The 72,089-nt window shown below is 40.0% G+C and overlaps 3 protein-coding genes and 2 long non-coding RNA genes across 5 annotated transcripts; 2 read left to right on the top strand and 3 right to left on the bottom strand.

Moving 5' to 3' along the window:
- Positions 1-3,048: 3,048 nt before the first annotated feature.
- On the top strand, positions 3,049-6,011 carry LOC102080087 (polymeric immunoglobulin receptor-like). The gene is made up of 9 exons (XM_019366766.2): positions 3,049-3,506; positions 3,673-3,972; positions 4,108-4,195; positions 4,324-4,418; positions 4,536-4,570; positions 4,703-4,759; positions 4,884-4,934; positions 5,454-5,522; positions 5,709-6,011. The coding sequence occupies exons 2-9, from the start codon at positions 3,705-3,707 to the stop codon at positions 5,751-5,753; spliced, it is 708 nt and encodes a 235-aa protein (XP_019222311.1). The 5' UTR covers positions 3,049-3,506; positions 3,673-3,704; the 3' UTR covers positions 5,754-6,011.
- Positions 6,012-18,026: 12,015 nt separating this feature from the next.
- LOC102080004 (uncharacterized) lies at positions 18,027-41,696 on the top strand. The gene is made up of 12 exons (XM_025897582.1): positions 18,027-18,062; positions 22,240-22,426; positions 23,058-23,105; positions 23,286-23,606; positions 23,797-24,111; positions 24,231-24,324; positions 24,461-24,555; positions 24,682-24,716; positions 39,859-39,915; positions 40,070-40,126; positions 40,618-40,686; positions 40,804-41,696. The coding sequence occupies exons 3-12, from the start codon at positions 23,060-23,062 to the stop codon at positions 40,843-40,845; spliced, it is 1,131 nt and encodes a 376-aa protein (XP_025753367.1). The 5' UTR covers positions 18,027-18,062; positions 22,240-22,426; positions 23,058-23,059; the 3' UTR covers positions 40,846-41,696.
- Positions 41,697-50,584: 8,888 nt separating this feature from the next.
- Positions 50,585-55,221, bottom strand: LOC109204718 (CMRF35-like molecule 4). Its single transcript, XM_025897748.1, has 7 exons — positions 55,014-55,221; positions 54,776-54,875; positions 54,541-54,629; positions 54,408-54,442; positions 51,009-51,064; positions 50,844-50,910; positions 50,585-50,697 (listed from the first exon to the last, which is right to left on the bottom strand). The coding sequence occupies exons 1-7, from the start codon at positions 55,219-55,221 to the stop codon at positions 50,689-50,691; spliced, it is 564 nt and encodes a 187-aa protein (XP_025753533.1). The 3' UTR covers positions 50,585-50,688.
- Positions 55,222-65,061: 9,840 nt separating this feature from the next.
- On the bottom strand, positions 65,062-65,893 carry LOC109204820 (uncharacterized). Its single transcript, XR_002064335.1, has 2 exons — positions 65,663-65,893; positions 65,062-65,559 (listed from the first exon to the last, which is right to left on the bottom strand). It is a non-coding gene; the product is annotated as an uncharacterized LOC109204820 (long non-coding RNA).
- A 5,109-nt stretch (positions 65,894-71,002) lies between these two features.
- Positions 71,003-72,089, bottom strand: LOC109204819 (uncharacterized). Its single transcript, XR_002064334.2, has 2 exons — positions 71,603-72,089; positions 71,003-71,499 (listed from the first exon to the last, which is right to left on the bottom strand). It is a non-coding gene; the product is annotated as an uncharacterized LOC109204819 (long non-coding RNA).

The following is a 72,089-nucleotide window of genomic DNA, read 5'->3' as shown; positions in this document are numbered from 1 at the left end:
CCAGGGAAGCAGAAGAACATCACACCAAGAAGGCCCTGAGTAAATGTGGTTATCCCAGCTAGACATTTGTCAAAGCTGGGAAGGCACCTAAAGAAAGCTCCAGCCGATCCAAGAAAGAAGAACAACCGCTGCCTAAGTGAAAACCCGTAGTGATCCCGTACGTGTCAGAAGTATCGGAACAGTTGAGACACATTTTTTCTTAACAAAGTGTCTCTGTGGCTTTTAAAACCCAAAACACGCTACGCCAGAAATTGGTCCACCCCAAGGATCGGGTCCCCCGACACAAACAGAGTAACATAGTGTACGCTGTTAAGTGCCAGGAGGATTGCCAGGATTTATACATCGGGGAGACCAAACAACCTCTGGCAAAGCGGATGGCACAACACAGAAGAGCCACCTCGTCAGGCCAGGACTCTGCAGTCTGTTAACACCTACAGGCCAGTGGACATTACTTCAGTGGTGCTAGTTTCAGTCATTATGCAAATGTACTGTTTACATGGTTAGGGAAACCTGCACTCAGCTGAGACTGAAGAAGTCACTTGGATGAGTGACGAAACATTTCTCCCACTGAAAATGCTACGTCCACATGAACAGAATCAACTTTTGGGGATTTACTTACCTGGATGATTGAGCATGTATCAAGACGTCAGTGGTATTAGGTTCATCTAACCTGATTAATTGTTATTTGAATGTTGTAGATAATTCTAGTTTTCTATTTCAAAGTGTGTTGGATTATAGTAAGATTAGTATAACTGACTACAAAAGTTTTAAATATGTTATTAATATCATGTGGGTTTTGAACTATATCATGTAAAGGGTTAAATATTGATTTTTCTTTTTTATATGCTTTTGATTTGACTTGTTTTATTTAAGTATTTTATTGCTTTTTGTTACTATATTCAATGCTTTTATATTTGAGCTGCTGGATTAAAAACTGTAAAAACAACTTGGTTCTGGAAGAAGTTTTGCATTGTGCTTGAATATTGTGTGTGTGTGTGTGTGTGTGTGTGTGTGTGTGTGTGTGTGTGTTCTGCACATTTTTATTTGTCTCATCAGGAGTTTATATTTAAAACACTTTGCATAGTCTGGCACAGCATTTCACAGCTTTGAATTGGTGCATCACCTTAAAGGATGTTTTTAACTTTTCCATGAATTGACAGCTTCCTGTTCTGATGTCTGAGTTTGTTTTTGAAATGTGGAAGTGAAGATAGATGACTCACTGTTCTTTAGTGTGTGCTTGTTTAAAAGTATGCAGACAATGCAAGTGATCACTCACACTGTCGTGAGTGATCACTTGTAAGAACACAGCAAGTGTTTATTAAGATTAATCTGCCCTTATGGTCAGTACTTTATTCACATTGATTAAATAAACAAACTGATGCCAAAGCAACTTTAAAAACATAATTCTGGACTTTAATGCAAAATAAGGAAACTTTAAGTTGTCCTGACTCCTGCTAGAATGATTTCTGCAGCCCTAAATCATGCACAATTTAAAAAGAAGCTTTTTGTAGCCCGTCCTTGCAGATTTGTGAACCTGCAGGAGACAAACGCTCACACAAACTTGCTTCCTGTGTGGAAAAAAAAACTGTTAGCAGAGAGGTAGAAATGAAACTGACCCTCTAAGAAAACCTGCATTCACAATGAAAACATATTAAGTATATACTGGATTTTGGCGCTATTGGAAATGTGACAGTGCAGGACGATCGTTACTGGTGGGTTTTACGAATACAGATAGATGTGGGAATTTGTTTTAACATATCTGTCACACGAAGGTAAGAGCTCATAAATACTGTGGTGATGATGGTAGAGCCCGTTTTGAACTGAGGTAACAGCTTTATCCTTGTCAGATTTGATGGTACTGTTAAAATCTGGGGGGCAGCAATTGCGAAGTACTCAATAAAAAGAAAAGGAAGAGTAGAAAAGGAGAGACACTACGTGGTACTGGTGGGGTGGGGGGTTGCAAATTTCAGATTGCTCATCAACAGCTGGGTTAAAATTTTAATAAGGATGTTGATAACAGTACGTATAACTTTACTATTAACGTTATTTTAAACTCTGACTCGATTTCAAATAAAGATTTTGTGTGTTAAAGTATTTGCCTGTTGGTATTTCTTGGCCTCTGACATCTATTCTTGGCCAGACGTTTTTAACAAAGGTTGTGGCAGTGTTGCTTGTTTAAGATAAATAAGAAATTCAAGTTTTATTACAGTACCTCTGAGGCCATTTTCATAGACATTTTAATCTTTCACAGTAGAAAAACCACATGGCTTCAGAAACATGCAGATAATGTTACCATTAGATTTCACAGTAACTCTGGAGAAATAAATTTGTGCAGCTATACAGTAATTATATGACATAGTTGTCATTCCTAATTGTCATGTCTGTTTCTGTTCTCCAACAGGGTGAAGGTATATAAGTCACTTACAACATATTAGGTAATCACCACTAAAGTATCTAAATATTACAACAAATAATTACAAATCATTTTCATTTTATGTTTGTCAGTTAGTGCTGTAGTCTGTTGTCTGCTGTCATCAACCTGTTGTGTAGTAACTTATATCTTCTTCTTTTTAATGGCAACAAACTTTATTCCTGTGATGCCGAAAAAAGGTTTGTTGCGTACTTTGCTTTTGCTTTCACTGATGTGTTCACTGGTTTTAATGTAATAAAGATGAGCATCAACATCAATGGATGATTCTGACCTCTATTTTCAGGATGTTCATTAAAACTGTTTTTTACATTTTTTTTTTCACTTTACTGTCAGTGCTATTATATGTTCAGGTGGTACATATTTCTCATTCACTTGTGTTACTGTTAAATGAATAAGTCACTGTGGCTTTTCAACATTGTAGATGGTGATTCTTACACCTAGTCTGAAGCAAAATACGCAGTGATGCAATAAATTTAAAATATAACATCACACAGTAGGAGGAACTAACAGGGAGGCAGGGTTGAAGTGCTGTATTTGCATGTTGCATACACTCATAGAAAGAACCAGACTTGACAGTAGCTCATATGTTTGAAGTCTACTCACTCACAGGCATGACTGTTAATAATTTTTGTAGTATGCAGTTTTATGCTTATATTATTTTACAATACTGTAATGTATCTACATGTACAAAAGATAAGACTTGAATAATGTTTTAAATAAATATAACCATTAAAATACTTTGTTCTTCTTGTAGGAGTTCACAGCATAACTACAGTCAGTAAAGTATCAGTGAAAGCTGGAAAATCTATCTCCATCCCATGTCTCTATGAATCCCAATACAAAAACCATGTGAAGTACTTGTGTGAAGGATATGATTGGACGTTCTGCAGATATGCAGTAAAAACAAACGAAGCAGACCCTTCAGGAAAATATTCAATCTCTGATGACAAAAAACAGAACATTTTTACTGTGACTATAAACCAGCTGGCACATAAAAACACTGATTACTGGTGTGCACTGGATATTACTAACGGACAGGATTATGGACAGTATTTTCAGCTGTCAGTTACCAGAGGTACATGACCATTGTTGTAAACATTTAAAGTGTTTGTCATTAAAAGTTAATAAAAATAGACATTAAATCTGAATTTCCAGTAGTTTATAAAAATCATTTTTTTTATCCTTTTTTCTACTCATTACTTTTTAAATGTTTTTTATTTATTTATTTTTTGTCCTTGAAGGTACCCCCAGTCTCTATGTGGATCATCAGAGGATGAAAGGATATATTGGAGAAAGCATAACCATCAGATGTCACCACAGTAACTCTGGAGAAATGAAGTGGTGCAGGATAGGCAGGAGCTGTGTGACAGGATCATCTGGATCCATAGATGGAACAACAGTGACCGCTCATATGAGAGACCCAAATGTTTTCACAGTGACCATGAGTGGACTAAGGTCAAAGGACAGTGGCTGGTATTGGTGTGCTAAAGGGGACATTCAGATACCAGTATATTTAACTGTTACTCAGAAACTGATCACTAGTGAGTACTGCAAGATATCGACTAAACTCCATGTATATGAATTCTTTCCCTTTCTAAATTTTACTACTGTAACAGATATTAGGATGATAATTGTTACAGTACTCTAGTGATGACAGTTCTTTTTTTTAATTATAGCCTATACCCCTACTAATACTACTACTATTCATACTGTTGCAACAATGGAACAAGGGAAAAATACTACAGTAGGAGAAAATAAACACAGGTCAGATATCTTTTTATATTTATTTGCAGTATTTAGAGTAAAATATTTCTTAAAATGCAGTATATATATTTTTTTTACATTAAACATGAAACATAAACTGAATTATATTTTCAATCATCATGTTACAGAGCTTCATTTGACCCAAGGATCCTCATCATCCTTCTGAGTGTGTTGATCTGGATTGTAATTGTGGTGTTGTTCATCTGGTTTATACTGAGACACAGTAAGTATTACTGAACTTAAATTTATATCCAATCGCAATTGTTTTCTCCAAAATCTTTCAAATTCAATTATTACACATTGTTACACAGTGTCAGTAACAGCAGTTTTATTTTTCTAGAGCAGAGGAAAGCAGACTCATCAGTCACACCAGTGGTAAGTTATGCTGATCTACTTCCTTGTGAGCATGGTACACAGTACTAAAGAATAGGAGATCAAAATCGCACCACAAAATTTTCCAACGACAGTTTGGCAGATGTTCTAATTGTGTTTTGTTCGTCAATGCAGGCTGAAGAGGAAATAATACACTCTGATGTTAGACCCAAGAAAAGAAGTTTAGCCAAGGTACCTCTAACCTTTATAAACCTGGTATTTTGTCAACACTGGCACCATGCACTTAAAAAATGATCCTGATCCTATAGGGAAGGCATTGAGTGTAAATGCATTGTATTATTTTGATTCTTCACAGGTGGATACGGAAGTAACATACTCTGAAGTTAGACTCAACAAAAAAGGGAAGGTAAGTTAAGCAAGGCAACAAACTACAGCGGTATCAACAAATTCAGTTTACAATTATCAGTAAACATACTGGCGACATCAGAGTATACTGTATGTGTGATTGACTTGAGTATTAGAAGGTGAGTTCTGATATGTCTGTCTGATAAAATGAATCTTCATATGGTAAAGTGGTGTGTATTTTATATAACTTGTAAAATGCAACCACAGTTACAAAGACATTAAAAATGATTCACAAAGCTGTATTTTGCTTCACTTCTGATAAATCAAACATTTACTCCTTGTAGTTCATTAAAGTATTGGTATTTTCTTATAACTGACACCCTACACTTTGAAAAGTAGCAGTACTAGAGCAATAGAAAACTGCCCTCCAGTGTTGGACATCTGGATAAAAATCACCTGAGGAAATGCTAAAATACTACAACTATGCATATATATGTAAGAATATACATAGACTTTGAGCTAAGACTTTTTCATAAAGCACAGCAGAAGTGTAAAGTGCTCTATTTTTGCTCCTGCCCAGAGGTCATTTGCTGAAAGTGAAATGGAAATCTTGTACAGTTCTGTTGCTACGAAACAACGCATGAAAAGGGTAAATATTACAAGACCTGAACCCAACCACACACTGTATCTCACCTCCTTTATTTCCTTCACTTCAAATCATTCTGTTTGTTATCCCAGTGTCATGCTTTCCTTTTAATTCGATCACATGTTTCTTTGCTTTTTCTTCTTAATTTCCCAACAAATGTTCATAAGATTTGTTTCTGTTCTCCAACAGGGTGACGGAAAATACACAGGAGTTACATTAGAGCACATTAGCTAGAATTTAAATGATTAAATATTCAAACATTTGCAATTTTATCTAATTTATCTGTACCTATGTTACTGGAGTCTTGTGGAGCAATGTCTTATCTGCTGCCATCAGCTTGTTATTTGTAAATCTTTTCTTCTTCTTGCTAACTTTTTTCCTGCGTAGCTGTAAAATGGCTCAAAGAAGCATTGACCTGTTTGTTTGCTCTTTTTCAAGATCATTAATATGATTCTTGGTTCTTGTATTGTAAGCATCAACAATAATGTTTAATCTTGACTTTTCAATCTATATTAAACATTTTTGTTTTGTGCTATAATTTGTTGTATTATTTGTTCTATTATATATTATATAAATTTATTTTTTGTGACAATAGTTTAAAGAAAAAGTGCCTGTCAATAGAAAAGCTCTATGAGCAACAGAGGAGATTTTAAGATGAGAGTGGGCTGATATATAGGCAAGTATTGGGCCACACCTATTAATTTTGCACTTTAAATGTTTACAGTCCATTGCAACAGGTGGATAAAATCATGAACCTAGCCATGCAGTCTGCCTTATTTATCTTTTTGAAAGAGTGGGTAGCGTAGCAACTTTATTTATAACGCACTTTACATCCAACAATGTTGGCCAAAGTGCTACAAATATAAAACAAAGAGAAAACAGTTTAAATTACATATAGAATATCTTAAAATTAAAAAATAATATAATTAATGACAAACATATTAAGAGACATCAACAAGTCCTGCTGTGCTGAAAGCCAAGGTATGTTTTAAGACATGATTTAAAAACAGATAAGGAAGGTGCCTGTTTAACATGTAAAGGCAACTCATTTCACAATTTTGGTGATGCCACAGCAAATGCCCGATCCCCTCTGAGCTTACGATTAGTCCTGCGCACACTCAGGAGGAGCTGGTCTGCTGGTCTGGTACTGTAGTGGAAAGATGCCACGGTTGCACCATGTCACTTTGTTAAATTTCCTAGATATTCCACACATTGTTGTATTGAAGCATTTAGGAACCCCAGTGTCTTAGCCATGAAGTTTCCGACAATGTAATTTTACAGAGCAGGGTTATTGAGTGGCGATGCATATAATACATAAAAGTTACCAACAGAGCTCAAAAACTCCTCTGGCATCAACATCAGCACAGAAAACTGTGCCCCCGAGCTTCATGGCATGTCTGAGCAGCTCCTGTAGGTGTAATTGTCGGCCCAGTATTTTTTCCATGCCGTGTATTTCAGTATCTGAATATATGCGTACAACATGGGTTAAAAAAGTTATTGCTGTCATGTTTTAAGTAATTCAATCCACAAAAAAGAAAGGCAGGAAATTACAGTGGAAACCCTGCAAAAATAAAGTGGTGCCAGCTAATGTGTAGCATCTGAATTCCGATGGAAAGCACGTAGCTGTTAATGATACTCTCACAAGCAGTAAGTACACGAAATGTGAATGTGATATATGAGATCTGTGTGCATGAATATTTTTCCTGCACAGTGTTTAACCATATCATCTGCCCCTGAAACGCTATACAGCTATGTTTTTTTATTGTTTTGTTTTTTTTTTTCCATATTTTGAATTCTAATATTTGATAACATGAGATTTGTAAATTACAAAGGGATTTTTTTTTTATTGGACTTCTTTACTAGTCTTCCAAAACATCTGTCTTCTTGTTCTTATTTATTACTAATGACTCAGGCTTTTTTTTACACCTTGTCACATGTGACAACCTACATGATTGACATGATTGATTAGCGGCCCTCAGGATCACCTCCAAAGGGAACAGTCCCTACTAGGGGTATATAACCTGTGACTCCTCACCAGTTGCTTTAGAACTGAAGAAGCCTCTTGGATGAGAGGCAAAACATCTTCAAAAAAAGTGGGAAAAAAAAGAAAACTAAAGAAGTGCAGGTTTTCTTCTTTTTAAGCTCTCAAGATTAAAGAGTTTAAAGGAGCCAGACTGTGTTCAGACAGGTAGAATTTATTTTACATTGACCCTGGTTCAATAAGAGTACAGTTTAAATGAAGCATAGGACATAAGGATATTTACTGGGAATATGTAGCTGAAAATAATAATTTCAGTGAACTAGTAACTTAATTACAATTAGCCATGAGATAAGCTAATATGTGTCATAGCATTGTTTAAATAGTAACCACTTTAGTACAATATATGCTAAGTTTTGCACAGTAACTTTAAGCTAGCACCATAAAGACAGTAAAATATGTAATAATATCTACAAATGCATCTCAAAGCTGTTATATCAGCACTCGTTTTAAACCACATTAACCTTTTCAAGTCCTTACTGACACTCGCTGACTTATATGCACAATATGGATGAGATGTAAGATAAATGCTTTTTAGAAGCCTTTTGTGTTTATGTATATTTAGGTTGATTTAATTCACAAAACTGGGATATAATTGATTTTCTGTTATTTATATCACATTTACTGTACAATACAAACAGTATTTTGTAACTCTTCCTTAGACTGCAACTAGGAAAATCTTGAACAGCTGCAACAAAAAAAATAAAATAAAATAAAATAGTGTTGTTCAAACAGTTACAACACTGGAAAATGAACACAGGTCAGATATGTTTTGTATTTACATGCTGTATTCAGTGCTAGAACTGTTCTTCTAAAGGATCTGTCTTAAAAAAAGACCTTTTACGTATGCTATTACACACTGATCTAAACTAAATTAAGTGTTATCAAAGTGCATGATGCAGACCTAAAGAGCCTCCTCATCTCGCTGAGAGTGTTGATTTTTTTAAATTGTGGAGTTCAACTATATTAAAACACAGTTAGCATTATTCAACATTTAAATTGAATTCTATGCCAGATTTATTTTTAAATTCCAAACATTCGTAAATTTTAGCCCCAGAAGAGAGAACAAAGATACTTTCAGCTTTATATTTGTCACTACGGGTCACCGCAGCAGGTGGCGCCACATGTTTGATTCAACAGAGTTCCATGCTGAATCTCCTCTTTGATACAACTTCAAAGAAGATTTGTGTTTCCAGATGTAATTGAACCATCAACCTTTTACTTGCCGCATAAATATACCACAATAAGGAGCCACACTAACAGAGAGAGATTAGGATACATTCTTTCACAATACTAATTATTGCCATATTTCTTTTTTATTGTAGATACTAGCCACACTTTTACTAGAGAAAGTATACTTAAAAAGGGAAAACACAGCTCAGATATTCTTTGTATTTGTCTGCATTATTTAGTGAACTGTGGCCTTCTGTGGATAGGTTTAACTGGTCTTGTAAGGAAGTGCCTCTATAAATGCTTTAAAGACATTACAGTCCAGTCTCTTTCTTTACAAGTTTCTTAGACTACCATGACCTGGATGGTTGAGAATGTACACAGACCTAGCCAAACCTGCTTGGCCCTTTGTGAAAAGTAATTGCCAGAAAAACTTAATAACTGGTTGTGCCACCCTTGGCTTCAAGATTCGCAATCAAGCAATTATAATTAAGGGCAAGTACTCTTTTCCATCACACTGAGGGAATTTTGGCCCATTGTTTTTGAAAGAATTGATCAAATTCAGTTTTTGCAAAAATAAATCTTCACGTGCTAAAATGTTTTCTGTGTTATGTACAGCAACTGCAAGAGATGTCGGATTATAAATAAATTAGCAACTATTTAGATCATGATTGACATCACTGTATTTTTGCTCCTAATAATGCAAAAATACAAATAATTATTTAAATATCTGTATTTTGTCAACTGACAATCTGCACTTTGAAAATGATGCTAAAGAGCACTTAATAGTATTCTTGCTGATGACAAGAAACAAACTATCTCAAACCCTGTGTTTTCCCCTGCCCGTTGTTGATCCAACTTGATGATAATCAGCCAACAGGAAAGCTGCTGAGCAGTAAGTGGAAATGTGATGAAAATCATTTTAATGTAAATGGCGGTGTGTCCAGGCCCTCGGGTGGGATCCACTCCACTATCTGCTTTGAGGCCAGGCCCATCGACCATAGCGGCCTGCTCCATTGCAGTCCTTGCTTCTGCATGACTTCCTCTGGCCAGTCTTGAGTCTGGCAGGCTGAACCCTGCTGCACCCCTGGCTCGGCCTTTGCTTGCGGCAGGGCCTTGACCAGGCCAGCGTGTACATATGTATAGCTTGTTTTCAACACTTTGGGGTTTTCGTTGCGCCGTCTCTTCGCGGAGTGTCTTAAAGAGTTACTCCATATGGAATATGTAACGGAGTGGAGAGATAGTCTCTCACTCAGAGAACCAAGATTACAACGTAACTAACCTTTCTTATCTTTCTGCATTCCTCCAGACACACACATATCATCCAAGGTTGAAGCTGGCTCATGTTCACACACATATGCAACAACAAAACTCAGACATTAGAACAGTCATTTCTCAACCTAATTTTCTCATTTGTAGAGGCAACCGGGGAAGGACCTCAATCGCTTTGTGTCCCCTGGTGTCACGACACATTATTTGAGATCATCAATGGTTATTCAAAAATATTAATATCAGTGTAAAGTACAACCCTAATAATTATAAATTATTATTAATGGAGAAAACATTATCATCATTTTTCACAGTACAAAGTGAAAAAAAGTGGTGCAAGTTGGCATACAAATGAGTGATGTAGTTGCCTGGATCAATATGTGAAGGAAATGACCCAAAATATTTTCTCTTGTGCAATGATGTGAAATGCTTCAATTTTATATAGAAAGTAACAATATTGTCTCAAATCACACCTACCCTTTAAAAAAGAAGTATTGGTTGGTAAAATTTACCAACCAGCAGTCAAGCGTAGCAAAGTCTTAAATGTCCATCCATCCATCTTCATCCGCTTTATCCGAGGCCGGGTCGCGGGGGCAGCAGCCTAAGCAGAGAAGCCCAGACCTCCCTCTCCCCAGCCACCTCCTCCAGCTTATCCGGGGGAACACCAAGGCGTTCCCAGGCCAGCCGAGAGATATAATCTCTCCAGCGTGTCCTGGGTCTGCCCCGGGGCCTCCTCCCGGTGGGACATGCCCGGAACACCTCACCCAGGAGGCGCCCAGGAGGCATCCTTGTCAGACGCCCGAACCACCTCAACTGGCTCCTTTCGATGTGGAGGAGCAGCGGCTCTACTCTGAGCCCCTCCCGGATGGCCGAACTTCTCACCCTATCTCTAAGGGAGAGGCCAGCCACCCTTCGGAGGAAGCTCATTTCTGCCGCTTGTATCCGCGATCTCGTTCTTTCAGTCACTACCCAAAGCTCGTGGCCATAGGTGAGGGTAGGGACGTAGATCGACCGGTAAATTGAGAGCTTCGCTTTTACACTCAGCTCCCTCTTCACCACTTGCAGCATCCGCATCACTGCAGCCGCAGCACCAATCCGTCTGTCGATCTCCGGCTCCCTTCTCCCATCGCTCGCGAACAAGACCCTGAGATACTTGAACTCCTCCACTTGGGGCAGGAACTCATCAGCGACCCGGAGTGGGCACTCCACCCTTTTCCGGCTGAGAACCATGGCCTCAGATTTGGAGGTGCTGATCCTCATTCCCGCTGCTTCACACTCGGCTGCGAACCGTTCCAGTGCGAGCTGGAGGCCTTCACCTGATGAAGCCAACAGAACCACATCATCCGCAAAAAGCAGAGATGAGATTCTGAGGCCACCGAAGCGAAAGCCCTCCGCCACTTGGCTGCGCCTAGAAATCCTGTCCATAAAAATTATGAACAGAACCGGTGACAAAGGGCAGCCCTGGCGGAGCCCATCACCCACCGGGAACGAGTCCGACTTATTGCCGGCAATGCGAACCAAACTCTTGCAACGGTTGTATAGGGATCGAATGGCCCGTAGCAATGGGCCAGACACCCCATACTCCCGCAACACCTCCCACAGGACACCCCGAGGGACACGGTCGAATGCCTTCTCCAAGTCCACAAAACACATGTAGACTGGTTGGGCAAACTCCCATGCACCCTCAAGTATCCTTGAGAGGATAAAGAGCTGGTCCAGTGTTCCGCGACCAGGACGAAAACCGCATTGTTCCTCCTGTATCTGAGGTTCGACTAGCGGACGAACTCTCCTTTCCAGCACCCTGGCATAGACTTTCCCAGGGAGGCTGAGGAGTGTGATCCCCCTGTAGTTGGAACACACCCTCTGGTCTCCCTTCTTAAAGATGGGGACCACCACCCCGGTCTGCCAATCCAGGGGTACTGCCCCTGATCTCCACGCAACATTGTAGAGGCGTGTCAACCAGGACAGCCCTACAATGTCCAGAGCCTTCAGGAACTCGGGGCGGACCTCATCAACACCAGGGGCTCTGCCACCAAGGAGTTGTTTAACTGCCTCAGTGACCTCGCCCCCGGAAATTGGCAGGTCATTCCCCTCATCCCCAGACTCTGCTTCCTCCTCGGAAGACGTGTCAGTGGGATTAAGGAGGTCCTCGAAGTATTCCTTCCACCGCCTGACAATTTTCTCAGTCGACGTCAGCATTGTGCATTGTGTGCTGGGCGGCGGCCAGGAGCGGAGGCCCTGGTGGACTGATCCCCGGCTGCCAAGACTGGCAATAGGGAGTCTTAAATGTATCAAAAGTAATTTAAATGTGATCATCAGCAGAAAGAGGAAGTAAGATGCCATAATTTTGACCAAAGTTCTTTAACCACTAAAAATATATCTCAGACATAATTAGGCAAGTAATAGCATATTTTACCACAAATACATTTAAAAATGGAGAAAAAAAATATTTTTATCTTTAGCGGCTTCACCTTTCTCGTATTTCTTCTGTTTCTTAGAGGCAGAGTCGAGAAATAACAAAGTACAAATATTTTTTGTTACTTTACTTAAGTGGAATTTTCAGCTATTTTTTACTTTACTTGACTATTTATTTTTCTGACAACTTTGTGATTTCACCTCCTACATTTTTAAACAACTATATGTATTTTATACTGCTTACATTGTCAAAACAGACGCGTTACTTGTGGTTTGACGCATTTGAGGGGAGTTACTATTTCACATCACTGTGGGCCTTCAAACCAATCTAAGGTCAAACAGTAACATATGAAAGGCAATCCTGTGTGTTAATCACCAAGGGATGTTGGGTAAAAAGAGATGAAAGACACAAACTGTGCTTTAGTCAGAGGTTAAAGTGGGCTGGTGATTTAGTTTTTTGAGACTACACTGAACAACTGCAGGTGTCCATAACTGCAGATTCAGTACAGTGTACGGAAGGTTACTTTTAAAATGTATTCCACTACAGATTACAAAATACATGCTCCAAAATGTATTTTGTAACGTATTCTGTTACGTTACTCAATGAGAGTAACGTATTCTGAATACTTTGGATTACTTAATATATTATCAAGCTTTTTACAACTACATGAATGTACTATTGCTGTGTGATTTATTACTATTACTGAAGGTTACTCGCCATACCAATCCCAACTATAATTTTAAATATAAAATGCATAACAGTAGGGTGGACATTAGGTAAGGCTGCGCTTTTTGCAGTGATCTCGTAAAATTATTCCGCGCTTTTATAAAACAGGTCCACGGCTCCGAACCGTAGTAACGGGGCCTCTGGCTTATAGGCCGGGTTCCGTGTCAGGCTCGTAGCCGAAAACTAGCTTTACTTTGTTGTCTGGGTCAACTTTGCTAGCGAGAGACAGAGAGAGGCGTTGAAAGGCTGCTCCAACGGAACTTATTGTTTTGGAGGAAAACACGAACACAGTGAACAGTCGAGTCTTAATAGCTTACTTACAACTGGGCTCGTCAGGCACTCTTTTTGGCTGCAGTGGTTATTATTATATTTACATGCTTCCATCTCCCGTTTCTGGTCGGTGACAACTCGTAATTTTCGACTCTGATTTTTCTTCCTCACTCCCTCACAGACATAACAGGTATGGCAGTCCATTCTCCCTGCAGCACGGACTACACTGCCCATGAGGCTACATTCTTTAGGGCTATGCCCTATAACACTCTTTTTTTGAATAATAATTTTTAAAAATATTTCTTCACGCCATTATGCGGGTCGCAAGTAGAGGTGACATGGGCCGCGAGATTGAGACACAGGCATTAGAGCCTCTTAATGCGTCTTTTGTTTGGGTTTCCACCGGCGTGGAATTGCCGAAAACAGAGTGGGCATAGCCTAACATGACCCCCACAAGAAAAGACCGCAGTGTAATCCCTTTATTTCAGTAAGTAAGTAACTGTAATCTGAATACCACCCTTTTAAACAGTAACTATAACGGAATACAGTTACTCATATTTTGTATTTTAAATACGTAACGCCGGTACATGTATTCCGTTACTCCCCAACACTGATTCAGTACTTCAGCATCTATAGCTAGCCCTACAGAAGAAGAGCAAATAAAGTGAGTAATATTTTTAAGTAGCAGGAAATTTCAAATGCAACATTTCTATCAGCTTAACAAACATCAACAAACATACAAAGTGTTTGTGTGCAGTTTGTCACACTGTGTGTTGCTAGCTAAATGTCCAACTGCTGTTTTTCACAGGGAGGGGAAATAAAGAGAGGTAACTTCACTCAGAGAAAGATAAGAAAGACAGGACAGGAGAGGAAGAAGAGAGGTTAGATTTAAGGGTTAAGGACTGCTCAGTAGTGATGTGTCGGTCGCGAACGAAACGGCTCTTAGAGCCGGATCTTTGACGTGAACAACGCGAGCCGGCTCCTTATCGCGAGCTGTGGGGGATTTTTTTCCTTCTCTCACCCTCTCTCTCGCACTTTTTTTCCGCTTCACTCCGCACCCGAGCCTTGTGCTTTGCGCTGGGAAGAGGGGGGAGGGGCGGTAGTTACACTCGCAGTAGCACAGGAACAGAGCAGGAGGGAGAGACCATTGACTGTAGAAAACATGGACGACGCCACAGCTCCCCAAAATGAAGCCAAAACGTCTCTATCGCCCCCTGGTGTCTGGCTGCAGTATAGGTCATAAACCCCGCCTCCTCCATGTTAGCGGATGGGACTGGGGTCAGACTAAAATAAATTTATTCTCCTTAGATAATTTTTTTCCAAAGATTCTTTCTTTTGTTATCAATAGTTCTCATCATGCTCATTGATGTCCAAGGGGTCTCCTTTCCCATAAGTTTGATTCTAATTCCTACCGCGGCGATGTTAAATTGGGGTGAAACGTCATCATAGCAGCTTTGACTGGCAGCTGCAGTCACGGAGAAACTTGCGTATCTCTGTTCGGGAATAGCAGATAGAGCGTAGACTCTGAGAGGAGGGCCAGCGTTTACGCTACGAAAACACGACCGAGTGTTTTAACCTGACAGCCTGAGGTGTTCTTCAGTAAACTGGACTACCTGACAGAAGGACCCGAGGCCCGGCTGCACTTTTTCGGTAAGTTAATCGTGTTTGTAAGCTAATCCGTAACTACCGTCCTTAGCTATGTCCCGAGACCTTGCTAGCTAAAATGAGCACTCGGCTGTCAGGGTTCGTTTAGCTAATCTGTGCAGGTGAATGAATTTACTAAAGACATCAAGAGAAACGTTCCGGGCTAATCAGTCACTAATTACTGTACTTTTATTACAAGTATTATACTGTAAAAGCAACAGGCTGCACCCTGCTTCAGCTCCTGTGCAGAACTGAATATTAAATATGTGCAAACAACAGCATGTTTTCAGTCTCTTGCCACATCTGTAAAGACAGTAACATCTTTTTTAAAAGCTTGTACTTCAGTAACTCCTCATTAATCAGGAACTATGGCTTAAAGTACTGTAGTGTACTGTAATACTGAAAAAAATGTAAGAGAAGAACTTCAGATCCTGAGTGTGTGAGGACAGAAGAATCAGCTTTATTTCAATTTTGAGGGATAAAATTTATATTTGAGTTTGATGGTTCTGTTCTCTTTGTGATTACAGGAGCTGCCCTCAGATTCAGACCTCAGCACCACCCAGTGACAGCAGACAGATCATCCAACATGTTAACTGCAAAATGAACTGATGAAAACAGTACAAAGGTTAAAGTACCACACGTGTTGTAGTGAAAGCTGCAGCTTTATTGATAAAGTTAAAGACAAAAAAACAAAAGGATTAATCACTCATGTAACTGTGTCACTATATATCAGCATTAACAGGACCTCAGTTTGTATCTCAGACCTGCACAGCTTCTGCTTTAAACACTTGATGTACTCAGCTGCATGAAGAGCATATGAGATTTTCTCTGGCACAATTAAATAAAACCTGATGAAGATCAAACGTCATCACTTGTATGTTGAACTACAAACTTGTCATCTGGAATTCTTTCACAGTTTTTTGCAGATAATGTGTTATTTACCATAAAGTGATTCAGAGTTATTCATACCAGAGTAACCAGAGAGGATCATATATTTTTAAATATGTAACATTCTACAGGACTGAATATAATATCTTTATGTAAAAGTCTGGAGCCTCTGGGGAGTATCCGAGTATTTATAACATTACACAAACCAAAGGTCTCCATCACAGTGTTCATGAAATGCTGGGTTTATCCATCTCCTGGATCGGGCCTACGGAGGAGTGCTGAAGATTTCCCTGTGAGGGAGCTGCTGGTGAAGATCATGAGTCCTGCTTGATCAATGCGATGAGCTTCAGTCTTCCTGGTGTTTCTTAAATGAAGCCTCTTTCAGTAGGTCAACAGCACCTTTGGCACAGGACAGCTGTGATGAAAGAAAAGGAAGAAGTTTCTCCAAACCTCTGGACCCAGGAAACCCAGCTTGGTCCTGATGGTCTCCCTCACTAGTTTCTCTCCAGGGTGAATGTAGCTGTTGATATAATATGGACTCTATTATTAAATGAAAAGAACAAATTAGACTACACTAGCAACAACTAGAGGCATGGTGCCACGACAATAACTTGGTCTTAAATGCCAAAAGACCAAGGAGATCATTGTGGACTTCCGGAGGAAGGGTCACAGCAACCATCTGCCTCTCTTTATTGGCGGTGGGGAGGTGGAGAGGGTGAGCAGTTTTAAATTCTTGGGGGTAACTGTGACCGAGGACCTGTCCTGGGGCAACCATACTACCTTAGCTGCACGGAAGGCCCAACAGCGCCTCTACTACCTGAGGAGACTGCGGAGTGCACACATTCCCAGACCTCTGATGCTGAACTTTTATAATTGTGCCATTAGCAGCGTTCTGATGTATGGATTGCTAGTGTGGTTCCCCAGCTGCACCAAGGCCGATCAGCAAGCACTACAGCGGGTGGTGAAAGAGGCTGGCAGAATTATTGGAACAACTCTGCCAGAGATTAGTAATATCTTCCGCACTCGCTGTTTGAGGAGGGTGCACAGTATCCTGCGGGACCAATATCATCCTGCGCGCCACCTTTTCCATCTGCTGCCCTTAGGGAGAAGGTACAGGTCCATACAGGCCAGAACATCCAGATTGGCCAACAGCCTGTATCCACAGGCTGTGAGGCTTCTGAACTCTTTGCCCCCTCTCTCTCACGGACAATAACCATATCCAACTTCTAAATATTACTTGTCATGTTGTATGTTGTTGCTAAGGACTGTTTTATTGCACTGGAGTCATATTTACACTTATTATTATTTTATTCACGGGTGTATGGAAGCTCCAAACGCAATTTCATTGTTTTCTGACAATGACAATAAATATTTGAATTGAATTGAATTGATACACTACTGAAACGTTCTGCTGATGTTTTTAAAGTCTCCATGTTACCAGGCTGTAGAGGGCTCTGAAGATTTAAACTGTTTTAGATCCATTACACTCACAGTCTTATGTTAAAATCTCAAAGGACAGCATTATATGTTTGATATTAACAGTAACTCTGGGCTTCTGTAGCGTGTGCAGATGATCTCATCGCTGTCTAAAAATAGATAACAAACATAAGAAGTGCTGAATCCTTCAATAACACAGACTATTAGAGTATTAGGTGTGTAGCATCGCTAACTAGCTAACAACAAGCCTCCAACACAGTGCGTATGCTAGCGGCTAATCTAGCAAACGAATTAACAACAAAGTGATTTTAGAACTATAAGATGATAAGCTGTGCGTCTTTTTTTATAACAGTGACATGGTTGTATTTACCTTAATTAAAGAGTCGTCAGTCGCGGTAAACCAGCAAAAAAACTCGAGCAGCCGGGCTACGTAAAAAGTGTAGGGGGGCGTGTTTGCGGTCATGTCCAGCGGGTGTGTGGGCGGGAGCGTTACACAGTCGCTCCACCTCAAGTCACTACTGCGCAGACTCTGGCTCCAAATTTGCAAGATGGCAGCCTCCACAAGCGGGATATTTTGGCTTCATTTTTGCACAATGGTAGGAGGCGGAGTCGCGTCGTCCATGTTTTCTACAGTCAATGGGAGAGACAGAGAAAGAGCCAGGGACAACAGCGTCACATTAGAAAGGTATAGTAATCATCCACAACTATTTTCAGTTGCAGATGATAAAGGATTCAGAAAGTTTATTCATGCAGGCCCATATGACAGAGAATGTGCATCTTCTTTTTGTTTTCATATTTTAATTTATATTTAATTGTGTTGTGGTTTGCAGTGTTTTGTGTTGTTTCACTTTAAATTTGTTTAAAAAGAAAAAGCTGAAAATTTAAATAGTTAAAAGTTGAAATGTGAATAGTTGGTTTTTGTATTATATGATTTATTTATTACATTTTATGTGGAGTGAATAAATAAAAGTATATTTACGGTGGCCCCTAGAGACAAAGCACGTACAAACTCCAAAACACGTATAAAAGACAACAGAAGTGCTCCAGAATGCTAAGCGCAGTGTTGAGCTTTTGTTACCTACTACGCAAGCCAGCAAGTACCAACGACCGGATTTGGTGTGTGGTAGTAACAGGTAAATGAACTTTTTTTTAAAATTATTTGAATATATATGAGTGCTTGTGTATAAATACACAAACAATACACATATGCTTTCAATTGTGTAATTTAAGTGATCTAGGTAGCTCTGTTTTGGAAGTTCAGTTAACGCTAGAAATGTGTTTTAGGGTTTGTACGTGCTTTTTGTCTCTAGTGGCCACTGCATACATTTATATATAAACATATATAAATAAAACCACTTTTTTTTTTACATTAGTAATTCCTTTTGTGCATAATTTTATATTGTTGTTAATAATAAATTAATTAAAGCAACAAAACAACCTGAAGAGCCGGCTCTTTTTAGTGAGCCGAGCCGAAAGAGCCGGTTCTCTAAAAAGAGCCGAAAATCCCATCACTACTGCTCAGTGGTATTTGATAAAGTGGAAATTTAAAGCTTACATGTAAGTCCTCATGTTTTTAAATTAGATATTGGGTCTCCATGTATGGCATTTTGTTTTTAACAGTCTAATTGTTCTTTAAAGGTTGCATGAAAATCCTCTGCAGTTTAGGATAAACTGGTTAGTTTGCTGAACTGTTAAAGTGTGTATTACTGGAGCCCAGTGACTGTGGTGCTCATGGTCAGAGTTAGGTTACATAAAGGGTAGTAGAGATAAATTTGAAGTTAGGCTGATAATGGCTTTAGAGTGTAAATTATAAAGACACACAAACAGTGTACTGTTAGTGTAGAGGATGGAAATCAGCCAGCACAGCTCAACAGAAATTATTTTGAGTTGTGATTCTCTTATTACAATTAAAATTTAGACTGAAATAAAGTTTGTACTCCTATCTACTAATATTATTACATTAATATAGAACAAGGTAAATAAGCTTTGCATAAAAGGTGCTAGAAATGTTCCTCAAGGAGCTACTTTCTAACTTCGAGTACATCTCAGAGTCCGTATCTTTCTACTTTTACTTGAGTAAAGAATTTGAATCAGTACTTCAGCTTTTACTGGAGTATTTTTTAACACTAATATCTGTACTTCTACTTAAGTACACAAGGTCTGTACTTTTTCCACCTCTGCTCAGAGGCAAGTTGTCAAATGTGCTGATGAGGATGTGGCATACAGCTCTGTGGTTATTGTAGTTCAGCAAACCACACAAAGAGTACATGCTTCATCAACACGGTTTCTCACACACTTGCGTGTTTCTTCTTTGTATACATTTTCACCGCATGTGCTGGATGGAAATGTTGTTTTTTCCGCTGGTCAGGTCACTACTTTATAATGAAATATTCTAAAGAGTAGCAGCACATTTAACTCCACATCTTGAATCAGTGTCAGAGGACCACTGTGTGAAAAATCAATTTAAAAAGAAAAGTAACTAACTATCTGTCAGTGCTGGTATTCTGTCTGTTTCAGCCTAGAAATGAAAAATAAAAAGTAAACATCATGTACAAATAGTATTAAAGAAAGATGTGTGTGGGCCAGAAGGGGTGGGAGCACTGGGAAAGTATGTGTATCTCTCATGAGAGATAAAGACACCCAAATGATTTAGGATGAAGTCATGAGGAGCCCACACGGCAATCCAGGAAGTTATTTAGAGCCAGATCTGCAGAGTTTTTATTCTGTGTTCATATTGTTTATACTGTGATTTCTCTTTAGTTATTTGAAGATTTGAATTGGATTTGCCAAACATATTGCCTGTTTCATCATTGTTTTCAAAGTTTTTTCCTTTTTGCTGCTTGATTAGAAATGGGATCTTTTAATTTTCTTTTGTTTTTTAACTGACGCTTCCAAAGTCTGGGGTCATTTTTGTTTGTTCACTGGAGTTTTTGCAATGAAAGTCTGCTAACTTTCAGATTTTTGCTTTGACATTTATGTAGTTGTTTTGTCTTTTTTACAAATTACAGATTTTTCCTCTGATTAAAATTTTTCCTTCTTTAAATAAGACTGATGGTAGGATTTGTGGAGAGTCATTTATCTCTAAAAAGAATGCCCACTCTGCATAAATGAAGCTACTGAATTCTGGGTCTGTAAATCTGTAAATATTAGCATATTTTCAGATTAAACATTCAGTTAAAAGGACTAGATGTTACAGTCCCTGATAATGCATTGCTATAGATGGAGAGACTCTTGAGGGCTGTTATGAGGAAAGGCAGCCCAGAGACTTTGCCAGCAGCACACATCGTTGCGTGCCTCAACTTTCAGTCTTTTACCCAAGCTAATCTGCCATTTTCCTCCCTTGTTTAGGTTTAGGGATTAGAGATCTGATTTAGCTTATCATTTTAAAATTTGGGACACATCGTCAGTAGTGGACCTTGGATTCATCCGGTGTTTCGGCCATTATCACTAGACACCCTCATCCAAGGAGGCCCTGCCAGGGTTGATCAGGCCTTGGAGTGTGTCACTGGTTTATGTTAACTTGTTATTTCTCTTCTTCTTTCTTCTGTTTAGTTCCCTACAGTTTATTTTCTATCTATTCACTGCAACTGAGAAATAATACTTACCTCTTTAGCATTTATGGAGCCTAACTTCTTCAAAGGGATAGAAAAAGTGATAGAGAGAAGTAAGACAAAAGGGACAAGACAGGAGAGCCGGAAGGGGGGCGCCCAATCTGGCTTCCCACACCTCCCCGCCGGATTGGGCTGTACGCTCTACCTCCCCACTGCCTCCCAGAAAAGGGATGAAGAGCAGAGGGGAGAAGAGCGGAATATTTCTTTTCTCTCGCGGTTAGCTGACTGCCTTAGCTGCCCAAGTGACGTCAGCCCTTTTTAACCATAGCCAGTGACTGGTCCTCTCAGTAGTGTTAGCTAGTTCTCTTATAGCCTGCTGTTGTGCCTGTCCTCTGATCCCAATCTCTCTAAGCAGCTTTGCTGTTGTGCTGGCAACAAAGCCCCTGCACCCCACTTCCACCGGGCGCACCTTGATCTTCCAGCCTCTGTTCTCTGCCTCAACAACCAAGTTGGCATACCGCAGCTTCTTACGCTCAAACGCTTCCTCAATTGCTTCCTCCCATGGTACCGTCAGCTCAATGACGTACGCAAGTTTTTGGGAGTTAGACCAAAGGACGAGGTCTGGTTGCAAAAAAAATGTGTACAAAGTTCTCATTAGACAAGGCGGTGTTGACATTTTGTTGGGCCACTCATTCGATGCGATCTTCAAAGTCTACAAATATATAATTAATACCAGTTCATCAAAATATGTAACTTTTAATTGAAATGTTAATACAAATACATGTACTGAAGGGGCATGCTTTCTCCCAGTGAGAGGCAGCCTATCTGAAAAGATGCATATGAGGGAAAATCTTTCATAACTTTAACAGATGTAACCACTTTTTTTTTTTTGTTAGGTTTTTTTTTAAGCCAAAAACAGCAAACCAGTCATTAATGGCCTCTCAGGGTGTTAAAAATGTTCAGGAATATAACATAACCAAGAAAGAGAGCGTAACTTTCATGACATCGATTTCAAATAAGGATTTTGTGTATTAAGTTGTTTGGTATTTTTTTGACTTTTTAACACAGTGTTACCTGTTTAAGGTAAATCATTATTGTAAATTTATTACAATAATTTTGAGGACATTTTCATGGACACTTTGATCAGTCACAGTAAAAGAACTACAGGGCTGCACTCTGTTTATTGCACTGAATTATTTCCTTGTGAGCATGGTTGTAACGTGTGACCCTTTAAGCATATGCTGGACGCGAATGTGCTGACAGCAGAACTTTTATTTGAAACTGTGGTTTTCGTTTTTCACTGGGACACAGACACTCCCGCTCTCTCTGCTGTCACGTCCGCTCTTTCTGCTCTCCGACTGTCACTGCCAACATATAAAGAGACACAATCACTGTCAGATCCCGGCACACCTGTTCACCCCGCCCCTGTGCCGCCCTGGGAGCTCACTGCATCACCCCTCCTCTGCAGCTGGCCAGAGACCACACCCACGCCACAATGGTACTAAAAGAATAATAAATTACAATGTGAAATATTATACTCAAAATTAAATATGTCTGGGATTAAAATGCTGAGTGTTGTGAAACCCTCTGAAACTGACACTTAAGGGCATTCAGAGAGTTAACATGTGAAAGCATTGCTGTTTAAAGTCTGTGACAAGTTGCAAGTGAGATCAGGCTGACACTGTTTAATCTTTCTGTAAATTATATTTTCTAAGTCAGGAAGAGGTAATAACAAAACATAAATAAAATTATCTCGATTATCCCCAGTAAACTGTAAGCATCAGCATCAAAGGATTATCCTAACCTCTATTTTCAGATTTTGTAACAACTCATAGCACATATTAAACATTTTTGTTTTTATATTACTCCCAATTCCTGGACTGTCAATGTTATTCAGTGTTATTATATTATGAGAATGCATATTATTGTTAGTAAATGAGTCCATAAAGATTTTGAATATTGTGGATGATAATTTTTATATCTCGTCTATAGCAGAAAAAAAAATGCAGCTTATATAGAGGAAGTAGGAGGAAAGCAAGTTTGACGTGTTGCATTTGCACGTTGCATGAATTCAAAAATAGAACCAGACTTGACTGTGGTTCATGGGTTTTAATTCTTCTCGCTCACAGGCATGGCTGCTAACCTCATTGTTCTTCTCCTCTTCAGTGTGCTCAAAGGTTGGTCACAGCATTCATTTAAACACCTCATTTTTCAAAGGTGAATCTCATCAGATTATTATTACATTATTAAATTAATGTCTATTGATAAATTTTGTGTTATTCACTTTTGTACTTCACTATACTTTAAAGTGTCCACCAGTGTCTTGCATTCAAATACTTTATTTGTTCTTGTTGCAGGAGTTCACAGCATATCTATAGTCAGTAAAGTGTCAGTTGAAGCTGGAAAATCGATCTCCATCCCATGTCTCTATGAGTCCCAATACATAAACCATGTGAAGTACTTGTGTGAAGGACATACATGGGGCTCCTGCAGACATGCAGTAAAAACAAACAAACCAGACCCTTCAGGAAAATATTTAATTTCTGATGACAAAGAACAGGAATTTTTCACCGTTACTCTAAACGAGCTGACAGATGAAAACACTGATTACTGGTGTGTGGTGGAGATTAATAATGGAGCAGAATTTGGACAGTATTTTCAGCTGTCAGTTATCAGTGGTAAGTGCTTATTTTCATGCACATTTCAAAAAGTTTATTTCCTTCAGAAAAAAACATGTAAATTTTTCACAAAGACTAAATGTGCTCTTATTTGTCATTCATTCAATAGATATGAAGTCTGAATTACCAATGAATTTTTTTATTGAGCACTTTTTAAAACCTGTTTGTTTTTTATTTGTTTTACCTGAAGGCACTCCGAGTCTCTATGTCGATCATCAGAGGATTACAGGATATATTGGAGGTAACATAACCATTAGATGTCACCACAGTAACTCTGGAGAAATGAAGTGGCGCAGGCTGGGCAGGAACTGTGTGACAGGATCGTCTGGATCCACAGATGGAACAACAGCGACGGCTTATATGAGAGAACAAAATGTTTTCACAGTGAAAATGAGTGGACTGAAGTCAGAGGACAGTGGCTGGTATTTGTGTGCTGAAGGGGACATTCAGATACCAGTATATTTAAATGTTACAGAGAAACTGATTACTAGTACTACTACTGCAGGTAATAATAAATGTTCATGTTTTACATGAACTGTACATATTGTAAATGTTAGGACTAAGAGGTATTAGGATAATAATCATTACAGTACTCTACTGATGATGGTCTTTGTTGAAATATAGCCACAAACCCTACTACTACTACTGGCAGTAGTACTACTCATACTGTTGCTGGAAGTGGAACAATTACTACAGTAGAAGAAAATAAAGAACACAGGTTAGATAATTTTTTCTTCATTTCTTCATATTTTTATGCAGTAAAATGTTTTGTTTAAGAAAGATTCTACAAACATTTTTACAGATACTATTATTACTTATTGAACTAAATAATGTTTATAAACTGCATGTTGTAGATCTTCATTTGACCCAAAGATCCTCATCATCCCTCTGAGTATGTTGACCTTGATTGTAATTGTGATGCTGTACATCTGGTTTATAATGAGACACAGTAAGTCTATTAGAAATTTGATTAAAATCCATTTCAAATTTATTTGCAAATCTTTAGAAATAATTCAATATTTAAGTTATTGTGCATTGTTACAAAGAGTCAGTAACAGTCATTTTGTTTTATTAGAGCAGAACAAAGCAGAATCATCAGTCACAGCAATGGTAAGTTGTACTGATTTACTTCTATGTGGGCATCATACATGATACTAAAAAAATAGAGAAAGTGAAACAGTTTCATAATTACAGTTTGGCAGATGTTTGAACTGTGTTTTGTTCTTCAATGCAGGCTGGAGACGAAATAACATACTCTGAAGTCAGACCCAAGAAAAAACGTTCACCCAAGGTAACCAAGTACAGCAGTATCAAGCAATTCAAATCTGAGAATTTTCAGTGAACATACTAGTCATCTGAGAGCACATTGGATATGTAATCTATTATAGATTCATTTCTAATATGTCTGAAAATTCAAACATCTACCCCTTTTCTTTCATTTAAATTCTGGTATTTTGTCAACAACACTGATAGCTGGCAATTGGACTAGTGAGAGTACTAGAATAGTAGAGAAGTACACACCAGATTTGTAAATGTAGGAGAAATATCACCCAAGGTAACCCTAACATACTACAACTACACATTTACACCTGAGAATATATGTAGAGTTTAATCTATTTTTTCTTAAAGCAGAACTGTAAATAGTCCAATTTCTATATTTCTTCTCTTCCAGAGTTCATTTGCCGAAAGTGATGTGGAAATCATTTACAGTTCAGTTGTTAAGAAAAAGTGTATGAAAAGGGTCAATATTAAATGACCTGAAACCAAACACACACTGTATCTCACTCCCTGTGTTTCCTTGATTTCAAATAATTTTACTTGTTGTCCTGAAATGACATGTTTCACTTTGAATTTGGTCATATTTTGCTTTTTCTTTCTAATTATCATTTGCTTCTGTTCTCCAACAGGGTGACAGAAAAGCCGCAGAAGTTACATACAGCACATTAGCTGAACTTTTTTTTTTTTAAACTTTTCTTGGAGTTGTATTTCTTTTTTCTGTACATTTTATTACTGGAGTATTTGTATTTGCTGCTCTGTTATCTTCCTTCATTTACTTGTTATGTAGTAACTTTTAACCTTAATCCTTTTAACTGTTTTGTAAACAAGTTCATTTCTGCATAGCTGCAAATTTATTCAGAGAAGCATTGAGCTGTTTTTGTTTCTTCTTTTTCAAGATCATTGACATATGTTTTCATTCTTGTAATAAAGAAGCTTTGCAGACTGTTAGACTGTGTACTCTTAGATAGTTGTAGATATTCCACAATCACCTGTAAGTAGTTCTATTGTAATATGGAAGCATTTTAGGAACTAAAGCGTCTCAGCCATGAAGTGTAAACCATGTAAATCTACGAAGAGGTTCACCGAGTTCTGAAGCATATACTGCATAAACGTTGTCATTACTCTTTGACACAATCACTGCAGAGCTCTGAAACACCTCTGGCATTAACATGAGCGCAAAACTGTGCCTTCTGGAGCTTCATGACATGGTTTTCCATGGCTGTGCTGCTCCTGTAGGTGTAATGTGTTGTTGGCCCAGTATTTTTGTCCATGTCATCTATTTTCATTATCTGAATTTATGCATACAACATAGGTGAATAAAAACAAAAACAAAAAATAAACACTTGTATATGTTGTAGATGCTTGCCTTTACACCCAGTCTACAAGTAACTAATATTAAGACCATACAGTATGAGGAACCACTAGCAAGGCACATTTGAAGTGTTGCAATTTAATTTTATAAAAATTCAAAAGTAGAACCAGACTTGAGATGGTTCATGTTGTTTAAGTGGCTTCAGTACTTGTGTGACATATATCATTGGTACAGGTATAACTGCAGTTATGTAGTAAAAACAAATATTCATATAAACTGAAGTCCACGGCAATCCAAAGCAAACACAAACCAAGAAATACACTCAGCAAACTAACGTGATGGATGATGTGATAAAGATGCAAACTCAGGGCTTAAACATACACATAAGGTGTCAGAGTAAATCGTTAAATGTTGCCATTGTTGTACTTAAATTTGTAAACCTTGTCTTAAACAGCATGTTTAGATATTCTTTTGTTCTCCTCCATGGCCTGTTGAATGGTGGGGAGTTTAACCGCAGGCACATTCTATGTGAGATTCTGGTTTCCTTATCTTGTGAAGGATGTTCACTCCCGGCCATTTAGGGGCTCGCCTATGCTTGCATATGGTGAACCACTGCAGTGAAGCCATATACGGGTGTGGGAAGATGACCTTTGGATAACTAGGAAATGTGGTTAAGCAGTTGTAAGCATATATTGTGTGGCAGGAAGTCATGTATACAGGGACACATACACACACACACACACACACATAAACACACACACACACACACGTGCTCGCACATGCATACACACATTTAACCTTTTGTGACCATATGGGTGTTACAGTGGGTGGTGCTTGTATTCACTGAATAAAGGCTGTTTCTTTGAAGTTGGCTGGGAAGCAGGTGAGGAGCGTTCAGCTCCAAGAGCCTGGTTCTGCCCAGCCTTCCCTTGCTAGCAAGTTAAAACCGGTTAAGCTGTTTTAGTGATGTGCGATACCACTGATTTCTTTTCCGATCCGATACCAAGTAAAATTCAGGGTGGTATCAGCGATACTGATACGATACCGATACTTTGTACAGAAACATTTTGTTTTTACTGTACTTTTTACTTACTTTTACCGTTTATTGTATCTCAAATTATAGCTTCATAATGATTACAGGCAGATTACTTGTTCTTATCACTTAATAATGCAGAATTATCATATAGAAACCTGAAGTTGTGTGCCATTTGAGTACGTTGCCTGCCTGCAGCACTAAAGGACTCCATGAGAGACGTCTGTCTTGCCCTAGCAGCACCTGTCCCTCTCCTGCTCTTCAGTTCGCCTCAACATACACTCGTCATATTCTGTGATATGATTTAGTCTGAGGTGTTTGACGAGGTAAATGGTGTTGCCACAACACCTCACTGTCTTGCCACATGTATCGCAAACCGCATCTTGGCTGTTTGTGGAGGTGAAAAATGTCTGCACATGACTCCATTTACGCCTAGCCATTGTTGTGAGTGCACACACCAAGGGCTGGACACATTTATACAGCCGTATTTCACACATGACTATGAAAGGCGGAAGAGGAAGTAGTTCCTTCCAATGTTGACAATCTGAATGATATAGTTTCTTTCCACTGTGTTCCTGTTAATGATAAACTACAAATTTACCTATCCATCCATCCATCCATCCATCTTCATCCGCTTTATCCGAGGCCGGGTCGCGGGGGCAGCAGCCTAAGCAGAGAAGCCCAGACCTCCCTCTCCCCAGCCACCTCCTCCAGCTTATCCGGGGGAATACCAAGGCGTTCCCAGGCCAGCCGAGAGATATAATCTCTCCAGCGTGTCCTGGGTCTGCCCCGGGGCCTCCTCCCGGTGGGACATGCCCGGAACACCACACCCAGGAGACGTGCGGAGGAGCAGCGGCTCTACTCTGAGCCCCTCCCGGATGGCCGAACTTCTCACCCTATCTCTAAGGGAGAGGCCAGCCACCCTACGGAGGAAGCTCATTTCTGCCGCTTGTATCCGCGATCTCGTTCTTTCGGTCACTACCCACAGCTCGTGGCCATAGGTGAGGGTAGGGACGTAGATCGACCGGTAAATTGAGAGCTTCGCTTTTACACTCAGCTCCCTCTTCACCACGACGGACCGGTGCAGCGCCCGCATCACTGCAGCCGCAGCACCAATCCGTCTGTCGATCTCCGGCTCCCTTCTCCCATCACTCGTGAACAAGACCCCGAGATACTTGAACTCCTCCACTTGGGGCAGGAACTCATCCCCGACCCGGAGTGGGCACTCCACCCTTTTCCGGCTGAGAACCATGGCCTCAGATTTGGAGGTGCTGATCCTCATTCCCGCTGCTTCACACTCAGCTGCGAACCGCTCCAGTGCGAGCTGGAGGCCTTCACCTGATGAAGCCAACAGAACCACATCATCCGCAAAAAGCAGAGATGAGATTCTGAGGCCACCGAAGTGAAAGCCCTCCGCCACTTGGCTGCGCCTAGAAATCCTGTCCATAAAAATTATGAACAGAACCGGTGACAAAGGGCAGCCCTGGCGGAGCCCATCACCCACCGGAAACGAGTCCGACTTATTGCCGGCAATGCGAACCAAACTCTTGCAACGGTTGTATAGGGATCGAATGGCCCGTAGCAATGGGCCAGACACCCCATACTCCCGCAACACCTCCCACAGGACACCCCGAGGGACACGGTCGAATGCCTTCTCCAAGTCCACAAAACACATGTAGACTGGTTGGGCAAACTCCCATGCACCCTCAAGTATCCTTGAGAGGATAAAGAGCTGGTCCAGTGTTCCGCGACCAGGACGAAAACCGCATTGTTCCTCCTGTATCCGAGGTTCGACTAACGGACGAACTCTCCTTTCCAGCACCCTGGCATAGACTTTCCCAGGGAGGCTGAGGAGTGTGATCCCCCTGTAGTTGGAACACACCCTCCGGTCTGCCAATCCAGGGGTACTGCCCCTGATCTCCACGCAACATTGTAGAGGCGTGTCAACCAGGACAGCCCCACATCATCCAGAGCCTTCAGGAACTCGGGGCGGACCTCATCAACACCAGGGGCTCTGCCACCAAGGAGTTGTTTAACTGCCTCAGTGACCTCGCCCCCGGAAATTGGCGGGTCATTCCCCTCATCCCCAGACTCTGCTTCCTCCTCGGAAGACGTGTCAGTGGGATTAAGGAGGTCCTCGAAGTATTCCTTCCACCGCCTGACAATTTTCTCAGTCGACGTCAGCATTGTGCATTGTGTGCTGGGCGGCGGCCAGGAGCGGAGGCCCTGGTGGACTGATCCCCGGCTGCCAAGACTGGCAATAGGGAGTCTTAAATGTATCAAAAGTAATTTAAATGTGATCATCAGCAGAAAGAGGAAGTAAGATGCCATAATTTTGACCAAAGTTCTTTAACCACTAAAAATATATCTCAGACATAATTAGGCAAGTAATAGCATATTTTACCACAAATACATTTAAAAATGGAGAAAAAAAATATTTTTATCTTTAGCGGCTTCACCTTTCTCGTATTTCTTCTGTTTCTTAGAGGCAGAGTCGAGAAATAACAAAGTACAAATATTTTTTGTTACTTTACTTAAGTGGAATTTTCAGCTATTTTTTACTTTACTTGACTATTTATTTTTCTGACAACTTTGTGATTTCACCTCCTACATTTTTAAACAAATATATGTATTTTATACTGCTTACATTGTCAAAACAATTTTCTCAGTCGACGTCAGTAGCGCTCCGCCAGCACTATACACAGTGCAGGTAGAGCACCGCTTTCCCCTCCTGAGATGCCTGACGGTTTGCCAGAATCTCTTCGAGGCAGTCCGAAAGTCTTTTTCCATGGCCTCTCCGAACTCCTCCCACACCCGAGTTTTTGCTTCAGCCACTGCCCGAGCCGCATTCCGCTTGGCCTGTCGATACCTGTCGGCTGCCTCCGGAGTCCCACAGGCTAACCAAGCCCGATAGGACTCCTTCTTCAGCTTGGTGGCCCCCTTCACCTCTGGTGTCCACCATTTGGTTCGGGGATTACCACCACGGCAGGTACTAACCACCTTGCGGCCGCAGCTCAATGCAGCAGCTTCGGCGATGGAGACGCTGAACATGGTCCATTCGGACTCAATGTCCCCAGTCTCTGCTAGACGTTCCCAGCACACCCTCACTACGCGTTTAGGTGCACCGGGTCTGTCCAGCGTCCTCCCCCGCCACCTGATCCAACTCACCACCAGGTGGTGATCAGTTGACAGCTCAGCCCCTCTCTTTACCCGAGTGTCCAGAACATATGGTCGCAGGTCTGGTGATACGATTACAAAATCGATCATCGACCTGCGGCCTAGAGCGTCCTGGTGCCACGTGCACTTATGGACACTCTTATGTTCGAACAAGGTGTTCGTTATGGCCAAATTGTGATTTGCACAGAAGTCCAATAACAAAACACCGCTCGGATTCAGATCAGGGAGGCCGTTCCTCCCAATCACGCCCCTCCAGGTCTCGCTGTTGTTACCCACGTGAGCATTGAAGTCTCCCAGCAGGACAACAGAGTCTCCCGGTGGGGCACCTTCCAGCACCCCCCCGAGGGACTCTAAGAAGGCTGGGTACTCTGAACTGCCACTCGGCGCATAAGCGCAGATGACAGTCAGGACCCTTTCCCCGACCCTAAGGCGCAGGGAACAAACCCTCTCATCCATCGGGAAAAACCCCAACGTACCGGCAGCAAGCTGAGGGGATATTAAAATACCCACCCCAGCCCGCCGCCTCTCACCAGGGGCAACTCCAGACTGAGACAGAGTCCAGCCCCTCTCTAGGAGACTGGTTCCAGAGCCCAAGCCATGCGTAGAGGTGAGCCCGACTATATCTAGCCAGTACCGCTCAACCTCACGCACTAACTCAGGCTCCTTCCCCACCAGAGAGGTGACATTCCATGTCCCTATTGCCAGTCTTGGCAGCCGGCGTTCAGTCCGCCAGGGCCTCTGCTCCTGGCCGCCGCCCAGCACACAATGCACCCGACCCCTATGGCGCCTCCTGCGGGTGGTGGGCCTGCGGGAGGATGGGCCCATGTCTCCTCTTCGGGCTGTGCCCGGCCGGGCCCCATGGACTAAGGCCCGGCCACCAGACGCTCGCCCTCGGGCACCCTCCCTGGGCCTGGCTCCAGGGCGGGGCCCCGGTAACCCTATCCCGGGCAGGGTAAACTGTTCCCTCGATGTTTTCTTCATAAGGGTCTTCTGAATCGCTCTTTGTCTGGTCCCTCACCCAGGACCAATTTGCCATGGGAGACCCTACCAGGGGGCAAAAGCCCCCAGACAACATAGCCCCTGGGATCCCTGGGACACACAAACCCCTCCACCACGATAAGGTAGCGATTCACGGAGAGGAATTTTAAATTACTAAAATATCGATATTTTAATATGAGAATCGATTCTAGAACATAAATGACTGGTATCGAAGGAATCGATATTTCAGTATTGATCCGCACATCACTAAGCTGTTTGTCTTGCTTTCTTCATTAGTGATAAGTCTCTGAACTAGCGGGCCTGCTGAAGCGCAGACCCAACATAAGGTAAGGTCACAGAGGAGAACCAAGAGAAGCAAAACTGAAAATAATGCACACAGAATAAAACACTATTAAAATACAGCAGGAAATGGCAGAATACAGGAACAGAAATGCAGACTTGACAAAGACAGAAAGGGAAACGTACAGAGACAAGACTGATGTCTTACAAAGATCCTAGGGACAAAGCACAGAGATGAGACAAGGACAGACTGGGAACAAAAGGGAATTAACATCAACCAAGGAGAACTAGAAAAAAAATTCAGAAGTGCCTGGACACAATACAATACTCAAAGGAAAAAACAATATAGAACTTGAATGGAAATCACTTCATAAACCACAAAACTCAAAATACTCAACCTAGGAACGATTACAGTACCCCTACCCTCCCTCTGGAGACAGGCATAGGTGACAGGACGGACACCTGCCACCCCTGATACCACCCTGAATTTTGCAAACACTTCCTGGGTGGAAGTGTTTGCAGGGTCTCAGCATAGGAACAGGGATGGGTAAGGGAAAAGGGTCAGAGGTGGTCTCAGGTGGAATAATAGTTTCTTGTGAGGGCACAGTCTTGAAACATGAAGGCTGAAAAGCAAAATAGTCTTTGTGGGGGCCCCGCATGAAGCAGCAAAAAATACTTTGCACCATTAGTCTTTAAATAGCCCAACTCAGAAACACAGTTCTTGGTTCTTAACAAAACAGGCAGTTTTATTTTGGAATTCATGTAAATTGCAAATGCAACACTTCAAATGTGCCTTTCTGCTAGTTTCTCACATTATATGTTAATTTTGAATTATTTTATCACTGGTATATTTGCTGTAGACAAGGTGTAAGAATCACCCTTTAGGTGATCGATATATATATATTTTTGTCCCCCCACCTCTTTTTTGTTTTGTGCCCTTTATCACCGTTCCTCTTCCCCGCTGTTTTTCTTTCCCTCCCTCTCTTTCTTTCTCCCTTTCCCTTCCTCCAGTCATGTCTGTGACACATACATACATGTCTGTATGTAACAACTGAAAATAAAATAAAATAAAATAAACAGTAAAAACAAAGGTCAATCAAATGGACCAATACGGCAAGGCCGGGATGGTCCACTTGGTAAAGTAAATCCGTTGGGCATCTTTCTTGGCCTTTAGACAATAATTCTGATGGCAAAAGAACCAAACGGGACAGGTGGGGGAAAAAAAAAAAAGACAACACACTGAAACACTAAGTGAAAAAGAGGTACAGATAAAAAGATGAAAGTCCTCAGAAAGGTTAAAAGGCAAAGAAAAAGGTGATCAAATTAAAAGGGAAACATGACATACTAGAATAAGGAGCAAAAATGATTTGAAATAAAAAGAAATAACAGAAAGTGAGAAGAAATGTATACGGTCCATTTCAGGTCTTTTAATATTTACCCAGAGGTGGGTAGAGTAGCCAAAAATTGTACTCAAGTAATAGTAGCACTACCTCAACATAGTTTTACTCAAGTAAAAAGTAGCCATCCAAGATTCTACTCAAGTAAGAGTGAAAAAGTATTTAGTAAAAAAGGCCACTTGAGTACTTACTTGATCTCCAAGTGATACAACAACAAACCTTATGTACAAACTAGAACTCTCACGTTGACATAAACTGTAGGTTTGTGTCTGTGTCTCATGCATTTTTGATCCAGAATGCTACAGCAAAAAGACAAAAATGCTCAAGATCAAAAATACGTTTCTGTGGATGCTGTTTATGATGTTCTGCTTCAAAAACTGAAAAATGTAAAAATCACTTTAAAACTTTGAAAGAACAGCTGCAAACTGTTTCTGCTCTCCGAGTCCAATTATATTGTATATTCATCATAAGTATATTGTTTTCTGCGTTTAATCTTTGTGTATCTTTTTCATTCATGTCTGTGTTTTAACTGAATGCCAGCATTTAATGTAATATATTTACTGTCCCTGTGCTGCTATTTTTGCCACAACCGAAGAAAAAGCAAACACACAAGGGGCAACGTTTCAGTGCTGTGCTATTACTGCCAATACAAACACTCATTCACGTTTTCTCTGAAATTTCGGCCTTGGACACCTTATGTAAACACTCGGTAAGAAGGATCCTAATTATGTAGAAAAATGAGAAATTGAAACTTTATTGAAAATGGCAAAATAAATAAAATTCATGAAAAATGTTTTCTTTTAAATCAGATTTGATGTCACGTGATAGACATGAGCTGTCTCAACCTTGCATATAGAACGTTTTAATGTTTGTTACGGTGAAGTGGAGTCTGTGAAGTAAACACAGTGTTCGGTATCATCTTTAGTGTGTTTTCGCCGGTTAGATGTTCACATCGCCACATTTCTGAAAGCATTTAAACAAGTTTTGAATTTGTCTTTACGAAGATTTTCGATTCATCTTTAACAAAAAAAAGAACATCAGTCTACTGCTTTGGTTTGTTTTGCCATTTCTCAAAACCACTACCAACCGAGATTCAGAGGACCTCCTCCTCACTGCGGTGGGCAGTACGGTCCCCCCGATGAATACAGTGGTCTTAGAAAAGCTTTTGAGAACTGCAGGAGGGAAAACCTTCACCTACGAGAGAGCGAGTACCAACTGAAAAGTCGCCTAAATGGTCTTCTGGCAGAGAGGAGGAATTTATGCCATAAGGATGGACTTGTAGCTCTTAGAGAAGAAATGGAGTCCAAATACAAGCAACTGGAGAAAAGAAATGAAAAGCTGGAACAAGAAAACAAAATACTAGAAGGGAAGCAGCTAGACGCGGATGACTTGAAGGAAAAGCTGTCAGACGCATACTTAAGAATTGAAGCAAAAAATGAGTACCGGGAGTTTCTAAGGGAGAAACAATTGGAAGAAGTCCAAAATTTGAAGGAGAAATGTCAAGACCTGGAACAGAAGCAGGCAGTGTTGGAGGACAAAAATAAAGAAATGGAGGAAGAGAAGATCAAAGCTAGAAGACAAAAATAGACAAATTGAGGAAGAGAAGAAAAAACTGGAGGACAAAAATAAAGAATCGGAGGAAGAGAAGAAAAAATTAGAGGACAAAAAATAAAGAATTGGAGGAAGAGAAGAAAATATTAGAGGACAAAAATAAAGAATCGGAGCAAGAGAAGGAAGAAGTAGAAGGCAAATATACGGAGCTTGTGTCATGATCCTGGGTCTTTTGACCCAGCGTTTTGTGTTTTCTATTATTGTGATGTATTTTGGTTCTGTTCTTCAGCAGTTAAGTGTTTAGTCATTTATGCCTTTGTACTCCTCTCTTTTTTACTCCTTGGCTTATGACACAGTCTGACCCTGATTTTATTGATTTTATTGTTTTAATCTAATGTGCTGATTTTATTGTTTTAAATGTAATTCTCATCATCATTTTTTTAATACTATTTTATTATTGTTTTTGCTATTTGTGCTAATTTTATTTATTTTAAATGTCATTTTAATAATCATTTTATATATATATATTTTATTTATTTTATATTATTATTATTATTATTATTATTATTATTTAACATGTTCAATGTATCATTTTTGGCATGTCAAGTGTACAGCACTTTGTGTTCAGCTGGGGGCTGATCTGAAAGTGCTATATAAATAAATTGCTTGCTTGCTTGCTTGTATTCCTCTGTGTAAAGTCCGTGTCTTTGCATGTGTGAGTTCCTGTTTTAATTTTGTAGGTCTGTGTCTCTCGTCAGTGTTTCTAGTTTCGCTTCCCCTTGTCTCCTTATGTCCAATTAATGCCTTGTCTCCCTCCTGTTTCCCATTCCCTGATTGCCCTGTGTGTATTTAAGCCCTGTGTTTTCTCGTGTGCGTTGCTGGTTCGTCTCCACCCGTATCGTGCCTGCACCTCCCTCTACCCTTCGTCTATCCCCTTCTTCCCTCCTTCTCCTCCTACTCCTCCTACCCCTGCAACCTCCATTTGCCATCTCCATCGGCAGGTTGTTCTACGTGAAGATCTGTTTTCTCTGTATCGTAATAAAAAATAAATAAAATTGAACATAACCAGAACTAAATAAGCATTTGTTTTTATGAGAAAGCACAATTATACAACCTGTTTCCCTATAAACTAAAAACCAGTGGGTAAACAGACTAATGGAAAAGTAAGAAAACTTGTTAGACTCTGCTTGAAACCTGATAAACCAACATAAGTACTCAGCTTTCAGGGGGTAGAAATGCTGCCACCTTTTGGAGAATTATGAGGATGGTGTGCATTGTAGACCCTTCAGCTGTGCATAAAATCACTGAAAAATATACTGTCACACCACACAAAAATGAGAATCTTGCTTTAGCTGTATACTTCTATCTATAAATTAGCCTTCTTGTTATTTTAATGATCACAGTGTGGTATGTTGGAGCAGCAGTTTATCGGCAGCTGAGAGGAAGAGGTTGGATAAACTCATCAGGAAGGCCAGCTCTGTTCTGGGATGCACCCTGGACCCAGTGCAGGTGGTGGGAGACGGAAGGACTCTGGCCAAAATAACATCTCTGATGGACAGAGTCTCCCACCCCATGCATGTAAATGTTGCTGAACTGCAGAGCTCCTTCAGTGACCGACTGCTGCATCCTAGATGCATGAAGGAGCATTTCCGCAGGTCCTTCCTCCCTGCAGCTGTCAGACTGTACAATCAGAACTGCTCCCAACAAACATAGATGTTTACATCAGCGCTGTAACTGCCATAAGTTAATTAACCGATTCGCACTACAACCTGGTTTGCCTCTTATCTGTAGTTATTTTAATTTAATTTAATAACTGTACAGTACTCTCTGTATATAGTAACCATTGTCCTTAATGTAAATATGTAAGAAAAATTGTGTATGTTTCTGTTCTGTGTCCTGTGTACTGTTTGTTTGTATATGTGTCTTTTTGGCTGCTGTTACAACCAAATTTCCCCTTGTGGGACAATTAAAGGATTATTCTATTCTTCTATTCTAAATTGTTTGGGCTGCTGTTTAAACTACACAGACACCAGGGAGCTGATAAACTTTTAGTATAATAAATAAAGTAAGGACTTCTGGGAAGTGGACACCTCCCCTGGCCCGTCAGCTTTTAGCCAATCCTTCATGATCTTCCTCCCACACCCAGGAGTCTTTCACCACAAACACCACCCCTCCTTTTTCTCCGCACGGCGCTGCTTTCACAGGCAGCTTAGAAGCTCCTATCAGATGCTGCAATCAGTTTTTGTCAAAGCGGCTTTTATATCTCGGTAAAAAGTGTCACTGACATTTAAAATGTGTTTTTCAAGAGAAATCTAGCCAAGAGGACAGCAGAAATTGTAAGAAATATAACATCACAGTTCTGTAAACTTACTTGAAGTCACTAAAACGGACTGGATTGATGACAATATGGGTACAAATAGGCAGAGTCATAAAGACACTTCAAAAACTGTCATTTGTTTATTTTAAACATAACCCCTTTATAAATCTCAACTGCATAGTGTAATGTGCTGTAATTTGTTTTTATTAAAAATCAAATACTTTCCTGAAATTTATGGCTTTTTGTTTTATAGCATATGTACCAGTGACATCTGTCACACAAGTACAAGTTTATATATTGGGAATCATGGAGACAGAGATCGATTTTTATGCTATTACCCAAACTTTGCTGACTCTAGTTATGCCGTAACCCCTGTAACAAGTAACTTTTTTAATGTATATAACGTGTTTTAATGATTATGTTTACTTCAAAAATTCTTGATTCACATTACTGGATTTTATTGACAACTTTATCATAATCTGCTGATGTTAGCCTTTGAAACATGAGGTATTTTACAACTCTTGTGACAGACCTTCAAGTACACTGAAGAGAAAAAGAAAAACAATAAGTAGCCATGCCTGTGAGTGGACTCCAACCACATGAACCAAGTCAAGTCTGGCTCTATTTTGAAATGTATGCAATATCCAACACTTCAAACGGGCCTTGCTACTAGTTCCTCATACAGTACTTGTACTTGTCTTATTTTTAGTTACTTCAATTTTATAATTTGTTGTAGATTAGAACCAAGCATGTACATCATTTAGAAGCTATATAAAGAAAGTACAACAAATACAAATGTTGATGTTGATGCTTAGAGCGAACGGACAGGTCTATGATTCTTGTGTTAGTTTAACGGACTCAAGAGCAGACACAAAGGGACAAAGAACTTGACTTGAGTGTTAAAGAAAAAACAAGCCTTTATTACTATACCTACTCTACAGCAAAAGATAAAAACAAAAATACAAAATAACACCTGATAGTAGAGGAATTGGGAGGAAGGAAGGATTGTTGCATTTGCATAAATTCAAAAATAGATCCAGACTTGACCGTGTCTAATTCCACTCACTCACAGGCATGGCTGCTAACCTCATTGTTCTTTTCCTCTTCAGTGTGCTAAAAGGTTGGTAACATGAATCATTTAAATACCTCATGTTTCAAAGTTTAATGTCAGCAGATGAAAAAATGAATGACTGTTAATTTTTTTTTGCATTATTTAATTTTATGCTTGACATTACTATAATTTAACAACATGTGCAAGATAAGTGAAAGAAGAATGTGTTAAGTAAACAAAACCATCAAAACACGTTGTTCTTGTTGCAGGAGTTCACAGCATAACTATAGTCAGTAAAGTATCAGTGAAAGCTGGAAAATCTATCTCCATCCCATGTCTCTATCACTACCAATACACAGACCATGTGAAGTACTTGTGTGAAGGATATTTTTGGCCGTCCTGCAGATATGCAGTGAAAACAAATGAAGCAGACCCTTCAGGAAAATATTTAATCTCTGATGACAAAAAACAGCAAATTTTCACTGTGACTATAAACCGTCTGACAAATCAAAACACTCATTACTGGTGTGTGGTGGAGATTAATAATGGACCAGATCATGGACAGTATTTTCAGCTTTTAGTCACCAATGGTAAATGCCTATTTTTATACGCCAATTTTTTTCTGAGAAAATGAGGGTTTTCCTTGGAATATTTATTAACAGCGACTGAATGTGCTTTTATTTGTCATTTAAACCTAATGAGAATTGATATGAAGTCAGAATTACCAGTTATTTTCCCACAAAAATCTATTGTTTCCACTTTTGTATTCATTTTACCTGAAGGTACTCCAAGTCTCTATGTTGATCATCAGAGGATGAAAGGATATATTGGAGAAAACATAACCATCAGATGTCACCACAGTAACTCTGGAGAAATGAAGTGGTGCAGGCTGGGCAGGAACTGTGTGACAGGATCATCTGGATCTATGGATGGAACAACAGTGACCGCTCATATGAGCGAACCAAATGTTTTCACAGTGACCATGAGTGGACTAAAGTCAAATGACAGTGGCTGGTATTGGTGTGCTGAAGGGGACATTCAGATACCAGTATATTTAACTGTTACTGAGAAATTTAACACTAGTAAGTACTGCAAGTGATTATAAATTCTACATGTATGTGAATCCCATCCATTGTAAATGTTAGTACTCTAAGAGATATTAAGATAGTCATTGTTACAGTACTCTACTGATGATGTTCTTTTTTGAATTATAGCCACTACCCCTACTACTATCAGTATTACTTTTCATACTGTTGCTGGAAATGGAAAATTGACTACAATGGAGCAATGGAATAATTTTACAATTGTAGAAAATAAACAACACAGGTCAGATTATTGTTATTTTTTATATGCAGCATTTAGTAATAATGTACTTTTTAAGGGAATCTGTATAATTATTTTTTATTTTTTTATTTTTTTACTGACTAAATAAAGCTAATTATCTGTTTTCAAACTGTATGTTGCAGAGCTTCATTTCCCCCAAAGATCCTCATCATCCCTCTGAGTGTTTTGATCGTGATCGGTATTGTGGTGCTGTTCATCTGGTTTATACTCAGACACAGTAAGTCTCACTGAACTTCGATTTAGATTTGTGGAAAATGTACTAGGAAATCTTTAAAATGAAATTAATATTTAGGGTATTCTGCATCGTACACAGAGTTAATAACAGCAGTTTTATTTTAGTAGAACAGAGCAAAGCAGAATCATCAGTCACAGCAACGGTAAGTTATACTGACTGTTTTTCCCCCCTGTGGGCATCATACATGATACTAAAAAAAATAGGAAAAGTACATCACAGGGCAAACTTTCATAATGACAGTTTACGGATGTTTTAATGGTGTCATGTTCTTCAATCCAGGTTGGAGAGGAAGTAACATACTCTGAAGTTATAACCAAGAAAAAATGTTCACCCAAGGTAACCAACTGCAGTACTATGAAGACATTAAGTGTACAATTTTCAGTGAACATACTGGTTAATTTTTAATATGTTTGATAAAATGAATCCTCATACGGTAAACTATTCTTGTGTGTTTGTTATGATTTGAACTATGTTTTGTACTTCAATGCAGGCTGGAGACAAAGTAACATACTGTGAAGTCAGACCCAAGAAAAAACGTTTACCCAAGGTAACCAACTACAGGAGTATCAAGCAATTAAAGAATTTTCAGTGAACATATCGGTCATCTGACAGTACATTGGATGTGTAGTCTATTACAGATTCATTTCTAATATGTCTGAGAAAAATCAATCCTCATAGGGTAAACTGTTCTTGTGTGTTTTTATAACTTGAAAAATACAACGGCAGCTATCAGAAGTAATTAGATCATGAGTCACAAAGCTGTATTTTGCTTCTGATAAGTCAAACTTTTATCTCTTTTAATTTTTTTAAATACTGATATTTTGTCAACAACACTGACACCCTGCACTTACAAAAGTGAGAGTGCTACAGTTGCAGAAAAGTCTCCAGTCATGGAAATGTGGGGAAAAATCACCTGAGGTAACCCTAACATAGTACAAATACACGTTTATATTTAGGAATACAAGCAGGCTTCTCTTTTTTTTTTCTTAAAGCACAGCAGAACTGTAAAATGCTCAGTGTCTACTTTTAATTTTTCAGAGTTCATTTGCTGAAAGTGACATGGAACTCGTGCACAGTTCTGTTGTTGAGAAACAGCATAATAAAAGGGTAAATATTAAAAGACCTGAAACCAACCACACACCGTTTCTCACTTCCTTTGTTTCCTTTTAATTTAGTCACATTTGTCTTTGCGATAATTCCTAATTGTCACATTTGTTTCAACAGGCTGAAGGAAAAGAAACAAGTTACATACAGCACATTAGCTAATCTCTACTGAAATCTGTACTGAAACTTTTTTGCAATCTTAACTTTCTCTCCTTGTGAGATAAATGATGTAATGTGTTATGTGATGTCATCAACATGTTATGTAGTAAATATTTTTTGTGTTAAGTTCATCTTGTTATCTTAAAGCTCCTAAGTTGCTCAGTGTTTAGTCCTTTGTCTGTTAGGTCCTTTTGTGTCATCACCCCTTGTGTTTTAGTCTCCCTTGTTGGTTCTTGTTGTTAAGTTGGTATCATATCTGCATCCCGTCATGTTTCCTGTTTATTTTGAAAATCTTGTTTCCATGTTCTGTGTGCTCAGTTTACACTTCCCCTGTGGTGTTATTATGGTCTGTTCTGTCAGCTGTTTGCTCATGTGTTTCCACTTCCCTTAATCTCCCCTATGTGTATTTTAGTCTGTGTGTGTTCTTTCAGTCTTCATCAGATCGTCTGTGTTACCACCCATCTCGGCTTGTCAAGGTTTTTGACTTTTTGTTCTGGGCATGTTCACGTTTCTAGTTAATGTTTTTTGATGTCATGGTTCCTCTCATGCTCCAGTGCAAAATCATGTTCATAGTTGTTCAAAGTCTGTCCTAGTGTTCCCAGTTTCGGATTTAGTTTAGTTTTCACCATGTTGCCTTGTTTTGTTTCTTGTAAACATTTAAAAGCTTTTGTCAGTACGGAGACGCACGGATTAGTAAATAGATGCGCCCGTGTTGCGTGCTGACTTGACCCAAACGCGGCAAAGACCTGACAATGGGTTGGAAGATGCACGCAGTTTAATTTAGTAACACCAAGAGCGCAAACCGCGGATTCGGACAGAAATCGATGTTATGAATTGGAGCGGGAACACGCAGAGTGCAAAGACACAGCACTTACGGAACTTAAGGTGAAGGAAGGCTGACGATCAGAAGGTATCGGAGCTCCTGACACGAAAGTAAGGACGTCTGAGCGAAGAACAGGTGGGTGGATCTTACTCTTAAAGCCAATCTCCGCGGTCACCCGACCACTACTTGACAACTTTATGGGCTCATTTACTTATTGCTACAAGTAAACATTAATATGCATTCCCATAATACTGAATAACACTGACAGTACATGAAGTGAAAGCATAAAATAAAAATGTTTAATATGTGCTGTGAGTTTTCACAAATCCTGAAACTAGAGGTCAGGATTATCCATTGATGTTGATGCTTTTGATGCTTCTTTATTTCATTTAAACCAGGCATCGTGTCAATGATCTTAAAGACAGCCAAATGTAACAAAGAACTGTGCAATAAAGCTGTATGCTTTTAAGAATAAAGCAGAAGGCTTTTCATAGAGTTGTTATAAAGGAGATTAAAATAGGCTACAAGGTGATGTGCAGTGGCACCCTGGGCGAACACTCCCCCCCCCGACACACACACACACACAACAAACATATTAAGGATTGTACATTAACATAAAACTGTTGTCAGAACCATACTGAATTTCACCAGAGAAACACACACACACACATATATGAAGAGAGAGTATGCATAATATGCAAACGGCTACCGGACAGCCATCATAATTCGTCATACAATGAGAACAGGACAAATCAACAATTGACAATGACTAATTAATATTAAAATCTGTAACATAATGTATTGTTTGGAGTTTAGTCTGTTACTGTTACTATTTTTACCATTTCTTCTTGGAGCAGCTGTAACCCACATAATTTTCTTAGGGATTAATAAAGTATTCTGATTCTGATTGTTTCAGGATGACCTGCCATTATCCAATGACACATCTGCTTACCTGTATCTTTTGCTCGTTTCTCCTCCTCCTCTTTTCTCTTTTTTCTAAACTGAGGACCTGATGGCTTTGAACTTTTCTTGTCCATCTTCCATTGGTTTTAATTTTGCACTCCAGTATGAACACCCATCCCCCAACCCGAGGATCACCACAACATAACCTAATAGACCTACACCTTAGTTCACAGATTCACTTTGTCTAGGGTTTATTTCTGGGATTTCGCACAACCCAGGATTCAAATCATGAAAACATAATGGGCTTGGATTGACAACATTATGAATGAAATGTGCTCTTTGGAAGCAGCCGCCCCCCTCCCCTCTCGACAGGTTGTGTGTGAGACTTTAAATCATCAAACTGTAAATTATAAATTTAAAATTATATTGTTTGTTTACTTGCACTGCTGTAACTGGAGCCTCGTCATTTCGTCTCTCTATATACTGGACTGTATGTAGCGGAGATGCCAATAAAGTTTACTTTGACTTCAGCAGCGAGCAGGCGCACCGAGGGCTTGATTTGTGTGGTGATTAGCTAAAGTGTGTTTCTGTGAGGAAAAAAATATGACAATTGGGAAGGAAAAGCAACAAAAAGGTGATTAAATCACAATGGAAACATGACATACTAGGACAACAAGCAAATGAAGGAAACACAGGAAGGAAGAAACAGTTTGATTTGTTTTTAGTTCTTTTACTATTTGCCCATTTCATATTTTTTATGATTAAAACATAACTGCACATGCTGTCCACATCACTGACTAAATTACCTTTATGTCAGAATAGAAACTGAATGCTTTACACTTTAAGGCATTTTAAATAGTTTTATTATTCTGCACTTTGGGGGAAAAAGTGTGCTGGCATTTTCAAATACAAAGACATAGTTGTATTATATTGGGGATAACTGAGATGACTTTAAACCAGTTTATGTTATGTTACTTCCTCTTCCTGTCTCAAATGTGAAAATGTAATTTACAGAAAGCCTGATGTCACTTCCAGCTTGTCACAGACCTTTAATTAGCAATGCTTTGTCTCACATGTTAAAGGCTTCATAGCATTCAGCTACTTTCTTTCACAGAAATCTTTCACATCTTGAGTATAACATTTCACACTGTCATTTATTATTCTTTTAGTATCGTGTACCATGCTCACAAGGAAGTAACTCTAAACACAAAATTTATAGAGAAAATAATTGTAATAATAATAATTTGGTTTTGAATAGGAGTTCTAACCATGTCTAAGTAATTGACAACAACACAGTGAGTAATTATGATCAATATTAATTTATTATGAACTGCAGTCCTTTGCTTTTTCTACCGTAACAGGTGAAACTTGTTGGTGATTTTAGATGTTCTCATATGTATTCATGAGCTCTTATTCTGGCGACACACTAAAAAGATTCCTACATCTTCCAATATACCTGCAATCTCCACAACACATCACTAATAACTGCCCTAATATGTCAATTTTTTAATAGTCACACTGAAGGTTTTTTGGTGTTTGTCATCACACATTAAACATTTTCCCAAACTCTTTGGCTTGTTTGGTTTATACTGCATAAATGGAGCCTTGCCAATCATATACTTTACAAGAAGCGCCTCACATGGTTTATATATGGGGAGTTAATGGCAACATGGGATGTCAATAGATTTTCCAACTGTTACAGCTACTTGACTGATTGTGAACAAGAACAAATACAGTATTTTAAGTTTTTCTTTCACTTAAAACATTCTTCCTTCACATAATTGGCCTATTATACATATAGGAGTACTGTCAAGTACAAAGCTAGATAATACAAAATATATTTATAATCATTAGTTTTGTCATCTGCTGGCAGTAGCGTGTGAAACATGAAGTATTTAAATGATTCCTGTGATGACCTTTGAGTACACTAAAGATGAAAAGAACAGTGAGGTGGGCAGGCATGTTTGTGAGTGAACAGAGTAACGTAAGATTCTATTTCCTAATTTAAGTAAAGATGCAACACTTCTGCTAGTTCCTTAAATTGTATTATGTTAGAGGTTGGATTAGATGGCTGATATACTGTGCTGTATATAACTGGTGTAAGACCCAGAATCTACAGCTTTTCTAAAAGCTATATGGACTCATTTACCCAAAACATGACAGTAGCAACAACTAAATCACATATTATTAACTACAATGGAGAGAGCATAAAGAGCAACCATAAAGACAAAATACATAAATACAGCTCTTATGATGTTGCTCATAGAACTATTCAGCTTTACATTCACACACATTTACTTGCAAATGATGTAATTTTATGATATTTAATAGTACAGCACTGATAGAACAGGAAATTAAAGTACAAAAAGATATGATACAAGCTCCCACACATCCTCGAATTAGAGGTCGGACATTAAAGTCAAAGAACATATCAGTGAACTTAAAAAAGATAGCTAACATTTCTGCTGCTATGCTGGATTAAAATTTGTTACGTAATTGAAAAGACAAAACAGGTGAAATATTTTGAATGAAGAAAACATAGGAAACAAAAACAATGTGTCGTTGGTTTAAGGTCTTTTAATATTTACCCTTTTTAAACTTGTTTCTTTATGTTAATAAAGACAAAAGTACATGCTGTCCACATGACTTTCAGCAACTGACCTCTGGAACAAGGAAACAAAGATCGAAGTACACAAAGTTTACACGAAAAAAAGTCGATAAGATTTTTATATTTTTACATTCTTTTTATATTCTTTATATTTTTCTGTCATGGTCACCGTGTCTCTCTGGCTGGCTCACGATGGCTACAGGTTTTGTTTTTGTTTTTCTCTTCCTCTCTGCCTCTCCCTCGCTCCTCTCTGCCTGGGCCGAGCTCGTTACTGGTGCTCGCTCTTGGCCTACGCACCTGTGTGATTGTCACCACCTGCTGCTGATCTGGCTGATTCCCCCAGCTGCAGGGGGTGTCCAAATTCATGGGCTGCATCCTCCTGAGGACACATTTGTAGACCGATTACGTCACAGCGACACGCCGAAGGCTGTCCAAATTCGTAGACTCCTCCGAATGCAGCCGACAAATGCGTCCTCCTTTTCCCCAAATTTGAAGGATGGGTCGGGTGTGTCCTTCGTGGCCCACCATATCCCAGAATTCATAGCGCGGCCCAGCCAAACTCCAGTTTCCGGCAATGGCGGCCGCTACTAAGTTTTAAAATTACTCTTATTAATCTTTCTGGGTCACAAAATAAACTTTTAACATATTTTCAGGCGAGAATATGGGTGTGTAAACTTCAAATATCTGCTCGGCTTATCAAGATATTGCATATTTGCAAAAGTGCTTTGACGTTTTCGGAGACGTCTGTTACCCACCAGCTCGATAGCTAGCCGAGAGCTCGAGGGTCACTACAGCCGCCGAGAACGGCACAACTCCCGGCACATCATTTTCAGATCACCGCAGACTTTCGCTACTCAGGTTTACCCCAGTGTCCTGTTATATTTTAGATAGCAGGGAGCAGACAGCCGAGTTTAGTAAACTCCACCGAGACAGCGGTGACACAAATCAGAAGGCTAGACTTTCCAATTTCACAGCCGTTTACTTCCGGCCTACCCGACCTTCTGAGGACCCGGCCCACATAGACCGCGAAGGCCGGGTCCTCAGGAGGATGCAGCCCATGAATTTGGACACGAGTCCAATTTAAGGCAGTGGCACAGAGCAGTTCACTGCTGGAACGTTGAATCTCCTGAGTTTGTGCTCTCAGCTTCATCAGAGAGCACCCTCTGTATGTTCGCCTGTGTTACTAACAATTGTATTCTGTGTGTAGATAACCTCCTCCTTCCTGTCTGTGGCACCGTGAGTGGAGTTTTGGGGCGAGTGCGGCTGAAGAGGAGTGAGTGTGTGCGGAGGAGGAAGCGTGTGTGTGGATTACCCCTTCTCCCTGGAGCCCTGGACCCCCCGCCATGCTTCCAGAGAGGAGCTGATATTAATGCTTTTAAAGTGTACATTTGATACATTTGTAATGTAAGCTAATGACGCCATGCCTGGGATTACCGTAATTACATAATCTCAGTTAAACAAGTTGCTGCTTTCAGGAACCATTGGAATTCTTTCAACTGAGCAAATGGGTCAGAAGTTGCGGGAGTTACCGATGTTAAAAAACAACAACTTTGCAAACACCTGTCTGACGCCAGCGACAGGTGAGGCTTTAGAGGGTTAAAACATCGGTCGTGTCCAAATTCATGGGCTACATCCTCCTGAGGACCCGGCCTTCGCGGTCTACGTGGGCCGGGTCCTCAGAAGGTCGGGTAGGCCGGAAGTAAACGGCTGTGAAATTGGACGGTCTAGCCTTCTGATTAACGTCACCGCTGTCTCGGTGGAGTTTAATAAACCGTCTGCTCCTTGCTATGTAAAATATAACAGGACACTGGCATAAATTCTCGACCATCTCACACTTCTGTTTAATCAGTTTTCTGTTTGACGTTTATTCAGCTGTGTGAAAACCACCCGGGGGATTAATAAAGTTTTATTTTATCTAATCTAATCTAATAACTTTAATCTCAGCCAAACCGATTTACTCACGAACAAATAAAACACTGAAAAAAGCCAAACAATATCCTTTTTAGGTTGTCTAAGTGACTTATATATTACGTTTAACCTGAGTAGTGAAAGTCCGCGGTGATCTGAAAATGATGTGCCGGGAGTTGTGCCGTTCTCGGCGGCTTCAGTGACCCTCGAGCTCCCGGCTTGCTATCGAGCTGGTGGGTAACAGACGTCTCCGAAAACGTCGAAGCACTTTTGCAAATATGCAATACCTTGATAAACCGAGCAGATATTTGAAGTTTACACAGCTATATTCTCGCCTGAAAATATGTTAAAAGTTTATTTTGTGACCCAGAAAGATTAATAAAAGTAATTTTAAAACTTAGTAGCGGCCGCCATTGCCGGAAACTGGAGTTTGGCTGGGCCGCGCTATGAATTCTGGGATATGGTGGGCCACGAAGGACACACCCGACCCATCCTTCAAATTGGGGGAAAAGGAGGACGCATTTGACGGCTGCATTCGGAGGAGTCTACGAATTTGGACAGCCTTCGGCGCGTCGCTGTGACGTAATCGGTCTACAAATGCGGCCTCAGGAGGATGCAGCCCATGAATTTGGACACGACCATCATATCAACCCCGACTCATGTCTTGCATCAGGTTCTTTTAATGGGTCACATGATAGGGTGAGGCAAGGTGGCACATATTCAATTATGGTTAATTACACTCTTAAGGGAGAACTCCCGCTAATATTTAAATAAATGGGACTCTCCACCTTTTGGTTTTAGAACTGAAGTAGCTTTTCAAATTTCCAGGCTCCTTAAACTAGGAATCTATAGCTTATTTCTCTTAATAAATGAATTCATAATTTAAAAACTGCATTTGGTGTTTACCTCAGTTTTCTTTGTCAAGTATTAAAATCTTTTTGATGATCAGAAACATGGAAATGTGAAAAGTGTCAGAAACTAAGAAATCAGGAGGAGGGGAAAATACTGTTTCAAAAGGCAGTTTAAATGAAAAATGGTATGACTACTCCAATTATATTGTTATATTTTAAATGTAGTATTGATAGTAGTTAGTTGAACCTAGGATACAGGAGGGTTAATGTGATCAGTCAGTCACTGTTCACTGCACAGTCCACTGGAGAAACCAAATGAGAAATAAGAAACCTTTGGAACCATTTTCATAAAATCATCCACTCATCAGGGGGCACTAGTTTTTGCTGGTACTCCATCAAGGTAATGGTAATCAAGGTAATCTGCAGTAATCCTCTTATCTAGTCGGTTAGAAAACAGAAGAATAATGGGTCCATCATGTAGTGGTTTACATTACACACACATCCTATGCAAAGATCTGCCAAATGAAACATTTAGGAAGAGAGAAAAATATTTTTGTTATTATTATTCATAGATCTATAAAACATTGTTACGCCCTTTGCATGTGTTGTTTTCTTTTGTTTACGTTCTATTTTTCTTTCTCTAGGCTGAAAAGTCAGTATACCACTCAACTTGCTTTTATTGGAGATCATGTATCGGAATTTCAGGACCACGCCTCCAAACACGCTCCTTCCAGTTCTCATCTAAATAGGTTCCCCCAGTTCTGCAAGCTGTCATTCTCGTTTACGTGCCCCACCCCCACTCCCCTTTTCAATTCTTTAACTTCTTCACTTCTATTTAGTACATGGGGATCTGCCAGGCCCGGGAGCCGTCGCCAGTCCCCTTCGAGGCCTTCCCCAAACCGCAGCTCAATTCATGTCCAAGCATTCACCTTTACCTACTTAAACGCTGTCAAACCTAAAATGAGGACGTGGGCCCAGCTAGTGAAATGCAGCTTATATTAAGAACATGGCCATTTATCAGTGTTATTATTTGTGTGTTAATTCGTCCACACAGTGATCCACTTGACACTATGTTGAAGATTTGCAGCAGACACACCAACATTGTTGTCCATTGAGTCGTGCTATGCATTTGGTGAAAACGTGTAAAAAGAAGAAACACTTCAGTGTGTGAGCAACAGTGTTAGATGAAGCCTGTACCCTTTGTGTGGTTTGTTGAATTACAATAAGCACAGAGCCGTATGCCACATCCTCATCATCACATTTAGAAACTGTTTGAGAAACAAAGACAAAACGTGAGAAATCTGCTGTTGACCGAGTTAAAATGTTTTTGACTTTTGTTACACTAGATTAGATAATATCAGGATGAAAAAATATGCTGATGTGCTAACCATGACAGCCTTCACATGACAGAGGGATGACATGTGATCTGAGAAGTTACAGTAACTTATTCTTTAAGATGACATAGAAATAGATTTGTTGTAGATAATAAAATCGGGTTAAAATGTACAAACACAAGTAGGACTTGTTATGGTTAGAATTTATTTGAAATATTGAACCGGATATCACGGCAAAACATGTAATAGACACATCAGTCTGCATTGTCCATTTGATGTTTGCCTCTCAAAAGCGTGAAATGGACACGCATGGAGTAGTTGCATTACCAGCAGGAGCAGATAATATATTTAAAGCCAAGATGTTGGTCGTGAGCAAAAAAATGTATGAAGATATAAATCCAGGGTCCTAAATCACCAGAAATGATTTAGCGAGGCAGTTAATATGTATTTACATGTGACAGGTCTAAATGACTATCGGCCAGTAGCCCTCACGCCGACTGTCATGAAATGCTTTGAGAGACTGATTATGGCCCACATCAAAGCCACCATCAGTATCACTTCAGACCCACACCAGTACGCATACACACCAGTAGCTCTTCTCTTTGTAACTGGATTCTGGACTTCCTGACCAACAAACCGCAGTCTGTGAGGATCCACAATGTCTCCTGGGCTGGGTGCTAAGTCCCCTCCTATTTACACTGCTTACATATGACCGCTCACCTAACCATCCAGGCTGTCATATTGTAAAGTTTGCGGACGACACAGCTTTGGTTGGATGCATCACAAACAATGATGAGACCGGCTACAGGAAGGAGGTGGAACATTTGGAGGGCTGGTGCAGGAAAACCATCTCTGTTTAAATCTCTGTTTAAATGAGAAGAAGATGAAGGCGATGATTGTGGACTTCAGGAGGGGAAGACACACACACACACACCCCTGTACGTTGGAGGATCTGCAGTCGAAGTTGTACCCAGCTACAAGTACCTGGGAATGTACCTAGATAATAACCTCACCTGGAAAAACAATACTTCCAGTCTGATCAGGAAGGCTCACCAGAGGCTTTACTTCCTGAGGCAGCTGAGGCGGGCGGGACTTGAAAGCTCAATCCTCATCTCCTTTTATAGATGTGCGGTAGAGAGTGTTCTATGCTCTGGCATCAACGTGTGGCACAGAAACTGCACTGTGGCAGAGAGGAAAGCCCTACAGAGGGTGGTGAAGGCTGCACAGAGAGTTGTCGGAGGTAGCTTCTCAACCTTCACATATATATACACCTCCAGATGCAGGAAGAGGGCCACCTGTATATCAAATATGTAATCTGACAAAGACTCCAGTAATATGTATACAGATAAAAAAGCAAAATATATACATATATATAATCTTATAATGTTTCACTGTGTTATATATAATGTCTGTGTCTTTTCATTTACTCTGTTGGAGAACAGAAAGAAATATGAGAAATAAGAAAGGTAAGCAAATTAAAAGGGAAATGTGACATTAGGAAAATGATTTGAAATGAGGGAAACACAAGAAGTAAGAAGCAGAGTATTTTTGGTTTGAGGTCTTTTAATATTTACCCTTTGTTTCTTTAAGGTAAAACACAGAACTGTACATGCTCTCAGCATCACTTTCAGCAAATGATGCCTGGAAAAAGGGAACAAAAAAAGAAGTTTGAAACCTTTGCAGTTGTGACTGATTTAATAAAAATGAAAATATATATGGTTGGAATATGTTAGAGATACCTCTGATGGTTGTTTTGCATGTACACAACAATGGAATATGTTACTTCCTCTTCCACCTGTGTAGAATAAGCAACATGTAATTTACAGAATGGCTAAACAACGTCACTGTGGTGTTATTCCCAAATCTTACTCATATAGACCCTTGATCAGGACCCCTTTGTGTAGCATTCACAATCATTGAGAGCCCTTTAGCATCATTTTCAAAATGTAGGGTGTCAGTTGACAAGATACAAGTATCTGAATGAATAAGAAAGGGTCTGAATCATCAGAAGTGTTGAGAAAGGTGGGAGTGAAAGAGATTCATTACATCTGAGAGAGGGTAAAAGGTCTTAACATCCAGCTTGTTATGCTTACAGTGATGCAAAGTGCTATGACAGAGTTTATCTGTATATGCTTTTGCTAACATCAAAAGCCTATACAGATATATGCTTTAATTCTTAATCAAAGATATAATTAAAATAGAAGTTTAATTAATATGATAATTGTGCAATGTGGTTTGAATAATGGAAATGTCTGTTCTAATGTAGAATAGAATGGAATAGATCTTTATCGTCACTGTTACAAGAACAATGAAACACAGTTTGGCATCTCTCCATTAGCAGCAGGTAGAGTTTGTGTGTGTAGACATGATCTAGCTTTGAACTTTGTAGATTTTTATTTGTGTGTGGCAGGAATGTGAAAAGTATGTTGTAAATACTAAACACAGGATCGTAATTTATATGTGATCATAATTTATCTTGCTGATAGTTAATCTTGCCTAACTGCTGAATTGTGGATAAGAAAATATAATTTTCCGATGAGTAGACCTTGCACTCACAGTTTGTGTAGAGATGGCCTTGGAGGCTGTGTGTTGTGATTAGCATAAAGAGTTTTTAAGAGAAAAACTGAGAAAAAGTATTAATTTAATTGAGTTAATGATAGATCATGTTAAAGTACAAAACTGAAAAGAATAAAATGTAATGAAGAGATTTTAACATTTAAATTTTATTTTAAGAGGATGATAAAGTGTGACTGGACATTGGGTGATTAAATGGCAACATCTGTGATTGAATGTCGGGTTGGATGAAAGTTTTGTGGAGGAGAAATACGTTGTCTTCCCTTTGTCTTCTGTGAGATGAGCACCTCAGAAGATTGGATCTAAGAGTTCACATTTGGAATATGACTCTGAGAAGATTTGGCTTCCTGTTGGTCTATTATAGACACGGGAAGCGGGATAAGTGCATTCTCAGATTGCACTTTTCAACATTAGCAGGTGATTTGATTATTGTTTAGTTTTTATTATTATTTGATTCTGCTTTGCTTCGCTCCTGCTAAATTGCTTTAATAAAACATCCTGCAACCAAAAAGTATAAATTTTGCAATTCTCTTTTTAACTCTTCGGGAAACAGTAAAGGTAAAAACCTGAGTATTAATTAACATTAGTATAAATAACTCTTAGAGGTTACTCCAGCCTTTTTAAGGAACAGACCCTTGGGGCTTGCAAGGCTACTTAAAAAAGCCCAGTCACCTTCTTTTCAAGGTCCTATAATTGCCTTCTTCCTGATTTCTTAGTTTTTGCATATTTTTCATACTTACATGTTTTAGATCATCGATTTATGATGTGATGATCTTCTCTGTGGAGAAATTTTGGCCCACACTTTGAAGAACTGCTCAAATTCAAAGTGTTTGATAAAATACATCTTCATAGGCTAAAATGTTCCTGTTCCCCTTTTTCTATAAATGATCAAATACAGCAATATGGGCACCACTGTGTGTTGTTTCTCTTGATCTGTGGAACCAACATCCTAATACAGGAAGTTTGGATTGGCTCTCTGTTTAGAAAGTCCAGTCTCTTATCCTATGAGTATTTGACAGTAGGCAGTGCCGTGCTAGGATGGAGCCAATGAATGAGGAGACTCGCCCAGTTCTAACTTCCTCTAGCCTGCGAATGTCTACCCTCCCTTCCCCAATGAAAAACAGGCAGCATTAAGTTTCTTGAACATGTTTCATCTGTCATCCAAGAAGCTTCTTCAGTTCTAAAACCAAACTGTGGACAGTCCCAAGTATTTAAACACTAGTGGGAGTTGTTCCACTATCATGTGGCTCACCACATGCGCCAAAGTGTGAAAAAAGTATCACCATTGTCAGCACAGTTTCAGATGAAATGATTGTGAGACCTTGCCCCCATCCTATTATCAGACCCACTGAGCTCACTTGACGCATGATGTGAGTGGGGTTTAAGACGCCAGGGAAGGGATTTCAAAACTGCATTGTAGATGGCAGACAGTTGGTGTGGTAAGCCACGCCCTCTGATCAGAGATGATCATTCATAGTGGACACAGATGGCCTTTTTCACTCTGCTTTCAAACCATCTGTCTTCTCTGTCCAAAATAAGAACATTGGCATCCTTGAAAGATACTGAGACTTTAAACTTATAAAGGCAGCTTATGTATCAAAGAGCAGTGAGTAATGATTTATAGGATCAATCATCATGAATTTGCAAATTGTGATTTGAAATACCTCTAAATCACTGTGATTTTTAATTTCCACAATAATTAGTTAACACAACAAAACACACCTTTCAGCTTTTCATGTATTTTGAAACTGTTTTTTTTAGACCTGGAATGTAAATATGCCTGTTTCTAAACAACTTCTGTTGTTTGAATGTGCTATAGGATATAAATAAAATAGAGATGATAGTCAAAACAAAAGGTTCAGAATTTTTTTTATAGTGAATGTTTGAGTTATATATTGTTTATTTCCTAAAAAATAATCTATTTAACAGAATTCACAGGGCTACATGCTAAACTTAGAAGATAGAAACAAAATATTGAACCTACCACCATATTATTGATCCGATCCCAATGCTAGTGTTGGTATTTGTACTATGGATATCTGGATTGATCCCCCCACCTCTCATACACTATGTAGTTTAGCTAACAAGCTAAATGTTAGTGAAACACTATGACCAGGATGACTGAGAACCTACACAGACAAGAGGGCAAATACTCTTTCAAAGGCAGTGTATATGAAAAATAGTATTACTCCTCTAATTAAATGGTTAAATGTTAAATGTATAATATAAATGAACCATTGTTTAAAGAGGAAACCCTTTTAGTACCAATTAATCTTTTGAACACATAAATAGGACATCCAACAATCTATCAGTGAGCACTGTGTTACTCTGAACTAATGAGTTCAAATCAAGTTCAAAAAAAGAAAAAAATAATAGTGTCAATATGATAATTTTTCATGTTTATATGGTATGTTTGTTTTTTATGGTATGGTATGTTTTCCATGTTCAGCCACTTATTTGAAGACTGTACTTCTTCATTATAATATTTTACCCTGTGTTTCACCTTCACCGTTCATTTAGTATCATGTAGGATGTCCAGAGGGTAATAATTCAGCATAACTTACCATTGCTGTGGCCAATGATTCTGCTTTGCTCTGCTCTAGTAAAACAAAACAGCTGTTACTGACTCTGTAACAATACACAGTAATACAAACGTGAATTTGGCATCGATTTAAATCACAGTTCCATAAGACTTACTCTGTTTTAAAATAAACCAGAAGAACATCAAAATTAACAAGATCAGCACACCAAGAGGAACGATGAGGATCTTTAGGTCAAATGAAGCTCTGCAACATGCAGTTTGAGAACAAATAATTTAGTTTACTTTAATGAGTAATAAACAGTGTTTGTAAAAAAATTAAATAACTACACAGTCTTTTTTATGAACAGTTGTACCACTAAATCCAGCATACAAATACAAAAGATATCTGACCTGTGTTTATTTTCTGCTACTGTAGATTTGCTCTGTTGTTCTATTGTGGTAAATGTTCCATTTTCAGCAACAGTAGTAGTCGAAGTAGTCGAAGTAGTGGCTGTAGTTTAAAAAAAAGAACAGTCATCACTAGAGTGCTCTGAAAATGATCATCCTAATATTAGTTAGAGTACTAACATTTATAAATGAATTCAATTCATATAGCTGTAGAGTTTAGTTGATAACTTACAGTACTTACTGGTAATCGGTTTTTCAGTAACAGTTAAATATACTGGTATCTGAATGTCTCCTTTAGCACACCAATACCAGCCAGTGTTCTCTGACTTTAGTCCACTCATGGTCACTGTGAAAACATTTAGGTCTCTCATATGAGCGGTCACTGTTGTTCCATCTATGGATCCAGATGATCCTGTCACACAGTTCCTCTCCAGCCGGCACCACTTCATTTGTCCAGAAATGCTGTGGTGACATCTAACAGTTATGTTTTCTCCAATATATCCTGTAATCTTCTGATGATCGACATAGAGACTGGGGGTACCTTTAAGAAAAACAAATAAATAACTTAATTTCTTGGAAATTCAGTCTACACGTCTATTCTCTAACATGACAAATAAGAGAATATTCAGTCTGAAAAAAAACTAAACTTTACTATTTGAAATGTGTAGAAAAATGGAGACTCACCACTGGTAACTAACAGTTGAAAATGCACTCCATCATCCACCCATCCATCAATCTCCACCACACACCAGTAATCAGTGTTTTCATTGGTCAGCTGGTTTATAGTCACAGTAAAAATTTTCTTTCTTTTGTCATCAGAGATTAAATATTTTCCTGAAGGGTCTGGTTTGTTTGTTTTTACTGCATCGCTGCAGTACCTCCAATAATATCCTTCACACAAGTACTTCACATTATTAACATATTGTGAGTCATAGAGACATGGGATGGAGATAGATTTTCCAGTTTTCACTGATACTTTACTGACTGTAGTTATGCTGTGAAGTCCTACAAGAAGAACAAAGTATTTTAATGGTTATGTTTTCTTGTAACATTTTTCTTTTACATGACGTGTCTATTTTACATGTACACACAGAGTGTTTTCATCTACAAGATTGTATATGTTTAATAGTTTTTAATTCTATCATACGGTGACATTAACCTTTGAAACATGAGATATTTAAACTACTGACCTCTGAGTACACTGAAGAGGAGAAGAACGGTGAAATGAACAGCCATGGCAGTGAATGAGTAGACAAAACACATAAACCAATGTCAAGTTTGGTTCTACTTTTCAATTTATGCATTATGCAAATGCAACACTTAAAAGATGCCTTCCTATTAGTTCCTTATACTGTATGATGTTCACTGATAAGAACCACAATGCAGTACAAAGAAGATGAACTTTCAGTGAGACAACAAGTAGAGCATGCACACATACATAACCCTGCTGCATGGTTTTGCTGCAACATTTCTTAATATATGGAGACACCATTACTGATAAGGTAGCTGAAGTTTTAGTTAACTTTAAAGTTTTAAGTTAACTTTTGTGTTCTCTTGAGATATGCTTGTATGTCCAGTAGTGTATACATACACTACTGGGTGAGATATTCTACATTGTTACATTTTGTTTATGTGGATAATGTAACTATGTGAACAAATGCCAGAAATCTTTTATTCTGAGGTTTTGGAACGTGTCCAGACTTATTTGTAATTTTTAAAAGTGATCTGATGCAATTGCTCTCCATGCTTTCTGAAGGTCTTTAGACATTGTCTGCTTTTTTACTCATTTTCAGTCCAGTCCTTATACCTGACCATTTCAGAGGAATGTATTGTAGTACATCTGTTGCTACATGATTCCCAACAGATGCACCATGAACACAGTGGTTTCTCATTCAATACACAAGTTTTCTGTATTACGCACAATTATACAGAGAGTTTTTGCACTGTTCACTGCTTGTACGGCCCATCTCACTCAATCAGTAAAGGTAAGTCAGAGGGGAGGTTTAATAATATCAGTGTATCTATAGATCATCCACAACATTCACATTAGTCAACATCAATGGCGATCCATCTTTGATTTCCATAATTGCTTTTCATGTTTATGTGACTCAAAAATTTTACTAGAAACTTGATTTCTGTCCTCAGTGCAACACTTGATCAACTAAACCGGTAGAATCTGGGAATCCAAAGACGTGACAAAATATTTGAAGCATTACACAGACAAATATCTACCCAATAATTATTGATCAAGTCCCTGTTTCTCCCACATCAAAAATCCAACCACATGTCAAACTGACCACAAGATGGCGCCGTATAATATTCCTTCAAACCCAGAATTCAGTAGTTTCAATAATATAGAGAGGGCATTTATTCTGGAGATGAAAGATTCTTCAGAATACTGTTTTTGTCACTGCAGTGTACGTATCTACTTTTATTTTCAGACTTTCTGTGTAGTATCTTCAAATGTCTACTAGATTTCATTAGTGAACAGGCAAAGCACGTGAGCCCCAAGATGGCCCCATTTATCAGTGTTGTCTGTGAAGGTTCTCAGTCATCCAGGTCATCGTAGTCAAAGGAGTTTGCAAAGAAAAGCGTCTGGACTTCTTTGAGTTGCTTGAAGACGTTTCACCTCTCATCCGAGAAGCTTCTTCAGTTCTAAGGTCAAATGGCCGAGAGTCCCAGATTTAAACCCAGTGGGAGTATCCCCCCAAGGAGGGACAAAGGACCCCCTGGTGATCCTCTATCAGTGTATCAGTGTTGTCATTTTTTTGTATTTTGATTCTTCCCACAGTGGTGCACCTGATACCACGTTATAGATTTAGAGTTAAATGTGTTCCTACTCTTTACACTGACACACTGACACCGCTGTCAGTCAAGCCCTGCGAATGAGAAAAAGTTTCTCACAGTGTGAAAACAGTTTCGCACCGTGTGGCAAACAGATATCTTAAAGTATAGTCTGATGAAATGATAACCACAGAACTGTATGTCACATCCCCATTGTTCTGACCCTTGAAAAAAAAGAAGAAACATCAGAGACATGTAAATGTGGTAAAATAAGAAATTATTTAAACTCTTTAAGCTTGAGAGTCTAAAAAGAAGAAAAGCTGCACTTCTTTAGTTTATTTTTTTTCACCTTTTTTTTGAAGATGTTTTGCCTCTCATCCAAGAGGCTTCTTCACTTCTAAAGCAACTGGTGAGGAGTCACAGGTTATATACCCCTAGTGGGGACTGTTCCCTTTGGAGGTGATCCTGAGGGCCGCTAATCAATCATGTCAATCATGTAGGTTGTCACGTGAGACAAAGTGTGAAAAAAAGCCTGAGTCATTAGTAATAAATAAGAACAAGAAGACAGATGTTTTGAAAGACTAGTAAAGAAGTCCAATAAAAAAAAATCCCTTTGTAATTTACAAATCTCATGTTATCAAATATTAGAATTCAAAATATGGAAAAAGACTCTGTTAAAATCATTAAAAAACATAGTTGTATAGAGTTTCAGGGGCAGATGATATGGTTCAACACTGCAAGAAAAATATTCATGCACACAGATCTCATATATCACATTCACATTTAGTGTACTTACTGCTTGTGAGAGTATCATTAACAGCTACGTGCTTTCCATCAGAATTCAGATGCTACACATTAGCTGGCACCACTTTATTTTTGCAGGGTTTCCACTGTAATTTCCTGCCTTTCCTTTTTGTGGATTGAATTACTTAAAACATGACAGCAATAACTTTTTTGACCCATGCTGTACGCATATATTCAGATACTGAAATACACGGCACAGACAAAGTACTGGGCCAACAATTACACCTACAGGAGCTGCTCAGACATGCCATGAAACTCAGGGGCTCAGTTTTCTGTGCTGATGTTGATGCCAGAGGAGTTTTTGAGCTCTGTTGGTAACTTTTATGTAGTGTAAGCATCGCCACTCAATAACCCTGCTCTGTAAAATTACATCATCTGAAACTTCATGGCTGAGAGACTGTGGTTCCTAAATGCTTCAATGCAACAATGTGTGGAATATCGAGGAAATTTAACAAAGTGACATGGTGCAACCGTGGGATCTTTCCACTACAGTACCAATTTAGTGAGCTCTTTTGAATGACCCACTCTTTCAAAAAGATAAATAAGGCAGACTGCATGGCTAGGTTCATGATTTTATCCACCTGTTGCAATGGACTGTAAACATTTAAACTGAAAAATTAATAGGTGTGGCCCAATACTTGCCTATATATCAGCCCACTCTCATCTTAAAATCTCCTCTGTTGCTCATAGAGCTTTTCTATTGACAGGCACTTTTTCTTTAAACTATAGTCACAAAAAATAAATTTATATAATATATAATAGAACAAATAACACAACAGATTATAGCACAAAACAAAAATGTTTAATATAGATTGAAAGGTCAAGATTAAACATTATTGTTGATGCTTACAATACAAGAACCAAGAATCACATTGATGTTCTTGAAAATGAGCAAACAAACAGGTCAATGCTTCTTTTTACAGCTACGCAGGAAAAAAGTTAGCAAGAAGAAGAAAAGATTTACTAATAACAAGCTGATGGCAGCAGATAAGACATTGCACCACAAGACTCCAGTAAAATTGCAAATGTTTGAATATTTAATCATTTAAATTCTGATTAGCTAATGTGCTCTAATGTAACTCTTGTGTCTTTTCCGTCACCCTGTTGGAGAACAGAAACAAATCTTATGAACATTTGTTGGGAAATTAGAAAAAGCAAAGAAAAATGTGATCGAATTAAAAGGAAAGCATGACACTGGGATAACAAACAGAATGATTTAAAATGAAGGAAATAAAGGAGGTGAGATACAGTGTGTGGTTGGGTTCAGGTCTTGTAATATTTACCCTTTTCATGCGTTGTTTCGTAACAACAGAACTATACAAGATTTCCGTTTCACTTTCAGCAAATGAGCTCTGGGCAGGAGCAAAAATAGAGACTGAGCACTTTACACTTCTGCTGTGCTTTAAGAAAAAATCTTAGATTAAAGTCTACGTATATTCTTACATATATATGCATAGTTGTAGTATTTTAGCATTACCTCAGGTGATTTTTACCCACCTGCCCAACACTGGAGGGTAGTTTTCTATTGCTCTAGTACTCATACTTTTCAGAGTGTAGGGTGTCAAGAAAATAGCAGTACTTAAATGAACTACAAGGAGTAAATGTTTGATTTATCAGACACGAATCAAAATACAGCTTTGTGAATCATGGGTTAATGTCTTCGTAGCTGTGGTTGCATTTTACAAGTTATATAAAATACACACCAGTTTACTGTATGAAGATTCATTTTATCAGACAGACATATTAAACCCACCTTCTAATACTCAAATCAGTCACACATACAGTATACTTTCATGTGACCGGTATTATAAACTGAATTTCTTGATAGCACTGTAGTTTGTCACCTTGGTTAACTTACCTTCCTTTTTTCGTAGAGTCTAACTTCAGAGTATGTTACTTCCTTGTCCACCTGTGTAGAATCAAAATAATACAATGCATTTACACTCGCTGAGTGCCCCATAGGATCATTATTAAGTGCATGGTGTCAGTGTTGAGAAAATACCAGGTTTATAAAGGTTAGAGGTACCTTGGCTAAACTTCTTTTCTTGGGTCTAACATCAGAGTATATTATTTCCTCTTCAGCCTGCATTGAAAAACAAAACACAATTCAAACACCTGCCAAACTGTCATTGGAAAATTTTGTACTGAGTATTTTGTAGTGTACTATTTTCTTCACCTATTCTTTCAGTACTGTGTACCATACCCACAAGGAAGTAGATCAGCATAACTTACCACTGGTGTGACTGATGAGTCTGCTTTCCTCTGCTCTAGAAAAATAAAACTGCTGTTACTGACACTGTGTAACAATGTGTAATAATTTAATTTGAAAGATTTTGGAGAAAACAATTGTGATGGATATAAATTCAAGTTCAGTAATACTTACTGTGTCTCAGTATAAACCAGATGAACAACACAACAATTACAATCCAGATCAACACACTCAGAGGGATGATGAGGATCCTTGGGTCAAATGAAGCTCTGCAACATGAAGATTGAAAATATGATTTAGTTTAGTTTAATTTTTAATGTAAAAAATGTTTATACTTTTTTTTTAAAGAAATATGTTACCTCTGAATACTGCAAATAAATATACAAAATATCTGACCTGTGTTGTTTATTTTCTCCTACTGTAGAATTTTTCCCTTGTTCCATTGTTAGCAACAGTATGAATAGTAGTAGAGATAGTAGTAGTAGTAGTACTAGTAGTAGGGGTAGTGGCTATAATTTAAAATAAAGAACAGTCATCACTAGAGTACTGTAACAATTATCATCCTAATATCTGTTACAGTAGTAAAATGTAGAAAGAGAAATAATTCATATACATGGAGTTTATTTGATATCTTGCAGTACTCACTAGTTATCAGTTTTAAATATACTGGTATCTGAATGTCCCCTTTAGCACACCAATACCAGCCACTGTCCTCTGACTTTAGTCCACTCATGGTCACTGTGAAAACATTTGGGTCTCTCATATGAGTGGTCACTGTTGTTCCATCTATGGATCCAGATGATCCTGTCACACAGTTCCTGCCCAGCCTGCACCACTTCATTTCTCCAGAGTTACTGTGGTGACATCTAATAGTTATGCTTTCTCCAATATATCCTGTAATCCTCTGATGATCCACATAGAGACTGGGGGTACCTTCAAGGACAAAAAAAAAATGAATCAATTAAAAAAATAAATAACGTAATTAGTGGAAAAAAGGATAAAAAAAATCAGATTTTTAAATCACTGGCAATTCAGATTTAATGTCTTTTTTTTATTAACTTTTAATGACAAACACTTTAAATGTTTACAACGATGGTCACGTACCACTGGAAACTGACAGCTGAAAATACTGTCCATCATCCGGTCCGTTATTAATCTCCACCACACACCTGTAATCAGTGTTTTCATATGTCAGCTGGTTTATAGTCACAGTGAAAATGTTCAGTTTTTTGTCATCAGAGATTAAATATTTTCCTAAAGCGTCTGGTTTGTTTGTTTTTACTGCATCGTTGCAGTTCCTCCAATAATATCCTTCACACAAGTACTTCACATGGTTTTTGTATTGGGACTCATAGAGACATGGGATGGAGATAGATTGTCCAGCTTTCACTGATACTTTACTGACTGTAGTTATGCTGTGAACTCCTGCAAGAAGAACAAAGTATTTTAATGGTTATGTTTACATAAAAATTATTCAAGTCTTTTCTTTTGTCCATGTAGACACATTACAGTATTGTAGTATAAAATAAGTATAAAACTGCATACTACAAAAATTATTAACAGTCATTAATTTGATCATCTGCTGACATTAGCCTTTGCAACATGAGGTGACCTGTGACCAACCTTTGAGCACACTGAAGAGAAGAAGAATGATGAGATGAGCAGCCATGCCTGTGAGTGAGTAGACTTCAAACATATGAGCTACTGTCAACTCTGGTTCTTTCTATGAGAGTATGCAACATGCAAATACAGCACTTCAACCCTGCCTCCCTGTTAGTTCCTCCTACTGTGTGATGTTATATTTTTAATCTATTACATCACTGGCGTATTTTTAAAAGCCACATTGCTTTTTCATTTAACAGTAACACAAGTGAATGAGAAATATGTACCCCCTTAACATATAATAGTACTGACACTAAAGTAAATTAAAGTCAAAAAAATATTTATGAAAACAGTTTTAATGAACATCCTGAAAATAGAGGTCAGAATCATCCATTGATGTTGATGCTCATCTTTATTACATTAAAACCAGTGAACACATCAGTGAAAGCAAAAGCAAAGTACGCAACAAACTTTTCTTTAATGTCACAAGCATAAAGTTTGTTGTCATTAAAAAGAAGAAGATATAAGTTATTACACAACAGGTTGATGACAGCAGACAACACACTACAGCACTAACTGACAAACATAAAATGAAAATAAAATTGAAATGAAATGAAATGAAAATTATTTGTTGTAATATACTTTAGCGGTGATTACCTAATGTGTTGTAAGTGACTTATATACCTTCACCCTGTTGGAGAACAGAAACAGAGATGACAATTAGGAATGACAATACTGTCATACAATTACTGTATAGCTGCACAAATGATTTCTCCAGAGTTACTGTGAAATATAATGGTGGTCGTGTGGTTTTTCTACCGTGACAGATTAAAATGTCTTAAACAATCAACACTGCCACCACCTTTGTTAAAAATATCTGGTACGGTGCAGAGGCCAATAAAAACCAACAGTCAAATACTTTAATACACAAAATCTTTATTTGAAATCGAGGTAAAGTTCAAAATAACATTAATAGTTAAGTTATATAAAATTTATATATAATTTAACCTAGCCATTAGTGAGCAATCTGAAATTTGCAACCTCCCACCCACCAGTACCACGAAGTGTCTCTCCTTTTTTACTCTTCCTTTTCTTTTTATTGAGTACTTCTCTATTGCTGCCCCCCAGGTTTTAACAGTACCATCAAATCTGACAAGGATAAAGCAGTTACCTCAGTGCAAAACGGGCTCTCCCATCATCACCACAGTATTTATAAGCTCTTACCTTTGTGTGACAGATAGGTGAAAACAAATTCCCACATCTATCCGTATTTGTATAACCCACTAGTAACGATCGTCCTGCACTGTCAAATTTTCAGTAGCGCCAAAATCCAGTATATACTTTATATATTTTCAATGCAAACGCAGGTTTTCTTATAGGGTCAGTTTGATTTCTACCTCTCTGCTAACAGTTTTTTTTCCACACAGGAAGCAAGTGTGTGTGAGCATTTGTCTCCTGCAGGTTCACAAATCTGCAAGGACGGGGTGCAAAAAGCTTCTTTTTTAAACTGTGCATGATTTAGGGCTACAGAAATCATTCTAGCAGGAGTCAGGAGCACTTAAAGTTTCCTTATTTTGCTTTACAGTCCAGAATTATGTTTTTAAAGTTGCTTTGGCATCAGTTTGTTTATTTAATCAATGTGAATAAAGTACTGACCATAAGGGCAGATTAATCTTAATAAACGCTTGCTGCGTTCTTACAAATGATCGCTCACACTGTCATATTGTCTGCATACTTTTTAACAAGCACACACTAAAGAACAGTGAGTCATCTATCTTCACTTCCACATTTCAAAAACAAACTCAGACATCAGAACAGGAAGCTGTCAGTTCATGGAGAGGTTAAAAACATCCTTTAAGGTGATGCACCAATTCAAAGCTGTGAAATGCTGTGCCAGAGTATGGAGAGTGTTTTAAATATAAACTCTTTATGAGACAAATAAAAATGTGCACAACACACACACACACACACACACAAAATATTCAAGCACAATAGAAAACTTCTTCCAGAACCAAGTTGTTTGTACAGTTTTTAATCCAGCAGCTCAAATATAAAAACTTTGAATACAGTAATAAAAAGTAATAAAATAGTTAAATAAAACAAATCAAATCAAAAGCAATATAAATAAAAGAATAGGGATGGGTATCGTTTAGGTTTTATCCGATACCAGTACCAAACCGGTACTTTTGAAACGGTGCCGGTGCTTAAACGGTGCTCAAACCGGTGCTTAAATAATGGAAAACACAAAATTGGTCCAAAAACCTCTCATGTTCAGCTGTTTTTTTTGTAAAAAGATAACAATGTTAGCCTTTTCTGCAGCTATAGGGGATTTATGGTATCACTCTTGGCTGGAAGCAGTGCTTAATCAATGGAAAAAACAAACTTTGTCCAAAAACCTCTCATGTTTAGCTGTTTTTTTGTAAAAAGATAACAATGTTAGCCTTTTCTGCAGCTATAGGGCATATATGGTATCACTCTTGGCTGGAAGCAGTGCTTAAACAATGGAAAAAACAAACTTTGTCCAAAAACCTCTCATGTTTAGCTGTTTTCCACTTTTTCTTTGGTCATTTTAGCCTTTTTGGCCAGGGTGAAGGGAGTATCTGCCATCAAACAAGAAGACAGCCGCATGTAACTACGACGGTGTTTGCTAGTTCACCTTACATGCATTATTGTAATAACGTGGTTAGCGTACTCAACGTAAATTACACACGAACAACATGAAGCTACTCACGCAGAGAAGAACGGCTGCTGCTGCCATCATCATCCGTCATCATTTCTGCTACACTGACAGGGCTAGGGGCCAGGACTCTACTCTTCGGATTTTTGGGGGATGTTGCTAACTCCGGGTCGATAACAGGCACCACACCCGCAGTAGATGTGCCGGTGTGAGTGTAGCCGCTAAACTGGTGACCTAAATCTTCGCCACCACGTCTATATACATACAAGCATAAGGGGAGAGAGTGAATCAGCGCTCGGAGTACGGACACTGGGCCGGCTTTAAACACACCATTTATTTTTTAGAAAAACAGCCAGAATCACAAGTAGAAGTTAAAATCCCCACTATACAATAAAAAATAAATGTTCCCAACCCGCTTAAAAGCCCTGCCGGCAGAGATTAAAATACAATTAAAAAAATCAAAACTAAATAAATGTCCTTTTTATACGATAAAACGTCCCCCCCAGAGTCCTCTATTCCCAGTGTCCAACCACACACACTCGGGCAAATGTTCCTTAGCTGAAAGAGACAGAAGGGGAGCTCCTCTTCCGGGATGGGAAAATCTCGCCAGCAGAAGGCCAGGGAGGAGGCTCCTATCCCCACCTGGCGGCGCGTGACCGTGCAGTCCAGCCACTCTCCGCACCCGCACACGGCTTCCCTCGTAGCCCGGCCCTAAAACAACAAACACGGGCCAGCAACGTAGTCGGCACAGCCACTGTTACCCTTCCCCGGCAAAACCACGCCTAGCGCCCAACAGTGGGAAAGCGATACTCACGGATGCAGGCAGAGGCGTCCCCTCTGCCCTACTGTGGATTTCACGCGTCGCCTCCCACTGTTGCTATTCTGTCCGTCAGAACTGAATCGCCGGAAGTCTCGTGACGCTGCACAGGCAGGCCGGTCCTTCTATACATGCGCTCGTCTGCACACGTTCGGTTTCCTGCTCTTCGCTTTCCGTGTGTCTCTTCTCCTGTCTTTGCGCTCACTATCTCCCTTAAGTCAGTTTGGCGGCCAAAAGGCCACCTCGGGGGCACGCCTCCACCTCACAGGTGCACGCGATTATCTGTCCAATCCACAGTGGAATAAAAAAGAATACTATACAGCGACACGAAACAGTATAAATATGGGGATAAAATCATGCAATAAAAATATCAATAAACAATCATGCAAGAGCACTATAGCAATAAAACATGCAAATAAAATCACTATGTAGCAATACACAGTCTGATTCAAAACAAAATATGAAAACACAATTTTCCACTGTGTGACATCCCCCCACATTTTACCTGTGACAGTCCCTGTCACCCTAGTCAAGCGATCTGTAACGGGCGGGTGGCTGACCAAAATTAGGCCTCGTCGAGCGCCGCACCTCTGACAACTCTCTCGGCTGCTGGGCTGGAGTGCTGGGCACGAAACCATAAAATGGAGGCTCAACTAGCATCTCTCCCTCAAGGCTGACTCCCTGCCCCTCTGGGTGGTGGTCTGCTACAGGGGTAATGCACAACTTTAGTGCATTCCGATGGAGGACCTTCTCCCCTCCCCCTTTCTCCGGCTGCACCTTATACACTACACCTGTATTGCCAACCTCTTCCACTACCACATACGGCTCTGAGCTCCAACCTGGGTGCAACTTGCCTTGTCCCTGCCTATTCCTGTCCCTTATCCAAACTCTCTCGCCTGGCACCAATGGCAGGGCCCGCGCACTTCGGTCATAAGCCCTCTTGTTTTGGGTGGCTGCTGCCCTCATCTTTTTCCTAGCCATCTCATAGGCAAAAGATAGTTTCTGGTGATGGTCCTTAACCCACCCTCCCAGGTCGTGGTATGTGGATTCCCGCTCAACACCTAGGTTTAAATCCACCGGCTGTCTCAAATGCCGCCCAAACATCAGGTACGACGGCGCATACCCTGTGGCACTATGGACAGTATTGTTGTATGCTTGTAAGAGCTCTGGGAGATATTCTGGCCACCTCTGTTGTCTCTCTGACTCTAGGGACCGAAGCATGTGCAGCAATGTCTGGTTCATCCTCTCAACCCCACCATTTCCAGCCGGGTGGTATGGGGTGGTCTTGCTTTTTGTAATGCCATAGCACTTACACAGCTGGTACATCAGGGCAGACTCAAAACTACCACCTCTATCTGAGTGTAGCCTGGTCGGGCAACCGAAGGTCTGAATCACGTGAGCCCAAAGAGCATGCACTGCAGTCTGAGCAGTCTGATCTTTGGTAGGAACTGCCCAGGCGTACCGTGTAAAAAGATCAGTCATCACCAGAATATTCTGGTACCTGTCTGTGGGCCTCCCCAATGTAAGAAAGTCCAAGGCCACAATCTCAAGGGGATACGACACAATAATGGGATGCAAAGGGGCTCTAGGCCTATTTCTATCTCGCAGGCTACACGCAGCGCACCCTAGCTGGAATTCGCGCACCTCCTCTTCCATGCTGGGCCAATAAAAGAAGCGACGTATCCTGGACAGTGTCTTTTCCACTCCTGCATGCGCCGCTGCCTCATGATACTTCTCCCACACCTCCTTGTGTCTCTCTGCAGGACATAGGATCTGAAGGTACATTTCGTTAGTGTTAGGGTCCCTTACCTCTCTGCACAGCGTACCCTCACAAACCTGCAGCCTTCTCCATTGATGTAATAACTTCTGTACAGGGCTAGGCAGGGATCCCCTCGTTGGTGCATCCGGGGGGACTCCCTGTTCCACATACTCCCTCAGGATGCGCAGATCCATGTCCTTCTCCTGCGCCTCCTTCCAGTCATTCATCTGTGGCACCAGCCCCTGTGGATCCCGACATGGCGCACTCGTTGTGTTTATATAGGCTGTTTGGCAGTCTGTGGGAAACCTAGAGAGAGCATCAGCATTAGCATTCTCTTTTCCGGCCCTGTACTTAACCTCGAAGTCAAAGGATGCCAGCTGCGCCACCCAGCGTTGCTCTGTTGCCCCAAGTCTAGCATTCTGTAGGTGGGCCACGGGATTGTTGTCAGTATACACGACAAACTTGGCACCTGTCAAGTAATCCTTGAACTTCTCAGTAACAGCCCATTTCAGGGCTAAAAGTTCCAATTTGAAGGAGCTATAGTTTTTGTCGTTTCGCTCGGTGGGGTGTAGGCTCCTGCTGGCATATGCAATCACCCGTTCCTGGCCATCTTGCACCTGAGCTAACACAGCACCTAAGCCTTGATTGCTGGCATCAGTATAAAGTACAAAGGGCTCCAGGAAATCTGCATAAGCCAGAATAGGAGGCCCGGTAAGAGCACGTTTCAAACTGTCAAAGGCTTCCTGACATTCAGCAGACCACTGGACCTGCATGCTCGACCTGCTAGAAATTCCCACAAGCAGAGCATTTAAAGGTCTAGCCAACCTAGCAAACCCTGGGACGAACCGCCTGTAGTAACCTGCCAGGCCCAGGAAAGCTCTGACCTGACGGGTGGTAAAGGGAACAGGCCAGTTCTGAACAGCTTGGATTTTCTCAGGGTCCGGTCTTACCCCTTGTTGGTCGACAAGATGCCCCAGGAACTTCACCTGACGGTGAAACAGCTTACATTTGTCCAGCCTCAGCTTCAGTCCATGTTGCCACAGCTTCTGCAGGACGTTCTCCAACTGCTGTAGATGAGTAGAGAAGTCAGGTGAATAGATTATTATATCATCCAGATATACCAAAACAGATTCAGAGAGATGACTACTTAGACACCGCTGCATCAGGCGCTGAAAGGTGGCAGGGGCATTACAGAGTCCAAAAGGCATGCGATCAAACTCAAACAACCCCAACGGGGTGGTAAATGCAGTTTTCTCCCGATCCTTGGGATCCATTTCCACCTGCCAGTATCCACTGGCAAGATCCAGTGTGGAAAACCACTCAGCTCTGGTCAGACATGTTAAAGTCTCTTCAATTCGGGGGAGTGGGAACGCATCTTTATGAGTTACTGCGTTTAATTTTCTGTAGTCTACACAAAATCGCCAACTGCCATCCTTTTTCCTCACCAACACAATGGGGGCTGCCCAGGGACTGCTACTCTCCCGAATAACACCTTTTTCAGCATATCTGCTAGGAGTATCTTAATCTCCTTGTACATCAGTGGTGGTAAGGGGCGGTATTTTTGTTTAATGGGTGGTGCATCACCTGTGTGGATCTGGTGTTGGACCAAATCAGTTCTTCCGTAATCCTCCTCATTCACAGCAAACACCTTTCGCCACCTCTGCAGCAGGGTCTGGAGCTCGGCCTTCTGCTGGGGGGTCCAGTCTCTGCCGTTAATCAGTTGACTCACCTCCTCTTCAGGGATCACAGGCTCTTCGGGCCCAGCTGCTTCAACTACGCCCACCTCGATCACACCATCGGATCCCACTGTCAGGCTAAGATCACTGTCCCCCTCCACATCCGACTCCTCCACCTGATACAACTGTCCCATTTTCTGGTAGCGTCCTATAGTCACTTCATATGGATTAGGGTTACAGACCCGGATGGGGAGCCTCCCTCCTTTGACTACTGACAGGGTTCGGGCTACCCCCCAGGGTCCAGCATCAGGTAATGCTTCCACTAGTGCCAAACGTTCTGTCCCACCCTTACCTTTACACGTCCGGCCCCAGACCATTACTTCACAGTTCGGGGGCACCTTGACTCCTCTGCGGCTAGCAGGTCGAACATAGCCTAGAAAGCCATCAGTCTTGGTGGTAGCAGTCTGTTGACAGACAGCAAACGCCTCTTTCCATGCTCTGCGGGACTTCAGCTTTTGAGGGTGAAAAGCAGACTTGCCTTTGGCAAAAACATCATTCCAGCATGCACTAATAACATTCATCCCAATAATTAAAGGGTGCGTGGAACAGTCATTTCTCACAACCACAACCCCTTTTCCTGGTATCTCCACTCCTTCTACCTCAAAATCCATAACTGCATAGCCTGAGTATGGTATCTCAAGTCCATTGGCAGCCTTTAAGGCGAACAACAGGGGTGTGTCAGTTTTATTCACTTCAGGGAAATGGAGATCCATTACCTGCTGTTGCACCAGTGTAACCTGAGAGCCTGTGTCTAATAATCCAGTCATTTTAACTCCTCCCATACACACCTCAATAAGTGGACATTCTCCCACAAAAGCTGTACTGGCCCCCTGATTGTTTGAAATGTCCCTTGTCCCCACCGCCTGGGCCTCTGCAGTGGGGTTTATTAGTTTAAAGGTGGTTGCTGGTCTAGTGTGCTTGGACAGAATCTGGCAATATGCCCAGCTTGTTTACAACGATGACAAATGGGTTCTCCCTCTCGGGTCCAGTTATTAGCATACCCAGAACGCTTTGGCCTAAACCTTGATTTATTAAAAGCTGAGCCGGCTGGGCTTTGCTGCGGCAAGAGCGGTTTAATCTCATTAACAACATCTTTGACAAGGTCTCGCATTTGACCCTTAACATCCTCCATAATTTCTTTTTTAAAAGTCTCTTTCCAGTCTGGTTCATAAGGTGGCTTAACACACCTGGACTCACCCACTGCCAAACACGTAGTTTGCAATCCCTGGTGTCCCAGCTGTTCCTCCTCTAGAAGCAACGCCTCCCGATGGACTGTTGCGAAATCCTCTTCTGGATGGTGACGCACGTAGGCTCGCAGGGTTTGCGACAACGGGCCCTCCCGCAGGCCCAACAGCATCTGTTCCTGTAAACACTTTTCAGTAGGTGCTTGATTTGGATTGCGCCGTTGTAGCCTGCAGTACAACTCCCTCAACCTTAAGGTAAAAGATTTTACCGACTCATTTGGTTTTTGTATACAGCTAAAAAACTGCGACCTCAGAACTGCTAGGGAGGTATTGTCACCATATAAAGAATCTAGATATGTGAATATTTTCCTAATCTGGTCTCTATCTTTTTCTTCTAACACGCTTACTTGACGCTTTGCCTCGCCACTTAAAGCCCCAATTAAAATTTCTACTTTCCGGGCCTCAGGTATTTCTTGAGCATTCAATAAACCTTGTATTTGTTCTTTCCAGTCTCCATATGAAACATCCGCTTCAAAACCCTTATATTTTGGTACCCAAGGGGCACCCGGATACACTGGCATCATCATCTCTATATCTGCACTCCAGGTGCTGAACACTGCTCCCCAAACTTGTATCCTGTCGACAAACGCCAAAAATATGTAGCCGCTAAACTGGTGACCTAAATCTTCGCCACCACGTCTATATACATACAAGCATAAGGGGAGAGAGTGAATCAGCGCTCGGAGTACGGACACTGGGCCGGCTTTAAACACACCATTTATTTTTTAGAAAAACAGCCAGAATCACAAGTAGAAGTTAAAATCCCCACTATACAATAAAAAATAAATGTTCCCAACCCGCTTAAAAGCCCTGCCGGCAGAGATTAAAATACAATTAAAAAAATCAAAACTAAATAAATGTCCTTTTTATACGATAAAACGTCCCCCCAGAGTCCTCTATTCCCAGTGTCCAACCACACACACTCGGGCAAATGTTCCTTAGCTGAAAGAGACAGAAGGGGAGCTCCTCTTCCGGGATGGGAAAATCTCGCCAGCAGAAGGCCAGGGAGGAGGCTCCTATCCCCACCTGGCGGCGCGTGACCGTGCAGTCCAGCCACTCTCCGCACCCGCACACGGCTTCCCTCGTAGCCCGGCCCTAAAACAACAAACACGGGCCAGCAACGTAGTCGGCACAGCCACTGTTACCCTTCCCCGGCAAAACCACGCCTAGCGCCCAACAGTGGGAAAGCGATACTCACGGATGCAGGCAGAGGCGTCCCCTCTGCCCTACTGTGGATTTCACGCGTCGCCTCCCACTGTTGCTATTCTGTCCGTCAGAACTGAATCGCCGGAAGTCTCGTGACGCTGCACAGGCAGGCCGGTCCTTCTATACATGCGCTCGTCTGCACACGTTCGGTTTCCTGCTCTTCGCTTTCCGTGTGTCTCTTCTCCTGTCTTTGCGCTCACTATCTCCCTTAAGTCAGTTTGGCGGCCAATAGGCCACCTCGGGGGCACGCCTCCACCTCACAGGTGCACGCGATTATCTGTCCAATCCACAGTGGAATAAAAAAGAATACTATACAGCGACACGAAACAGTATAAATATGGGGATAAAATCATGCAATAAAAATATCAATAAACAATCATGCAAGAGCACTATAGCAATAAAACATGCAAATAAAATCACTATGTAGCAATACACAGTCTGATTCAAAACAAAATATGAAAACACAATTTTCCACTGTG

Source organism: Oreochromis niloticus, linkage group LG13 (genome assembly GCF_001858045.2).
Source record: "Oreochromis niloticus isolate F11D_XX linkage group LG13, O_niloticus_UMD_NMBU, whole genome shotgun sequence".
NCBI lineage: Eukaryota > Metazoa > Chordata > Actinopteri > Cichliformes > Cichlidae > Oreochromis > Oreochromis niloticus.
The sequence above is the reverse complement of the archived record's forward strand: the minus strand, read 5'-3'. Positions and strand labels throughout refer to the sequence as shown.

Bases quoted from the DNA above. Each gene is read 5' to 3' on its own strand.
- LOC109204718 (XM_025897748.1), bottom strand. From the start codon at position 55,221: ATGAAGTGGTGCCGGCTGGAGAGGAACTGTGTGACAGGATCATCTGGA. The intron at 54,630-54,775 runs GTCAGATATCTT...TGCATGTTGCAG, and splicing joins GTAGCAGAAAATAAACACAG to AGCTTCATTTGACCTAAAGA. The intron at 51,065-54,407 runs GTAAGTTATGCT...TATTCTACACAG, and splicing joins AATCATTGGCCACAGCAATG to GTGGAAGAGGAAGTAACATA.
- LOC102080087 (XM_019366766.2), top strand. From the start codon at position 3,705: ATGAAAGGATATATTGGAGAAAGCATAACCATCAGATGTCACCACAGT. The intron at 4,196-4,323 runs GTCAGATATCTT...ATCATGTTACAG, and splicing joins GTAGGAGAAAATAAACACAG to AGCTTCATTTGACCCAAGGA. The intron at 5,523-5,708 runs GTAAATATTACA...GTTCTCCAACAG, and splicing joins CGAAACAACGCATGAAAAGG to GGTGACGGAAAATACACAGG.
- LOC102080004 (XM_025897582.1), top strand. From the start codon at position 23,060: ATGGCTGCTAACCTCATTGTTCTTCTCCTCTTCAGTGTGCTCAAAG. The intron at 40,127-40,617 runs GTAACCAACTAC...TTAATTTTTCAG, and splicing joins AGAAAAAACGTTTACCCAAG to AGTTCATTTGCTGAAAGTGA. The intron at 40,687-40,803 runs GTAAATATTAAA...TTGTTTCAACAG, and splicing joins AGAAACAGCATAATAAAAGG to GCTGAAGGAAAAGAAACAAG.